Source organism: Acomys russatus, chromosome 12, assembly GCF_903995435.1.
Source record: "Acomys russatus chromosome 12, mAcoRus1.1, whole genome shotgun sequence".
Taxonomy (NCBI): domain Eukaryota; kingdom Metazoa; phylum Chordata; class Mammalia; order Rodentia; family Muridae; genus Acomys; species Acomys russatus.
In genome coordinates this window covers 34,111,230-34,180,833 of record NC_067148.1, presented here as the reverse complement: position 1 = coordinate 34,180,833, position 69,604 = coordinate 34,111,230, and the positions used below count along the sequence as shown (strand labels likewise).

The 69,604-nt window shown below is 43.9% G+C and overlaps 1 protein-coding gene across 1 annotated transcript; it reads right to left on the bottom strand.

Annotated features, from left to right (window-relative positions):
- Positions 1-15,887: 15,887 nt before the first annotated feature.
- Positions 15,888-50,588, bottom strand: Lancl1 (LanC like glutathione S-transferase 1). The gene is made up of 9 exons (XM_051154157.1): positions 50,270-50,588; positions 46,109-46,226; positions 32,988-33,195; positions 24,281-24,416; positions 23,514-23,660; positions 20,350-20,532; positions 18,166-18,342; positions 17,715-17,787; positions 15,888-16,918 (listed from the first exon to the last, which is right to left on the bottom strand). The coding sequence occupies exons 1-9, from the start codon at positions 50,348-50,350 to the stop codon at positions 16,842-16,844; spliced, it is 1,200 nt and encodes a 399-aa protein (XP_051010114.1). The 5' UTR covers positions 50,351-50,588; the 3' UTR covers positions 15,888-16,841.
- Positions 50,589-69,604: the final 19,016 nt, after the last annotated feature.

Here is a 69,604-nt window from a genome sequence, read left to right as displayed (position 1 = left end):
GAGCGAGTGTCCTTGAAGAACTTTCTGCTAATCATTAGTTGGTTGACAACTTAAGGGTAGTTAAGAAGATAAGAAAAAGAGAACAGGAAAGCTAAGAGCAATCAGCTCTGCCTCCATTTCTTTTTCTCCTTATCTACTTGCTTTTATATTTGTTGTATGGTTTTTTTTTTTTTAGAAGAAATTTATGAACATGCAAAGAGAAAGTGCCATCTGTTGGCTCTGGTTCAGCTAGTGAAGGATTCCTGGTAAGCTTAGAAGCACATCTTCGGTGGCTACTGAGGTCCTGGTATGTCTTCTGCCAGGAGGATAATATCTATAGGGAAGTCAAAAAGAGAGAGGTGAACCAGCAACCTGGAGATAATAAATATATGTTTCAATCATGTAAGATTGCAACATTTGTGGGTCAAACCTAGTATAGAGTCAAAAAAATAATATGATGTAAACAGATAGTAAGGACTGAATGGTCAGGTAACAACATTTGTATAGTCCTTATCTTCAGAGCTGAAATTGCATATTTAAGCCTTTGGCTGTTTGTATAAGCAAACCCATAGTCTATTTACATATGCTTTATAGTCCCATTTTATAAAGGACCTTTTGTACCTACTACAGCACAGTACATATTTGAACCTCTGGGAGAGTCCTTTTCTTTCCTCTTTCTGCTTTTCTTTCTTTCTCTTCCTTTCTTCCTTCCTTTCTTTTTCTTCCTTAAAGAGGCTTAACTGTTCTACTTTGGCTTCTTGGCTGGGCTTGAACTTGATATTCAGACCAGACTGGGCTACAACTCACAGAGATGCTCTAGCCACTGCCTCCCGAGTGCGGGAATTAAAAGCACATGCTAGCAAGCACAGTGACAGTCCATTTCTTTGTGAAGGCGATGATTTAAAGCATGCCCAGTGAGACAAAGAGGTGGCCTTTGTGATAGCAAAGTGTAGCTGTGCAACCGGCCTGCTGGAAACGTTGTCCATCTCAGGATGGACAAGACAGGTGGTGTGTCTACTTGAGGACACTTCTTCAGTGATAAAGCTTGTGTGGCCTCCACAGTGAGAAAATGCCAGCCTTGAAATGGGAGCAAAGGGACTTGGGGACTAAAATAAAACTAAACCAAATGGTGGAAACATGCTCAACTCCTTAATTTATCCGATTAGAGCCAACAGGCGCCACCATGTAGAACATTTGCTCCCGTCCCAGATGCCATTAAGGCAGCAGCAGAGCTATTTCTAGGCCTGGCTCCAGATTGATGGGGGGGGGGGGGGATGAACTAACAGTGGATTCCGTTTCAGCCCGGAGCCACCGTGTAGTGGTACAGACTGCAGTCACTGCAAAGTCTCCAGGCATCAAGTGTTCTTGGGAGAGCATGCCTGCTTTGAAGAGATGTCCTAGCCCTGTGGAGAGGGACATTACTGCAACCCCAATTCCAGCACAGTCCTGAATCCTGCCTGTGTCACCCTGCTTTACTCTGAAATACAGATGCATGCTTGCTTAGACTTTAAAACTCTTAGAAACTGCTTAATGTGTACAGGCCGGAGTAGTATGTAATCACCACCCTTTAAAAATGACACTTTTCTGTACTGGGTGCAAAGAGAGACAAAGGGTTCTGTTGCTATTTTAGGCTCTGGAACAGTAGCTGCCAATAAGAAAAAAAAAAAAAAAAAAAAAAAGAAAAAAAGAAAGTTTTCTAGGGTAGTGTATTTATTAGTGTTTATTTTAGGGTAGTATATTATATTGGTATAGAATAATAATATAAGTGTATATAACACCTGGTAACCCCTTCTCTGACCCATTTCAAGATCTATACACTGCCCGAGTCCCCGAGCCTTAATTATTTTGCCTCTTATAAACAAGTTCTTGTATTTTAGATGCTCCCCAGCTCATAAGAGGAGGTGGCACCCTGGTAAAGAAACACAGTTTAAGTGGAAAAGATCCTAAATAAAAAATTCACTTGCTGCATCTGATAGAGCTAATGTCATTATTTGACAGCTCAGGATACTGTAGCGTAGATGTTGCATGGCTCTCCTGACGGAGCAGCTGGCTGCAGCTCACAGCTCTTTTCCAGCACCAGGAGAGAGTGTGGTATAGTGAGTGAGTCCCTAGCATGGGGGAAGGTCCAGACTCAAAATGGGAAGCCCAGCTTCTACTGAATGGGATGCCCATGTTAGACAGAGTGAAAAGAAAAAAAAAAAGAGTCATGAGTAAAGATGTCAAAATTCAAGGGCAATGGATACTTAATTGTTTGGGAACTGACTTTTTATGATTACAAAGGGAGTATGTGGAAGGTCTCTCAGAACCCGGTTGAGAGTTAACATTCTTTCTGTATAGATGGAGAGAAGCCTTCAAGACTAACGGGGCCATAGGAAGAACTGTTACCCCCAGAGAAGCCTTCCTAAATTAGCGTGGCCAAACTGGCTTGTGACTGGTGAATATCAAGTGTGTTTTAGAGTCTGGAATTTTTTTGTGTGCGTGACTTCATTGTTGAACACTATACTGCTCATTACTGAGAGTTGGTCCGGTTAGATGGACACGGATCTGTGCAATAACTCTAGGAGCCCTTTACAAAATAATTATAAACATAAAACAATAGGAAATAACAAGTGATTGGAAGCCTCAAGATTTAAATCCTTTCCAAGTTTTCCATAGGCAGTGTATCAGAATGGTTGGAGCCCATACGTTTCCCTTCAGAGCCTGGTTTCTCCTCACACAGGCACAGGACCCTGTAGTTCCCAGCAGCTCTCACCATTCAGTGGGGCCCAGAAAATGGGACACCCCTAAAGCTTATGCTTCATAAAGCTTGAGTATAAATATATCTGTGTCTAAATTCTTTAGAGTATTAAGAAACATGCAGAATGGTTCCAAGACCCAAGTGAATTAATGATGCTCACTAAGTCATCTACCAGGGCCAGTTGCATGGTAAACATATATATATATGTTTACTCAAAGTGTCTCTATTTCACACAGCTTGCCATAATGTCAACCCCTGGCAATGTATAAACCCTGAAGCTTAGAGATGAGCATTCTCTAGAAATTACACTATTAATTATATTATTGCAGTCTTTATTTCAAATTTACCAGGTTTGGGGAACATTTTCATCTCCAGTTATCCATTTGCGTTTTAGGATCCAACTCAGAATTGCAATTGCATTACGTTGTGATGCCCCGCAGCGCCTTTCTGTTTGTGCCAGCCTCCGCATCTGCTTTTACCTTTAATGAGCTGGGCACCTTGGGGGGAGCATGCAGGGGCCATTTGCAGAGCAGTGAAGGCACACGTTTGTGGCAGGTATCCTTCTGAGGTTCTGGGCCACATGGTTATCCATTTCTTTGCAACAAGCTTACAAGTCTAGTCACATGGCTGCAAGAAAGGCAGAAATTTAGCAGCTTTTTGGGGGTGGGGTAAGGTGGGTGGGCTGCTGACTGGTACCTCAGCCCTCCTGGTTCTGTGGCCATTAACCGACCAACTAAGCAAAGAATGGCCCAGCCAATTTTGTTATTGACAGCTACAGTATGCATCCACAAATTTCTTATGTCTAGCATTAGCTGTAGAACCAGCATACTAAATCAACAGTGGGTGGTAGCGATGAAATAGAAGTGTATGGGGAATAACCACATAAAAATTTTCACAAAATTATGGCAAATATGAAATATTTCTCTCAATTATTACAGGCAATAGGTTGTGGTTTTAGTAGCTGGGAGACTTCATCAGTGGTAGAAATCATCTATACTTATATGCCATACTTCAGTGATAATTTCTATTCAAAGAGCTGAAGCGACAGCTCAGAGGTTAGAGCACTTGCTACTTTGCGGAGGACCCAGGTTCGGTTCTCAGTATGCATGCAGCTTCAGTTCCAGGGCTTCCACTGCCCTCTTCTGGCCTCCATGGGTACTCCACACACATGGTGCATATACATTTACCCAGACACATACACACAAAATAGAAACAAACCTTTGAAGCATTATGTTAAAATGATGATAGTGTGTCAAATACACTATTATATTTTGACATTAGATATACAAAATAAGAAACACACATCTGAAATGTCAACAAAGGTAAATTTCTTCACATTTCTACACTTTCAAAATGTTTGTCTAAAACTAAAGTCATATACATTTTACTTTTTGTGTTTAAAATATTGTTCTGGGAAGGGCCCATAACAATTCAATGGGATCCTAAAGGGCTCTGTGACACTAGAAAGGTTAAAAAATCTCCACTTAGAACATAAAGTTGGGGCAGAATTTGGCTCAATTTACTTTTACATTTACTCTGTAATATAAGTGAAAATAAAATCGCAAGCTGGATATGATTGAAAGAACTCATGAAATAACAGTCTGGTTAATAAATTGTATCAGAACATTTGCTTGTCTCACTGTGTACAAACTGCAAATGAAACATTCTTTTGTTCTTTGGGCTACATGCTCCCAGCCCTGTAATAGTTAAATTAATTTCTAATATGTCTCGTCTCATTATAGATCTGTGCAATAGTCTCTTTCAATTTTAAATTGAGCTTCAGGGAAGATTAAATACTTAGGTATCCCAGTTTGTATAAAATTTCTAGATCCATACAAATTAAACTTCCTCTGTCTAAATGACCCTAATCATTCTAATTTAACTAGATGGAGCTTATTTCCTTTTGACAGCGCTTGTCATGTTGAATTTCAGCCGTGGAGATGAACGGCATGCCAAATGGGTAATCAGTATTCCAGATGTTGCCTTGCCACTTTCCAGCAATGTTATTAATAAAAGTCAGTTCCTTCCGGTCTTTTTTCCCCCTGTAACATTACTGAGGATTTAAACTTCCTTTCTGTCCTTTACGGTATGGTAATGGCAATTTAATGGTACAGCAAGTGGACAGCTCCAGAGGAAGATGATCTTTGGGAAAGTACTGTCCACTAGGAATGGACCACCAGGGACTCCAGGGTGAGGAAGATTGGATCAGACCACTGAGCTTTGTGGTATGTGTGTATGAGTGTGTATAAGTGTGTGCGAGTCAATGAGTGTGGGTGTATCTGTGAGCGTGTGTGTGAGTGAGAGAGTGTGTGTTAGAATATATGTGCTTGTGTGAATGAATGTATGTGTTTGGGTTTGTGTGTGTGTGTGTGTGTGTGTGTATGTTGGGGAGGTCTGAGTATCAAAAGGGTCATTTCAGTTATGTCTGCCTGAGAATAAAAATTAAAGTTGGGAAATCTACCATAACAGTCACTCAGTTGACCCCTGGCACTCCTTCCTTGGCCCTGCCTTCCTGACCAATTCCCCAACTGTGCTGGAGTTTGCAGAGAACAACACAGAAGATATCCGCAAGGACCTTGATGAGAGTTGTGTCTCTGGTACGCGGGAATGGAAGAGATGATGCTCTGGGAATGAGGAGAATACTTAGGCCAGATAGGGCTAGGGCTTGAAGACAAAATCACCGATCAAAAGATAGAAAGTCGGATTCTATGACATCTAACAGATACAGGCATGTTCTTTAAGGCTTGCTGGATACATACACAGACACAGACACACACACACACATACACACACTCACACACTCCCCATATGTATGTATATGTATGCACACATATATATACTGCTTTTAATTATATGCATAAAATTATGTGAGTATGTAAGTGTAAGTATGACAACCTGAGTTCAGATTCCCAGAACTCCCATAAAAAGCTGGGCATGTTGGTACACTCCTGTGATACTAGCTCCAGGAGCTTGGAGACAAACAGAAGGACCAATCATCCTTGGTCTAGCTAAAACATTAGTGTTAGGTTCAGCGAGAGACTCTGTCTCAAAGGATAATAAGGTGGAGGATGATAGATGAAGACCCAGTATCAACTGTTGACCTTTGCTGGTGTAAATGATGACTTGCTCGCTTCCCTCTCTAATGAATAGAGCAGGCATTATAAGCCACACCGGAGCCCACATTCTCTCGCTTTCTGCAGCCGTCATAACTTGGACTCTGACCTATAACTTGACATCCAGTTAAAACCGCTTTGAGCTTTTAAGTGGAAGACATTAGCACTAAAGCCGTCTTTGTTATAATCGATCTTGCAGTGTTTCCAGCACGCCTAATTATGTGGGTTTTTATGCCATGCCACTTCCTCAAATGCCAACCCCCCCAAAAAATGCTATTCTTGGTGCAACTAATTTTCCTCCCATTATCTCCTATTGGTTTTTCAAGTTCATTAACAATAGAAATTATTGAACTGAGTTCTACTGACATCTGCTGGACAAAACCTGTGTGTGTGTGTGTGTGTGTGTGTGTGTGTGTGTGTGTGTGTGTGACTTGATGGTTAGTAGCTCAGAAACAAAGCTCCATCAGGTGAAATAGAAAATAGAGCTGAGCCAAGCATGCGACTCTGAATTAGTACATAAAGTCCTAGAGCAGTATTCAAGCCCGTTTCTCTAGTTGGCAAAGCTGAGCCTCAGCTTGGTGCTCCAAGCCATATTTCTGTGCCTCCCCTGAGCCTTAGTGGCAGTGCACACACAGATCAGCTCCAGTCATAGCCAAGTCTCTTCTACAAGGGGGCTGGTTCAGCTGGTGAGGAGAGCAATCATTTGGCGAGTGTTCTGTCCACACTGGTCCTCTCAACAGTAGAGTGTGGTGCTGTCTGCATTATTACAAGGACATCTTTGTGGAAGAAATTGCAAAGATGCACTGTCTTGCATTTAGGATATTTTTTCCTGGAATTATAGGTCTAAATGGAGATTCTAAAATACAATAACAACAAATGTAAGAACACTAGCTTTTATACTAACTCTTTATTGTTGTTTGGGCTTTTAAAAAAATATGGAATCATGGCATAGCTTTTTGGTTTTTTCTCCATCACAGTCTTGGTTCCGATGAAACACTTGATGCCAACTTCTGACCGGCTGGGCCATCTTTGTGGAAACTCATTTAAAAAATAAGTATGGCCTGGAGAGATGTATCAATGGGTAGGGGTGCTTTCTAGGCATTGAATTCAAATCCCTAGCTAAAAAAACCAAGTGTGGCTGTGCATGTCTGTGACCGAGGATTGGAGGATGGAGACAGGCTGATCTTGAAAGCTTGTAAGCCAGCCATCTTAGCCAAACAGGGTAAGTTTCAGATTTAGTGCCATGTCCTGTCTCGGGCAAAGACTAAGCTGGAAAGCAACAGAAGCAAATACACTATGTCTCCCTCTGGCGTCTGCAGATGTGTGCCCTTACACATACGAGTGCACCCACCTCAGAGCCTGCCGAAACGAGTAGCTGTATATTTTAAGTAAGATCCCTCTACTTCTTAGAAATCTCTGGATCGAGAAAGAAAATCACAATTTGCTAAATTATTACTTGTAAACACTGCAAGAATTGACATGGCAGACTTCGACAGATATGAAATATTCTTTAAAATATAGTATATGATTTAAAATAAAATTAAAGTTAACTCTGCACACAGCTGACTGTATTTGAGATGTGATATGGCTTGGTTGCTTAATGCTCCCACTGTAGATCAAAGACAGAACCAAGCCAAGAAAAAGAGTTAGGTGTACATGCAATCAAAGGATGCTGGAGGAAGGGAAGAGGGAAAGTGATTGTTCTTGTAATTTCTCCTCTGACCTACATATTCAAAAGTGGCTTAACTTCTATGTATTTTGAATTTTCTAGCTTCCCTCCTGGCATTAGTTTTTGCTCTCATTTTAATTGTGGCTGTGAAGAGCTCAAATTCTCAGGGTGTTTTGTTTCCTAGCATGTAGTCTATCTATTCTGGAGACTGCCATACGTATCAACTCTGGGATTAGACAGGACTTTTTCTACTCCACTGAGCTAAGTACAGTACTGTGAGTCCTCTCTTCTCATCATTATGAAATTCCTCTGAGTACTACTTCTACTGCATCTAATGGGTTTGATTCTGTTGTCTTAATTTGATTTTTTTTTATGCTCTCTTCCTCTAAAGTGGGGCATTGAAATCTATCATTACATTGCATGTTTCTCACCCTGTTGTGTCAGTGTTTACTTCATGTATTTATGCTGGTCCTTTTTCTCACTAAATTACATCTTTCTGTTGGCCCATTTTGACAAAGTTAATGTTGAGTGAAACAGTAAACATGGAAATTCCTTAAAATTACCACTCATTCTTCTCTTTTGGGTGGAGGATGTCTACATGTGCCCTTAAATATGAAATGAATCTCTCGTAGGTAACACATCAAGTACTGTTAAATCCATGCACACTTTGCTTTTTTGTTAACTGCTGTCTCCTGCTGACTGATGTGATGATCTTTCTTTCTCATTTTCCTGTGTGTGTCTTCTGAGGGTATATTTGCTTTTCAGCACTTATCATGCATAGCTAAAGCACCTTATTGCTGTAATAATGGCTTAAGCCAATAACAACTTAATGTCAACACATAATAATATTCTGGACTTCTACTTTGCCTGCGCTTTTATTATCTGACACCATTTACCTTATGCATTGTATATCAATACTTTGCATTTTATTCTTTATGACAGATTTAGAACAGTTCCTAAGCCACTTTTACCAAATTGTTCTGTTCCTCTCTCCATATTTATTTTTCTGTTAGTTTTACGTGCTTTAATGCATCTACATCCTGTTTAGTGTCCTTTTGTTTCAACTTGAACAATTTCCCTGTGGTAGTGGGATCTAGAAAAGTCCAGTTCTGCTGGGCCTGGTGGCACACGCCTTTAATCCCAGCACTTGGGAGCAGAGGCAGGAGGATCACTGTGAGTTCAAGGCCAGCCTGGTCTACAAAGTGAGTCCAGGACAGCCAAGGCTACGCAGAGATAGTCTGTCTCGAAAAAACAAAACAACAACAACAAACAACAGCAACAACAATAAACAAGAAAAGAAAAGAAAAATCTAGATCTGCTTTGAAGGCTAGTTTTGTTACATCTAACAGTCTTGGTTGGGAGGCTTTTTGTTTCCCATGATTTTGTCTTGCTTAGCACCTTGGCTTTAGCACACAGCGCCTGCAAGGTTGCTGTTGAATCTTCAGAGTCACAGCGAAGGTCCCTTGTGCATGAAAACCCACCGGTCACTTGCTGCTTTCAGAAGTTTCACCTATGACTTTGACAATTTGTTCATAACATGTCTGAGTCCAGCCTGGATGCTAGCTTACTTTCTCAGATTTGGGGCATGTTACGCCATTTTTCTTTAACCATGTTTTCTGCTCCCCTGCACTGTTCCGAAGCTCCCAGAGCATGTAGTGACCCTCCTGAAGGCACCACATACCCTTTGAGCCTTCTTCGCTCCTTTACTTATTAAGGTTATTTTCTCTTAGATGGATGGTTTCAAAGGATTTATATTTCATCTCAACGATTCTTCCACTTTTATTGAACTCTTTTGATGCGTTTCTGTCATTTTAGTTATTGTGCTTTTCATTGCTCAAATTGTCTGGTTCTCCTTGATACTGTCTGCCTCTTTGTCCTCATTTTTTCTTTGTATTATATTGTTTTCTTAATCTCAAAAAATAGGTGATTCCCACTTATTTCAGGTTGCTCTGCAGACACACTTTATTTCTCAGCACGAGGACATATATATCTCATTATATATATATATCTATATATAATACTATATATTATATAATATACTTTTTTTTTTTTTTTTTTCCTGTTTCTCATGCAACTCATAGCTCTGAGTTAGGCTTGAAGCATCTGAAGGAGTGGTCGCCAGAAACTGGGAGAAACACAGAGGAGGAAGGGTGGGAGGAAGTGGAGGAAGAGCAAACCAGTGGAGGAATCACTTCTGGTTTGCCCAGAACAGCTACCCACAGTTGATTTTAAAATGACTGGAGTATGGCGAGACAGCAATGCCCATTACTCTGTGATTGTTACACGTGGCCCACATGTGTTGAATTATAAAAAGGCAGAGACATTGCTCATATTATATAGCAAGCAGAAAGGAAGAATCTACTCTTGTCCCAGTGTTTTCATGTGGGCTTTCTATAAAGGAATATATTCAGTGTTAAATCCAGCTATATGGGCTGGGGAACTCTTTGTGGCTTTCTCAATTAGAAGCTTGCAAGGTTCCTTTTTCAGGAGTTTATAATAGCTTTCTCCCTCTGGTGTCTGTCTTCTGTACTTTTTACTGTTTTGCAACTTGGTCCCACATAATGCTGAGTCGGCCTTGGATTTGCCACATACCTGGGGATGACCTGGCCTCCGGGGACTCCACCTTCTGAGTGCTGGGGTCACAGCTGTGCACCATCATACCCAGATGTGTGGCATGCTCTTGGGTTCTTCAATAGCAATGTGTCCAACTCACCCTTCTTCCTCAGTGGCTGGCAGACACCTAAAGTATCCCAGCTTTCTGCCTGTGCTGTGTCAGGACAAATGGCTGAACAGTGGCTTCCCAGTGGATCCTCCCAGAGCGGGAGAGACGCCCATACAGCCCATGTTTCTGCTCTGTCCTGAGAGGAGCATTTTTGTTTACCTGGCACGCGCCACCTTCTTAGATTCTGGAACTCACCAGGAACCCTTCTGGCCCGTGTACTAGGAAATCACTTCCTGCAAGTGGACAAGGGGTGGACCTGCCATTTTGCCGTCTTAAGATGGTGCCTACAAGCAAACCCAGTCTTACCTGGGCAGACGAGGGCTTATAAAAATGAACACGCTGAGCAATCACTAGTATAAGCAGTAGAAACTACACTGACAGCGAGCCATCCGAACTCAGACCAGTGCTTACTGTCGAATGCCCGGGAACACGCTCGTGTTGTCAGGAATAAGGGATATTAATGATCATACTCATTTTTATCAGGCTTGTGATTTAGGAGAAAATAAAGCAATCTCACCCCGGTGTTTCTAATTAGGTTTCCTGGTCTCCTACATCAGCTTTGTTTTTAGGTTCTTACACAGCCCTGGCAGAATGGCTTCTGAAACCCCCCAAACTCACACTGCCTTACGAAATTCTGACACTGTATACTACATTATGATTGACCTATGTCTAATAGTATCTTGAAGGATGCTGACTTTTGGCTCCTTAGAAACCATGAGTGGGGTGCAGAGGAACCTAACTTTCGCCCCCATGAGCTCCTGACTCCAGATGACTCATGCTAACCCTTTGCTCTGTATTTTCTTATGATACTTTAACTAAAAAAAAAATTTAAAATTTGGGGCCTGGAGAGATGGCTCAGTGGATAAGAGCACTGTCTGCTCTTCTAAAGGTTGTGAGTTCAATTCCCAGCAGCTATACGGTGGCTCATAACCATCTGTACTGGGATCTTATGCCCTCTTCTGGCATGCAGATAGAACACTCATACATAAAATAAATAAATCTTTAAAAAAATTAAAATTCTTCATTTTCCCAAAGTGAACATTTCCACCAAGTCCTTTGCTTTCACCACCTGCAATCACTACTACAAAGTATGCTGGACACAATCCCATACCCTTCACCTTCCACCCTACAGAATCATGGCAGTGAGAAATCAGACCCCAGTCCTTCCTGCTGGCTCACGCTCTTCATGGGTGCTCAGCTCTTGAAGCCCCCCAGCCCGCTTCGGACCCATCTCGCTCCACTTGAGATTATCTAGGTGCACTTGACAAAGACCCCTAAGCAGTTTGCACGCATGTAGGGCTGATCAGAGCCGGGACGTTAGTGTTCACAACCAGTGTCCTTGACTCTCACATGCCGCACCTCATCTCCCTTCCCACTATAGGCTAGTCACAGTCCTGTTTCACACCGGCATCACTTGTTAATAGTTCCGTCCACTTCAGAAGTCTTGTGAAGAGCTGTCATCCCAGGCCTCATGGGATGCTTCAACGAGCACACACTAGCTGTGGTCTTTACATTTTCAAGTTTACTAACCGACCTGTGCAACGAACCAGTTACTAAAAGGCTAAGGAATGGGGGAGGGGGGGGGTCTGTGAACTACTTCTAAAATATGTGTGGCTTAGCAGTGTTCCTCAGGGAAAGGAATTTAACCTTTTTAAAAATATTTTTGAGAATTCCATGTGCACCATGTATTTTGATCATATTCACCACCACTTCTCTAACTCCTGGCTGATCCATCCCCTATCTCTCCTCCGTCTATATATTGTATTTTTAAAAAGTAGCCTACCGAGTCCAATCTGCGCTGCACATACACTCATGGGCGTGGCATCCACAGGAGCCTGACTTACCAGAGGCCACGCTCTAAAAGAAAACTGACTCCTCTCACAGCGGCCATCTCTGACTTGCTTGACCTTGTGCAAACCTAACATTAATAATGCTAATACTAAGGATCTGCCAGAGGTTGACTAAATGAGAGAATTTGGAGGAGTAAGTAGCTTTATGTCTTCAGCCCTCCATCCACCCTGGCTAACACCAGGGCTGTCCAAATGTACTAACGGTAAATGCTTCTAGGCTGGCTGGTTGCCTTCGCCCTGCAAAGGCATCTAACATCAGCATTTCCATAAATATAAAGAAATCACAAAGCACAAGAGAGCCAGACTTATATTAGACTTTGTAAAACAAGGGATAGAAAAGTTGGCGCCAGTGCAAGTATCAGAATGCGTTTTGTAACTGGCTTGGCTTATTACCTGTGTTCTGCAGATTGAGGTGCCAGAGTGGGAGCTGTTTTGTGCAGGTAGCACCTACACACAGACAGGCCTAGAGCGCGCAAGCAATAAAGATTAGGCACTGTCTGCAGCACATAATCCAACAGTACCTGTACCAGTAGTGCAGAAAGTGTCTATGAGAGAGTGCACGTACCAGTATTAGTCAATCAGCACTCTCAGGTTACAAATGCTTTCCTTCATAGCTGGTCCTCAGGCAATTTTGACAGGACTTTACAAACTGATTAACCAGAAGTCTTCCCTTGCCCTCCATAACCACTAAAGGCCACACAAAGGCCTTCCCCAACACTTATTTGTAGAGGGGCAGGACATTAGCTGCAGACTTAATGTCACCATGTTGATGGAAAGTTAACATAATGTAGAGATGTGAAATTAAGCTGGCTGACTATGACAAGTGGCTCTGCTAAGATCCATTTCTCTATCCTCATCAGGCCACGTTTTGGCTTACTGTGTTTGTGCTTTCTCTTATTATGGACGGAATTGTAAAATATATCCCCCCAAGGATGCATTAGAGTGTTCTAGAAAACTGTTTATCAGTTCCCATGACAGAACTGTGAAGCCAGTGTGTTCTCCACTGTTTGGGGATAGATTTATAGGGTAAGTTTACAAGATGCTTATAAGGGTAAAGACCATATGAGGCATCTGATGTACAGAATACACAGTGGGGGTTAAAAAATGACATAAATTATCATTTTCTAATGATCAGAGACTATGAGAGGAACAAAGAATTTTGTTAAAAAACATATGAGCAAACAAGTTATGGGTAAGCAGAGAGAGCCAAATTACTTAAACATTTATTAGTACTTTTTAATACAATGACAACTGTGTATTTCCACTGTGCTAGGCATGAGTAAACAGAGAACTGGGTCACTTGGAGTCTGGTGACTACCAGAAGGCTCTGTCCCTCATGCCTCACTACTCCCATCTACAGACTTGATGCCAACACGCATACCTTCATTTCATTTGAAGGAGAGAAAAAAATAATCTCACCTATCCTATGAGTCATTCAGTCAACAGAAAGGAGAGAGGAAGGACACTTTAGCATACACTGGTAAACTTCTGATGTGCTGGTTTGCTGGATCACAGAAGAGGTGGTTCAAAGTCTCCCAGGTGACTGGGTGGACTTCCTATTCCTATAATTATGCCTCATTCTGTGACCTCAATTCAAAGCTCCTTGAGGATTGTGAGGGAGATAATTCCTAGAAGGAGGCTGTTAGCCACCATTGTAGAGCAATGCGTTCCAGGTTCAAACCATAGCAAACAACAGGACGCGATACTCTGCCCTGAGAACATTTTATTGAAGACCAGCCAGACAAATCCTTTCCAGAGCATTCAGATCTGATCCCAGCAAGTGGGCAATGAGCCTGGGGGTGATTCCTTGATGTCCCCCACACTGAATCCTGTTTACCAGATGTAAACAGTTCTCCTACAGGGCAGCGGTACAGAACACTCGGAAACCTTCTCTGACATGCTTCCGGGCATCGGAAAGGCAATTGGAATTAAGAACAAGAAGTAGGGACTACACCTGAGTCCCAGGAGCATAGGGAGACTATAAACAGATGGTCCTGCTTAGACTATTTCAAAATTAGGCGATAGCAGTAAGGGCAGCATAAAACCACAAACAACCTGACCTACACAGGAGTGTAGTGTTGCAATTCAGCTACTCCGGGAAATGGGAATAAAGAGAAAAATGACCTAGATTCCTCCCTTTTATCTCACTCTATCTACACAGGGGGTTCTGATGTCAAGTGGACGTGCCATGCGTGATGGAAAGGGAACCAGATGAAAGACTGACGGTTGGAATGAAATGAACACCTGAGGGGATCTACGGAAGTGGTCAGGACAACGCTGACATTTTACGTAAGTTAAGGGCGGAAACGTACAAAGGATAAATGCACTGTCTGGCAGGCTCTTAACATTTTACCATCCAGTCTCATACAGAGATTAGCAGTGCTAGCAAGTTTTCTGGAAGCAACCTCCAGAAGGTTTTTAAGTCAAGGAAAAAAACACCTGAGAGAAAAGAACAACAGCAACAGTAGTGCTTCCGAGTACTTAAAAAAAAAAAAAAAATAGTGCTTCCGTACAACGCTGGAGTGGTAACGTTTCTACCCCACAGGGAGGTGTTGGTGTGAGCTTTGCATTCTGCCTGAGTGTGAAAGCCTCAGAAAACTTTCCAAGTTCTTGAGTATAAGTCAACAGTGGCATAAATACTTTGTCAGTGTAATGAGTTTTAAAAGGCTACAGTGAAGACAGAACGCTGAACTGTTGGTGTCGATGGGTCTGCTGATGGATGACAATATGTAGAAGGCAGCTCAGATAGGGATGCGGGTCTTACTCAAAACACTCTTCCTGCTTTGTGTTCCTCCTGAGGCTCCATTAATCAGGATGCTGTGGGAGCATTGTGATAAAGTCTCCTGACTGATCAAAATACTTGTTCTTTTTCTTCTAATAAGTAACTATAGCTGTGCAGGCAGAATATAACAAACCATTAACTAAACCAAATGGGCTTTCCTTTCTAAAGGCAGCCACCTCGACACTCAGATGCTCTTTGCTGTGTTCAGGTCTCAGTTATAAATGCTGGCACCGTCGGTGCACAGCCTTCACCAGGCACACTGTACACACACCTTCCAGCAGCAATTCAGAGGGTGGCAACATACAAGTCCCTGATGTACAGGGGTCAGAGAAGGGGCTGTCCAATCCTTGGGACTGAGTACTGGGCCAATTTTTGGATCGTACTGTGGGAACCCTTAAAAGAGCTAGAAATTTTACCAAAATATTAGCTATTTCAGTGTCAAAGAGAAAATAATGGAATTATTCCTCCTAGCAACCAATACACACTTCATGGGGATTCAATTCCAATAAAAATAGCATGACTAAGAGAGTCAGAAAATAGCATGTTAAATATTCTCAGACCCTGTTGTTTGAAAGCTGGAAAATGTTCCCAGGTCAGTTACAAAGAGTCTGGATAGGGCTCTGAAAATGGAGGGGGGAGGGAGGACCTGAGAAGTCAAAAAGCGTTTGTTCAGGATTTGAAGCACCAGGGAGCCTTCATGTACAAACAAACCTGGCTCCGTGGTCTCAGGATCTGACAGACTGTTGCTCCCGGGACATGCAAAAACTCACCTGGTGCAAGTACGAAGGCTGTAACACCCAGTGCCACCTAAGAATAAGAATTCTGTGTTCTCTTAGAGCTATTGGTTACAGCATCTCCCATTCCACCTGCTTTGTAAGCAGAATTAGATTCTATACTATTTAGTGAAAAGATCAATGGTCAAATCAATTGCCAGAAAGGGATGACATGTGACACTCAAGCACAGTCAGTGAAAAGCAAGTAAAATCTAAGCAAACTTGTGACGGGCAGCCAAAGGTCAGGTGGAATCCTGTCTCAGCAAACAGCTACTTTCCAGATCTTGTATCAATACTGAAGGACAAACACCTTTAAAACAAATATTTCTAAAATGTAACAGAAAACAAGGAACTGTAGTTGGTGGATTAACTTTCAGATCAGAATGGGCATCACCGTGCATCACAACCATTTTAGGTTTTGATAACACTGCTGAAAAACGGTGCCCGTGTACCTCACTTAAAGTGGTATTTCTAGTTCACACAGAAATTAGAAATTGAAAAAATGACATTTAGGTCCCAAGTCTAATCTGTAATTCTTGCAGTTTTCCTTCCTGAAGCATAGGTTACATTCCTATCCTCTTTAATAATCAACCACTTGAGAAAACCCAGTCATAAAACTACTCTGTGTTGGAGGAAAAATACTCACTAGAAGAGACAGAAGGCAACATTCAACAACGGCCATCTACATACACCCCTGTCTATCTGCACTGGGCCTTTTTGGATGCTACTCGGCTATATCCCAGATCTCTCTCTCCTCTTAGTTTTCAAACAAGGTCTCATTAAGTTGCCCACGTTGGTTTTGAACTTGTGGTCCTCCTTCCTCAGTTTCCTCTGTACATGGGATCACACGTTACCAGGCATGGCTTACTACTGAGTTTTAGAAAGCATTTTAAAGAGCACTGACGCATGATTACATTCATAAACTTAAGAGTGCGATTTCCTATAAGTCTATAAATACATGTAAATGGTCACAGAATACTGTACCTGTCATTCCCCCTTCCCTTTGGAAGACAATTAAAATGCCTTTCATGTACATTTTTAAATAAAGGTAAGTAATAAAAGGAAGGTGCCGAACTGTGAAAGAGACATAATGGAAATAAAAACCCAACTATGTCAAGTACAGTTTCATTCTGCTTCCTTCAAAAGCAATGGAAACACGCAGCCCAGAGGAATACACAGAGAGTCACGCTGTAAGCTCAGGAGACATGCGTTCCTTTCAGAGTTCAAATGCAGGGAACTTGGCCTTTGCGGGGACTAACAGGTCAGCCAGGAAATATATTGTTCCAGCCATCCCTAAGGCAAGAGAAAGAAGCACAAGTTACTACACCAGAGGGCTCCATTTCATAAAGTGCCTCATTTCCTTTTTATCACCAACTTTATCCTAAGACATGGGACACATCCTGTAATTCATACACTGTATTCAACATCAGAGGCCCTTAGAGGGCTTCTTGGCTTTACTGTTTTATCCAGCAGGGAGGCAGGAGACAGAACGAAGGCAAACAAGTCCAAGCCACTCACTACCTGTCACTTGGCTAAGTGTGTGTTCCTTCAGCACAGCACTGTGGCCACTCACCTCCCTGAGGCTCTGTGTCTGTGGCTCATCACAGCTACTAACATTACAGTCTGTGGGGGTATGCTTGCTAATTTTCTCTCTCCTCTCTCTCTCTCTCTCCTTTCCTCTCCTCTCCTCCCCCCTTGCTCTTTTAACACAGGGTTTCATGTAGTCCAGGCTGGCCTTAAACTAGCTAAATGGCTGAGGATGACCTTGACTTGCTGATCCTCCTGCCTCTTCTGTCTCCATCCCTTCAATGCTGGGATTATAGCTGAGACTGTGGGTGTGTGCGACATGCCCAGCTTATACAGTGTGAAGGATGGAACTCAGGACTTCGTGTACACTGAGCAAGCACTCTAACAACTAGGCTACATCCCCAGCCTTGCTAACTGATGTGACACATCAGGAAATAAGGCAAGTGTTTAAAAATGGACTATAGAAACCAGTTTGTAGCTACAAGCAGACTTCAAACGCATCATCACCAGGCAGAGTAGCAGCTGATGGTAACAGAAGACATGCCATGTGTGGAAAAACTACCTTCAAAGAGAGAGAAGGGTGTGTCCGGTGTCCTGCATCCGTGCTCGCCATAGTCTAAACACCACTCAGCAAACTGAAAAAGAGACCAAGTTCAGTTGCTGTAGTTGTTTCTTCGGAAATCCTGGGAACTCATGAAATCTGTTACTTTGAAAAATTCCCAAACGACTGAGTCAGAGATAAGGAGCTAATGTTGAGAACCGGGTGGTCTGAAGGCAGGTACAGGGCTGGGGAGGAGTTTAATAAGCGGAGCAAGCCAAAGATCAAAATGACCCTCCCTCTTTCAGCCTTTATTCCCACAGATGTCCAAGCAGAATCTACCCTTTAAAGGAACATTGACCTAACTGAATAGTCCCTGAAGGTTTCCCTTAGAGAACATGTTTGTTAACTCTAAGCTCATGGGCCCAGCCCGCCTCCCAAGGAGCTGCTTCCCCACACACAGCCCAGCTCCTACCTTACAGGCCCTGTACAGGAACTTGACATCTTGTGTGAGGTTGTAGAGCGCCAGGAAGGCATAGGCATTCCCTGCAGCACCATGGCACAGCCCGTAGCCCTTCTTCAGAAGCCCGTACTGCCAGACCACATCGGCACACCGGTAGGCGTCACGCAGGTACTGCTCCTCTCTGAACACCTAGAGTCAAAGGACATATGTGAGTTCCATCATGAGGGGCGTAAGGGAAAATTCTCCAGACAGCTCCTCCTGCCTGAGAAGGCAGGGTGCGGAAGGAAAGGAGACACAACGCAAATAAGGAATGCAGCAACAGAGTGTGTGGTACTGCCAGGGACACAAGCCTAGGCACACCTGGGAAGGGGACTCTCAGCTGAGCAATGTCTCCATCAGACTAGCCTGTGGCCATGTCTGTGGGGTGTTTCCTTGATTGCTGATTGCTGTGGGTGGGCCCAGTCCACTGTGGGCAGTGCCATCCCCAGGCAGGTAGTCCTGGGCAGTGTAAGAAAGCAGGCTGAGCCGGGCAGGGGACGGGCCCTAGTAAACAGCATTCAGTCCGCTTCAGTCTCTTGCCTTGGCTTCCCTTTGTGTTGGACTAACATATATGCCACACCAACCAGGCTGCTTTACTCAGGGTTTTATCACAGCAACAGGGAAGCAAACTAATGGAACTAACTGGGCTTGGGGCTGGAGAGACGCTCTTCCAGAGGACCTGGGTTCAATTCCCAGCATCTTTGTGGCAGCTCACACCTGCCTATAACTCTAAGATCTGACACCCTCACACAGACATTCATACAAACAAAACACCAATGCACACAAGATAAACAAATTATTAAAAGATTGGGCCTGATCTCGTGTGGATGTATGTGCATGTGACTAAACAGCAGTGCCTAGCTGGCCACCTAGTCCCTCACCAAAGAGCACATACCAGCTGCTCGAGTAACTCTGACACCCTTCCCCAATGAGAGTGTCTGTACATACTGGGGAATGGTCTATGAGCTATTATATTTTTGTGTGTATGTGTTCTTCTGTGTGGATGTGTGTGGGTACCTATGAGGCCAAAGGTCCAAGTCAGGTGTTTCTGCTAGTTGCTCTCCACCTTATTTTTCATGATAGGGTCTGTCACTCACCCTGCAGCTCAAGGACTGGGAAATACTAGCTGGCCAGTGAGCTCTCAGGATCTTCCTACCTCCAACTCTGCAGCACCGGGATTACATTTTTAGGCCTATAATTCAGTGGTATTAATTATAGTCATGAAGCCTGACACCCAACATCATTTCCATTTTTATCATTACACATTAAGTGTTAGGCCGTCATTCCCTGTTCTCTACCCTCTTGACCCCTTCTACTTTCTGTGTCTATAATTTGTGTACCCCAGACATGTACTATTGGACATCACCCCATTTAAGTGTAATTTCCTCTTCTGTACTGCATTTCTGGGTGTCTACTTGTTTTGGTTAGCATGTTTTCAAAATATACATTAGAAAGTATACATTAGTATTATAGTAGACATTAGAATTCCATTCCCTTTTATGACCAGATCCTATTCCACCACAGGCACATACCATATCTTGGACCTTCATCTGTTGGTACAGAACAGATGCTTAGATAGTTCTCATGTTTTGACTTAGAGCAGAGCTGTCATGAGTAGTCATGTGAACACATCTCTTTGAATTGTTTTGTATTCATTTATTCATTCTATCTATCTATCTATCTATCTATCTATCTATCTATCTATCTACCTACCTACCTATCAGCATAAGCCCGCCTATCTATCTATCTATCTATCTATCTATCTATCTATCTATCATCGGCATAAACCTAGAGTAGAATTGCTACATCATATGTGAAATGCTTGTTTTTTTTTTTTTTTAAAGGACCAGCAATCTGTTTGCACGGCAGCTGCACCGTTTCACATTCCTGAAGCAACGTGTAAGGATTCTGCTTTCAGTTATGCTTCTAGGGTATTTCTCTTGGCTCTGCCACTTCTGTTATCAGCCTGGCTACTGCGTCAGTGTTATGGAATAGCATCCACTATGGTGGGATGGATGCTATCCCATTTAGCACAACGAATGACCTCAGACCCAACAGTTGGCTCACAATCCGTTAATGATTATGAGAACAGTGTTACCTAACCTTGTTTGCTATGTTTTTTAAAAACTTTCTGTTAAACATGAAAAGACGAGGTACCTTGTAGGCCTGGATGAGCATGTAGATGACCCCGGGGGCACCGTGGCACCAGTGGACAAGCAGATCTCTGGTGTCATCCAAACATGTAGGGAAATTGCCAGAAGGAAACTTCAGCTGGCAGACAAAGTCTACACTGGGCTTCACCAAACTATGTAACTTTCCTTGGCTCACCTGAAGGCTGGGCTTCAAAGGAGAAACAGAGCTATTAGTTCTGCTGAAGAAAAAGACATTCTTAGAACTCAAAATGAGCTTAAAACTTGAAACAAGAAAATCACGCCTAACAGGAAATGTGAAGGCATTAAAAGGCTTCATATCTCTTCCAATTTTTTCATTAGCTAGATATTCTTGTTTTAACCTGTTATGATTTTTACTTTATTTTTTATTAATTCATTTTTAAAATTTTTATTTCATTAATTTATTCAGATTATATCTCCATTGTTATCCCATCACTTGTATCCTCCTGTTCCTCCCTCCCTCCGGCTTTCACCCTATTCCTCCCCTAGGTCTATGCCTGAGGGGGACCTCCTCCGCCACTGTATGGTCACAGGCTATCAAGTCTCATCTTGGTAGCCTGCTTATTCTTTCTCTGAGTGCCACCAGGTCTCCCCACCAAGGGGAAGTGGTCAAATATGGGGCACCAGAGTTCATGTCAGAGTCAGTCCCCACTCTCTACATAACTGTGAAGAATGTCCTGTCCATTGGGTAGATCAGAGTGGGAGTTCGATGTTCACTGCTTGTATTGTCCTTGGTTAGTGCAATAGTTTGAGCAGACTCCCCCGGGTCCCCGATCCACCCATCATGATGTTCTTCTTGTAGGTTTCCAGGACTCTCTGGATCCTACTATTTCACTATTCTCCTATATTTCTTTTATCTAGAGTCCCAATAGGATGTCCTCACAACTATCCCAATCTCCTGGTAAGTGAAGACTTTCATGGGACATGTCTTTTGGGCTGGTGTCCAATTGTAAGTGAGTATATATCATGTAAGTCTTTCTGCTTCTGGGTTAACTCATTCAGTATGATCATTTCTAGTTCCATGCTTTATTATTTTTAAGTAATAGGAAAAAAACATATAATTGAGCCATTAACTAACTCGTAAGGCCTTCTGTATGTGTTATTTCCACTGTTTGTTGTTATGGACGTATTCAGAAGGACTTTTCCTAAGTCAGTGATTGCAAACACGGGTGAAATAGGTGTTTGTCAGGTGCAGAGACACTGACCACTGAGCTCAGCTCCTGCTTTCAGAGTGAGAGGTGGTGGGTGCTGTCTGCAACTGGGAGACCCAAGAACTGCAGTGTGGGTAAACTCCAAACTGGAAACAACTTGTACCCTGACTATTATGATCCTAGGATATAGGTTTATATGGCATGGTATGACGCAGGGCATGTGAATGTCGTTTGAGGTGTAATTTTGTCATTTTCTTTTTGATTCTGGTTTTAATTCACTGCATTGCTCACTCTTTAAAAGACACAAAGGATGGAGCATGCGAGTGAAGGGTGCACAGTCGGGATGGTACAGGAACGATGTGATGCATTGTGTTCTCGGGATTCTGTGTTCTTCAAGACATGTAAAAATAGAACTTTACACAAAGAATACTTATTCAGTAGAAAGTATTAAAACAGAGAGAAATACTTTCCAGGAATTGCCTAAAAATAATACTGTTCAATTTTATGTTGATATGTAGGCACATTCCAAATGGATTTTCAGTACTAAAAACTCTATCATTTTGAATAGATAACAGGCTGGAAATCGAAAAACCAATACTGTGGTTTTCAGATTTCTTATTAGAGTTAACAAAAAGAGTGTAGGCAGATAGCTCTTGACTATCAGATTTAATGACAGGTCAATAAGGCTGCTCATTCAGTAATGTACGGCTTTAACTCACACTGAAAGTCAGGAGTCACAAACTTTCCTTTCATGAAATATTTGAAAGAATTTATATGTAGATCTGGAACTAAGAGTCATCAAGGAAACATTCCAGAACAAGAAATTTAAATCTTGGTTGTCAAAAGTGCTAATTAAACAACTTTAATCCAAAAGTAGAATGAATGAATGAATGAATGGATGGATGATCACTGTTCCAACAAAACAAACAAGCAAATGCAGGGTGACCTCTGACCACAGTTCCCAAACTGTGGCTCTATTCAAAAGCAGCCATGGGTTGAGGGCAAGAAGAACACTGGTTGTTTGTTTTCTTCCAGCCAGATGGTGACATATACTGGACACATGAGGGCAGCACCTTCCTTTACATGACACTGTGCTTTGTAAGGGAGACATGTACCTCTGCTGCCACAAAGGATCCATTTTCTTTTGACATGAAGTCTTATTTGCAAGTGCCAACTGTTCCCTTAAAATGGCCCCCTGAGCTCTCTCTCTGACCTTTCCCAAGCCCAGTTAATTGCAGTGAGTTGTTTGTCTTCAGTCTTTCTAACTTCAGTTGAAGCCTCCCAGTATTGTCAGAGCTTAAGAACTATGGGGCGCAGCAGAGTGTGGTGGCGCACACCTTTAATCCCAACATTCGGGAGGCAGAGGCAGGAGGACCACCGTGAGTTCAAGGCCAGCCTGGTCTACAAAAGCGAGTCCAGGACAGCCAGGACTGTTACACAGAGAAACCTTGTCTCTAAAAACCTTAAAAAAAAAAAAAAAAAAAAAAAACTATGGGGCACAGCACATTCTGCTATTTTTCAAGCAAGTCACATGACATCCACTGGGCAGTCTTCTTGGTGTTACTCTCTTAGTGAGCCTCAGGCAGTGTGTGCTCACTGGTTTTGTTATTATTATTATTGATTTTGTTTTTACTCCTGAAGTTTTGTTTCAGTAGGTTTTCTTTATAATAGGGTGGTTATTTATAACAGGGAATGATACTTGTAACTCAAGGTGTTTTCTGAGAGCAAAGAGCACTTCAGACAGACTTAGAGGTCAAGATCCTGCTCCAGTGGTGCTCAGTGAGTGCACGTTCACCTGAGATCCAAGCACCACCCCCAGGATGCTGTTTTTATGCTTTCACACTTGAAGGTGCACCCTGGTTACTGCCCTCTGTTGAGGTCAGGTGACTGCAAGGAGTGTGACACAGTGACTTACAGAAGGAGACAGTATCAGGATCTGCTCCCCACCCAAGACCTACACGTGTGGGTCCTCTTGTAGCCTCACCTGAAACATCCTTACCTGCATCAGGTAGTAGTAAATTCCCGCCAGGCCATGAGCAGCCCCCACGTAATATTCCTGGTACCACTCGTACATCAGTGGAGATTTCGCTGTGAAGTTTCTCTTTCTAGATAGGGTTTCACCAGAGTTTAAGATTGTTTCACAAATCTACAGGGAGAAAGCCAAGCAAAACAACAGGATGGTTTGACAAAACATGTTCCTGGTGGATCAAGGGACTTTTTGTTAAGAAGTACTGAATTACTGGTAGGGAATCAGATACCACCTTCCACCAGGAAGGACACAGTTCCCTTCAGAGAAGGGGGAATGTTATTCTCCCTAGAATAACAGAGTTGCAGGGAGGACCCTCAGCTATTTTTATTAACACTTTTAAGAATCTACATGTCTTTCTTTTTATTTATTTATTTTTATTTTAGTAATTAATTAATTAATCAATTTATTTATTTATTTATTTATTTATTACATGTCTTTCAAAGAGAATCAAAAGTTCCTCCAGGCACTGAAGGAGAGACTTGTATCTGAGAGATGGCCTCCATGTTGCCCAGAAAGGACCTCTGAACTATCAAACGGAGCAGGATGGCCTTCTGACTCTCACTGCTCATGACAGAGCTTCGCACGGACCAACTGTGAAGCTGTTGGCTCTCTGATTGTGGCTCACCTATAGAGGCTGAACACATGATCTTTCTACATGGGATGTGCTACGTGGAGAGACAGAGTATGGGAGTAGATGCCTAAACCACTCCCAAACCCCACAACACTGTATTTACTACCTGCTGAATATGGCTCTGAGGGATCTTCTCCTCTCCAAAGTTCTTATTGACAAAAAGCAGAGCGAAGATGTAGCCTATGCGGCCGTAGAGCATTTCATTAGGTGCGTGGGGATCAATCTTATTCAGGTGCATGAGCCTAGGAATAGAAACACGCTTCTATGATCATCTGGCAGGGATCAGACACTGACATATAAAGTCTTTCATTAAGCTTGCCTACCTAAAACCACAGTTTTAAAGACTAGCCCATACTGAGTTCACAACGGGACTGGCCAGACACAAGGAGAATGCACAAGGCTACTGAACTCCCCCTGGCTTCTCACATATGCAGACTGTAAGACCTGGGTTAAGCAGCGGGGATGGGAGGAGCTGGCAACTGCTGCCATTACAGCATCAGCCTGGACTAATCGACACTCAGAGCTATTGGCTTTGATCAAGTGCATGTTGCATCCCTCTCATCTACAATGCACCCTGACCGGCCACGAGGTAACTCATGCAAACAGCATAAAGCCCTCTAGCTTTTATATTTAGAGACATCCTTGGCTACAGAGAGAGAGAGAGAGAGAGAGAGAGAGAGAGAGAGAGAGAGAGAGAGAGAGAGAGAGAGAGAGAGAGAGAAAGAGAGAGAGAGAGAAGAGAAAGTGTATGTGTGTATTTATAGATATATGTACATACAAATAAATTTATGTCTAAATATGAATTTAACCCTGCAATATCCTTCATAGCTCTTCCCTATCAAGTACACACAAGACTAGTCCCATTCTTTGTAAGTTGCAAAACAGTATCCTGTCACACTACACATTATAATCTATCAGGGTCTTGCTGATGAATGCAGTGGCGCCATCTCAAAGTTTTTATGGGTTCTGTTTCCAATTAAGCAGCAGCGAGCAGACTCCACCTTTCCCTCTCCCATTAAACACAGCTCTAACAGCCCAGACAGAATACACCAGCTGGCTATGTGAGGACTTTGAAAAGGAAATAGCAGCAGATAGGTGGGGCAGACTCTGAGAAATAGTAGACTGTAGGGTTTTTTCCCTTCCAATATTCCCCTGGCCTGAGCTCAGTATGGCGCAAAACATGGGAGTGGGTACCAGGGGGATGAAAATGACTCCTGAAGGAGTTCTGTCTCAGGGATGAAGAGGGAAGGGGAGTCCTGAGTAAAGGACTAGAGGGTGAAGCCCTGCTTCCCTCGCTGTGGCTTACTCCTGGGGAACAGGCATCTCAAGCCTCAAGCAGAAGCCACTGTAACGGGAACCCACAGGACCTGAAACTGTGAGGGAGAGAACGCTCCTCAGAGACTAGCGGCACTGTGGTTCCATGGGAGGGGGACACCCTGCTCACCTAACTTCTGTGTCACTCGGCCCAGAAGCAAGCGCGTGATGAAACAAATACCACTGGGCAACCAGGCCCCAGGCAGCGGAAGTAGGGGAAGAAGACCCCAGGAGAGGTATGCTTAAAGAAAACCCACAGAGAGGTAGCCTCAACTCTGAGAATGAGTTCGTGTGAGGTTTTTGTTTTGTTTTCTTCTGTTGAGCAGTGAATCTCCCTGTTGTTTTAGAATTTTTAATCACATCAGGTTTTGAAAACACACCTCAATTTTCTCTAAATTGTTTATGAACTTCAATGTAATCCCATTTAAGTTATCAAACATTTTAATTTTGGTCAGGACTTGACAAAATATTAGTATAAAAGGCCCAGGGACTTTCTGGAAAATCAAATGTTATTTGGTATTTTACAATATGCCAGGCATAACATTTCATCTCTGTTCTTCTATAAGAATGAATCTTGATGTTAAAATTCTCTGATTTGTTGTCAGAACAGAAACTCCCCTTTGGACCGGCAGCAGAGTGTGCAGACATTTCTAATTGATTTCACACTCAGCTGGTTGAACAGCATTTACAGGGTTACAACTCACATGGGGTAAACAGTTGTATTGGAATCAGTAGCCAAAGGGACTCAACACTTGTTATCAAAACCCACACCAAGAACTTGCTAACAGAAGCAGTGAGGAGTGTGAGGAAGGTGGGATGAGCTGAGAGGGCTGCAGGTGTGGGCACAGCCTTCCTCAGTCTTTATCACTTACTCTAGGGGGTGGTATGGCTTTCTCTGGGCTACAAGAGCAGTTTCGGAAACTATCATATGTGTACTTCTTCCTAGTAAGTGTTTGCCCATGTGGTAGACCTAGGCCATGGGCCATGCTTTTATCAGGGTGCAGCTAAAATGTTATGGATACAGCCATATGGATACATACAGATACACAGGATATAGCCACAATCCCTAGAGGCCAGCGATATTTACCGAGATCAAGAACACAAGAATCCCAGTCACATAAAACTGTATCAGCTGCTCCAGCAGGCCAGACGCACATCTACACATACAGTAGAGAGGCTATAGTTAGACAGATGAGCATCTGTGAGAAGGAAAAGACTTCTTTCCCATCCCCTTCCCTGCCGCTTCTGTCACCTACGGGGAGGGAAAGGCACACTTGGTGTCTGAAATGAAAAGGACCTGCTCCTGTAGCCACACTGAGATGATTTTGTGACTAAGACAGCTGACAAATATACAACAAATGCTGAGGAAAAGTATAAAGAACGTCTGTTTTTAAAAATTAAACAAAATTTTAAATTAGATTTATTGATTTTATTTTATATGTATGTTTCTTTTGAATTATGCACGTGCACCCTACTTGTGCCTGGTACCTGCAGTGGTCAGAAGAAGAATGGGATCCCCTGGAACTGGAGTTAGGGAGATTGTGAGCCACCACGTGGATGCTGGGAATTGAACCCTGGTCCTGTGCAAGAACAACCTGTGCTCTGCTTTTAGTACGGCACCTTCTCTCCATTTCTGGAATAAAGGATATCTTATGCATGTTTGCTCCTTGGTACAAAAAAAAGGGGGGGGGGCGCTTAAAAAAGAACAGCATGGTGCAAGTAATTAAAGCACTTCGAATTAGCAAAATATATAAATGCTAGCTCGTATTTTCTCTTTATTCCCTTTCACAATTATAGGAAATAAACTCACAGTGAAGTGGTATCCCAGGGCTAGGGTCACCACAGCCAGATGTTTCTGTTTTCTTATAATACTGTTTAAGCTTTGCTCAATGCCAACAGGGCTGTGTGAGTCACAGATCAGGGGTTATGTCACTTTTCACTTCTCATCCCACTCTGCCATCTCACTGTTGCAGGGCTAGGGAAGAGCCCAGTGTTGTGGGCAATATGGTCAAGTGCTCACCCTCCCAGGTACATCCTCCCCCTCCACTTTTTCTTGTGTTTCTTAAGGAAAACATATAAATATATAATTATAGTCAAGGTCAGTCCCGGTGGCAACAAACTAAAAAAAAATGACATAGCACTTTTTGGGTTCTGAATCAGGTTAATACTATAAATACTGGCACTGATGTAGCCGTATGGCGCGCCACACAGTTTTACTGTAAGCTATTTCCAGGGATCTGTTTTACATGCCTGGTGATTCGACAATTTTGGTTCAGTAAGTTTTCAGTATATACCTATGCAGGTCTTTGAGTAGCACAAATAACTGGCACATTAACTCTAAATCAGTTTTTGATTCTATAAAGGATGCTATGCAGACTTTTCTGCCTTGTTTTTCTCCTATGACCCATGCGAGTGACTAGGCAACTCAAGGCTCTTCAGGGAATAAGAGGCTTCATAGGAGCTGAGCAAGCAGGCACACTCTATCCCTTAGCCCCGAGAGGAGCGGCAGGATCAGTGCCTGCTCATCCCAGGCTATACAAGTCTCCTTCTTTAAAATAAGTTCACAGTAACAGTAGACTTTACACAGGGGAGTCCTCAGAGCTCGGAGGTACTTCTGAGAGGGCAGATCTGGGAGGGCAATCTACATGCCCCAGGCAGAGGAGCTTGGTCAGATCCTCATTTTCAGAAGAACATAAAAACATTTGCTAAGAAAACCATATTTCTTCCCCTCATGACAGAACTTGTATCTGAGTAACACTGGGGTCAAGAAAACAGACCTGTAGGCTACACACAGACTGAGCTGCCACAGGGGCCAGAGCACGCACCTCAAGGTCAGATCAGAACACCGGACCAGGTTTAAATACAAATGTATCAATTCTACAGACTTTGGAAAGGAAAACGAACTTGATTTACTTCTGCAAAGTGACCAAAGGAACTATTCAAAAAGGAAGACTTCACTGTCACTTCTGCCCTAGGAAGAATATTTTGAACGATTACTGCATTCAGTCCAGTGAAGATCCTACCAAAACAGAATTGAACCACTGATTACAAAAATGCCAGTGTTCTCACCTGCACTGCCACTAGGTGGCGATATACTATTAACATTATAAAACCAAATTCATTTCTGCCCTAGGGTTGGTCATAACAGCATATAGGAACACAGTTTAAATTCTTACAGACACAAAAGATTTCAGTCTTATAATGAAAGTGGTATATTTCTTTTCTGGATCAGAATTCAGATTATCAGTGCTTACTAGTTGGTTCTGATACTAAGGGTAGGGCTTGAAGCCATGCGCGGCTCATGCTACATTCTTGAGATAAAGTAATGAGGATATTTTATGTCTTTTTGGAAACTCCCAAACCCACCAGTGTAGTTCTGTGGCTCCGTTTTTCTGTGTGGATAGACTGACATTAATAGCAACAAGGTTTTAGAAGAGACCACCAAGTCAGTGACTGCTGCCACTGGAGGAAGAATAAAGACCCTGAAAGACAAGACCGCTCTGCGAGGCACCTGCTGGCACTTCCCAGGGTGTTAATGGAGCTTTCTGTCTTGGATTATGTCAAAAGACTTAAAATGGTTTTTTAAAATTCCTTTTCTGATTTATCACACTTCCACACACATCTCATTCTCTGTTCAAAAAGCCATAGCTCCTCGAGCTACAGGTATTATTTACAGACAGCAGAGAAAGCCAGTGAGAGATCCTGTCACTCAACCAGGCCCTTTGCAATAGTACAACATGGCCATTGTAGTCACTGACTCTCCCACCCCCTCCCACGCCCTCCACCCCTGCGGGAAGTTAGAGGCCTCCAATCTCCATTAGTGCAAGGCCCTGACACCCTCAGAGGGGCCATCTGCTCTGGAAGCTAAAGACCCCCAGAGGCAAGGTTAGGAACTAAAATCTAAAGGAAACTCATCTCTATAGGTTCTAATTTCTTCATATAAACATTATATATATATATTATAACGTAACATATATATTATTATTAAAGGCATGTTTATTCTTTCATACTCAAAATTCTGATTCTGAGTGAGTGCCTACTACCCAAGAACATGCTAGAAAGGTAAACGGGATGGTGTGGCCAGTGGGCACAACAAAGCCACTGCTGAAGAAAATGAGTGTGTGATGCTCCCAGGCCCCCAGAAGATGTGACACCAGGAAGATGGTTCATTAAAAAGCAAACTAAGCAAGCACGCTGATTCAACACCTGGTGATATAAAACAATTCTGCATTTCTAGAAACTGAACTAAAGGAATTTCTGTCACCACAAGGGAGGAGATGTAGGTGAAGCGAGCACTGCAATTCCCAGCAGTGCTCAAGAAATAAAGAAGCTAGGCAGTCAAAGCCGTGGCCACAAACAGCACATTTCCCTTTCACAGCCACATGCGCATACATATGGGAGTATAGAAGTAACCATACAGACAGAGAAACACACACACACACACACACACACTCAGAGACAGACACACATACACAGACACACCCACAGACAGAAACACACAGACACACAGACACACACACAGAAACATATACACACACAGATACACACACAGACACACACAGACACAGACACACACACACACACACCCCTTTTGTTTTGAGACAATCTTACTCTGTAGACCAGGCTGGCCTTGAACTTGTAGAAATCTGGAAACCACAATGCCTGATCTCACATTCTGTGTTTTAATTGTACATGACAAGCGTTATGGCCATAAATAAAATGTTCTTGAAGTGTCATAATTTTTTAAAAATACATGAATCACAAAAGATATTTATAAGCAATGCATCAAATAAACAAAAAACAGGTCTTAGCTTACTCATCTGAGTATTTTAGTTTTTTAACAATGCACATGTTATCATTCCCCTGAAAGTGTTTCAGGTCCTTAGGATGTGAGAAAAGGCTGACTGCACGTGACAAGCAAACCAACCCCTGTGACCTAGCTCCACACATGAGCTCCTGGAGACTATGTGCAGACTGGGAGTGGTGTGCATTTAATTCTGCATAGCCAGTATTGAGCACACACCCCATCAATCTCAACACCGTGTTTCCACCGAATACCATTACAATTCTTAACAAAGAAGATTACCACTTGGCCACTGTGTTTCAGGGAAGGTGACTGTGTGTGTGACATACGGAAACCACTATAATGTACCTGACGGTAATCCAGAGTGACACTGAAGAAAACCATCTGAGGGCTCTCAAGTACTCACTGGTATTACACTGGTGGTGCAACACCTAACACATGAGGAAGGCAGTGTCCGTGCTTCAGACTTCAGTTGTCCTACATCAGTCAACCGCTGTGGGAGGAGCTCAGTCTACTCAGACCCGTAGAGAACTTATTGCTTTGTGTCATCTACCACTCTGGTCACGCTTGGTGACAGTTTTTAGAATTTGTATTTTAATCTTATTTTTTGTGAAACCCATGAGTTTAATGAAAATTACCTTTCTTCTGGCTAGGCAGGAGCATGGGCCTGATTGTCCCAAATGCATGGGCATCTTATCAGTTGCTGTCCCCTGCCCTCAGCAGCCGCTGACTGCTGAGGAGATGCTCAGGGCTGGCATGGCCTGTGAGTCTCTCCCCTCTCCACTAAGGGATGCTGCTGGTAAGGCCAATGTTGTATGGGTCTCCTGAGAGGTCAAGAGAGCAATGGCCTTTCCTCACGCTTTCACATTCTCTCCAGCTATCTTAGCCGCCCTGAGAATGGAGGGGCGATGTGATGTCCTAAGGTTAAGTCCTCAACAAGAGCTTATTTCATTGCTTACATCAGTTATGAGTCTCCACAGTGACCGCCATCCAGTGCAAAAGAAGCTTCTCTGACAAAAACTGACAATAGCACCCAACTGTGGGCATCAGCATAAATATTTACAAGGTAATCTGACAGGCGCATCCTGTCCTGTTGGCAAAAACAACAGCAGTAGCTTCCCCCACACAGCACTCAACCTCCTCAGCCGCGGGCTTTTGACCAGGCTTACAGCATCAGACGTGAACTACCTCCTGGTGAGTGGGCCCCAAATCAGCCAGAAAACAGTTGGTTTCCCCTGTTGCACTACTGGTCCTGCACATCTTGCTCTGTGGGTCAGTAGTACCACCTGCAGGGTTCACAGCTGTGTATGACTGTAATGGCGTCCCCCAGAAGTCTGCACAGCCTCTCCCAGCAGTATGAGGGCTGGAAAGCATGGAGAAAGCTTGTGTGGTTTTATGGTAAACAATTCTTTGCCATAGGGTTTTTGCTCCCCCCCCCCCTATACACATTAGATAATGTAGCTTTTCATTTGAAGTTAGACTATAAATTTGTGGCTTCTGACAGATGTAAAGTTATTTTTAAAAATATCAGTGCAGAAAATGACATTATATTGGTCCATATAATGTTACAGGTAGAGCAAAAGATGCTTTTGCTTCCCTTCTGCAGTTATAATTTCCAGTAGGAAAAAAATACTTGTTATAATGAGAAAGTACCTTATATGGGACAAAATTTGGGGAGAATGGAGAACTTCCGTGTGTGTCCATACCTATACAAGTTATAGATACATTAAGCAATGCAGGTATGAATAATTCTATCTTTGTAGAATAATCATAAATCAATAGTTCAAAGAGCCTGTTGATGAACTACACACACAGACCAGAGTTACTGTTAGGCATCCATGAGATTGGTTCTGGCACCCTCCAAAGATACTAAAATATAGTGGCATTTGCATCTGTCATATGAAATGGGGATTGGTATGCAACCCGTGAACACCTTCACTTACGCTTTGAAGCATCTCTGTTATGCCTGAAGAACTCTGTAAACAGTCCCATTGTTTAGGGAATAACAGCATAAACTTCTCGTCCAACACATTCGGCTGAGTCTATGGATGTAAACTCATGGATTTGGAAGGACAACGTGCATCATGAAGGAATTCCTCAACAAAGCAACTTGATACTTATGCATTTCTAGCAGCAATTATAGGAAAGAAGAGCGAGAATATAAAAGGCACAGATGACTCTGGGATGACCACAGTGCTGGAAGTGCAACTCTCCCTGCTGCCATAGGTTCCCCCTGAGCAAATGAAAAAGTCCTCCAGGGAGTTGCATGCCAGCCCAACTTCTTATGAGTTCAAGAGTGCGCAATAACGTCTTCAAAGCACGACTACAGGTGTGTCCCCAGCCCAGCTAGAAAGGTATTAGTCTGGAATTAGTTTTTGGTCTCTGGCTTACGAGAAGAGACCCACTTCCTTTTCAAATGCTGACTCGGGACAGTAGCATGAATTAGTCATCCCATGATCAAGGCTTTGATCTGAGGGAACTGATGTTAACCTGCACCATGCCAGTGCCCTTCTACCTTATATTAAGAATTACAAGGCTACTCCTTAGCCATAAGAGGAGTGTGAGAATGGACTAAACACAGGAGGAAGATTTGCCTGCTGAGAGCAAAGCAAACTCAGTAGAATGTTCTTTTGTGAACATGTGCAGAACCCTAACGATGTGGAGGTTAACAGTCCTCACAAACAAACATGATTACCGTGTGATGCAATCCTCCGCCTGCTTCTCACTGTTCATCTTGTGGTAGAGCACAGCGGCCACAGCCAGGGGGCCCGCGTCGCCGCACAGGAAGGTGATGGACCGTCGGCTCAAGCAGTTGAGGCTTTGCTTTACGTAGCTGTGTGCCATCTGCAGGTAGGCAGGGTCGCCAAACACATCGTGGAGGTGCAAGTAGAGCAGAGCGATGCCTGCAATGCAAGCACACACACAGAGATGAGGGCAGGCAGCTTGTGGTGTTCTGCTGTGTCAGCCACTCGTCTGGGTTGGGTTTTAGACGCTATGTGAAGTCATCTGCGATTTCAGGTGACTGTCCCTCTAGCCTCAGCTCTAGTCACTGCGAGGCAGCTCTAAGGATAAGGCAGAAGGAGTCACTTATTTGTCTTAGCAGTCCTCACTGTTCAACTTCTGTTACGTAATAAAGACTTTTCCAAGCCAGAGACACATGGATGAACTGAGCATTACTAATGGTTTTTGGTAGGTGGCTATTTTGTTAATAATGAACACAAAATGCGATCCTTGTGATATAAAGCAATTCAAAGTAAGGGTGAAAAAAACCTAGCTTTTTTTAAAAAGGCAATTTTCTGTGTGTGAGAAGCTAGTTCATGTCACCAACCCTACACTCTGGTTCCCTTGTAGGCAGGGATTGGACATTTGAGAAAATACACTCAAGTCTTCTAATATTTTTTCTTGTCAGGGACCCTCCCCCCACACCCTTCGCTACTTTGGAGATTAACATAAGAGCTTGGAGGGTCTTTGCCATGGTCCCTGCTTGCTTTGTACCTGACCTCCCTTAAAGCCTATGGAGTAACTGAGGCTGTGGCTGCAAATCCTTATTACAAGTGCCTGTGGCAGGAGACAGAGCTCCCCCTCTGAAGGCAGCTCAGTGAGAAGCAGCTGGAGACACGGAGAAAGGAGTCTGTCTGCCTCAAGCATTTCCAGAAACAGTTTTTCCTGTAGAGTACATTTTCCATCTCATTTACCATTTTTAGAAGACACAGCCTATGTTTAAATCTAAATTAATAGAGCCAATCTGGTCATGGATTTCAATGCAGCAAAAATGCAGTCTGCAGAATTACTTTCCACTGTACTGAGGACAACTTTAAATTCATATACTTTTCTCATTTTGCATGGGTAATCTCCAAAGCTTTGTGTTACAGACAATTCAATTTCACGTGTGTATTAAGGCCAAATTTTCATTTCCCACCAAAGTTAATAACCTTGTCCGCTCTTTCAAAGTGGCACGGTGTTAGTGATTCCAAACGTTGATGAGCAGATGGAACGATGCTCAAGGTTTGCAGACAAGTGTACAGAACCACGTATGTGGGGAGGGGAAAAAAAATCTCCTTTTCACAAATGATCAACATCAAGGGCTCCTTCCAGAATTACCTCCTTAACGGCTTCACCGCCGCCCACGTCACGTGCCTGCTGGCAATCCACTTAAACTGCTGCCCTTCCACTCTCCCTCCCGTTCCCACTGCTGCTGCAATCCCCCTAATTAAGTGATGTTAGCGCCAAAGCCAGATAATGACATAGCCTGTATCTGAGGAAATGAAAAGTGATTAAATACAAGGCCAGTGTTGTTTTCCTTTTTGGATGCTTCTCTCATGATCGAGAATTCCTTTTGTCTTAAAGAGCTAACAAACAAAACCTATTATGCCTCACAATGATAAGACCCGGTGCATTCCTCATGGAAACCAGGGACTCTCTCCTTTGGCTCTTCTCTGATCAGCACAGTTACCTTCTAGAGTTTCCTGAATTTCATGGGCCCAGGTTCCGGTTCCCCTCCTCCCTGTATCCTGGGCCCTGGTGTCATATTTCCATTAGGCAGTCTGTTCCCTGAGTGAGTGGGCTCCTCCTGAACAAAGCATTGTGGACGGAAAGAGCTATAAGTGCTGGATTCTACTGCCAACCTGGACCTACTTACAATCCAGAATGGGTCAGGAGAATAGACAGAAGGCTTAAGTAAGAGATATTTCATTTTTCATCAACATGTTTAAATTCAACAATAGAAAAAGTGGGGAAGTGTAGAAAACCTGCAGCTGAATGTCTTGGGCCAAAGGCTCATATCCCCCAACCTTGATATTACACACACACACACACACACACACAGAGAGAGAGAGAGAGAGAGAGAGAGAGAGAGAGAGAGAGAGAGAGAGGAGGAGAGGAGAGAGGAGGAGATGAGAGAGAGAGAGAGAGAGAGAGAGAGAGAGAGAGAGCGAGCGCGAGAGCGAGCGCAGGCAAGGTGGGAAATGAAGCTGCAGCGTGTGGTCCTGATGGTGAAGGCACAGGTCTGGCCGCAGCTGCTCACTGGAAGTCACAGAGCACTGCAAGGCTGAGCATACATCCTCGGCTCCCTTCCGAGGCCCACTCCTGCCTTCCAGAGGCAGACACCGTCATGAGTTCACCTATTTGTTTGACTGTCTGCCTCTAAATTTGTAAGAAAAAGCCTAGATGTTATTTGTTAGTTCTTTCCATATTCCCATCTGGAATATGAATATTTACCTCTTGTAACAGAGACATAGAAGTGGTTCTGTAAATGTACACTCATTTTCCCCCACCGACCAGACCCTAGATTTCAAGGTGGAATCAACCTGCAGCAGGAGGAAGCCCTGGCTAAGCTCTCATCATGAGTACGTATCCTTCCTCCTACCTTCTTCCTGTCTGGGATGCAGAAGTGATGGCATGTCAGGCAGTGACTGTAGCCCACACACTGGGAACTCTATTAGGATGCTGGTGCCGCTAGGAGATCGTGGTCTAGTGCCCTGAGACCTCAGATCCCACTGCACTAGACCCCTGCTGTCTACTAATACAAGAGAGAGAATGTCAGTCTTATTTAAGTGCAGTGCCACAATGCTGGGAAGACAAGTCCTAGGGTACAGAGCTCTTCCCAAAGCTAGAGAGGTAGCAAAGCTGGGTCTCAGGCTCAGCCAGTTGATGGTGGTTTCATTTGAAATACATCCTTTTAAGCAGGAGAACAGCATAATTTTAAAAAAGTCATTATAGCTGCCCTGTATGGGTTGGAACAGCAGATGCTCAAGGGTAGGTAGCAGATGCTCAAGAATACGAGTGAGGCAGGTACAGGGCAAGAGGTAGACTAGAGACGCGGTGAGAACGAGCCTGCCTGGGAGGTAAATCAACAGGGCTTGGTGACTGCTAAGTGGCAGGCAGATAAAATGATGGCTCCTGGATGTCCCAGTTCCACAGCTTCATGCGCACCACCAACATGGCAGCACAGGCAAACGCCAGGTTCTCAAGGGAAGACTGCCACTGTGCCCATGGAGAAACACATCTTTAAATACATCACTAGTCCTCTGTGCATTCCCGGCCAGCCTACCTACAAATCAGTCCAGGACAGCCAGGCTACACAGAGAAACCCTGTCTCAAAACAAAACAACAACAAGAACCCCAAAACATTGCTGGTCTTTAAAGGGCACTTAATTTCAGGAGGAAAATACTTGTGTGATTACACCACAATTGGGCAGAGGCTCAGTGATTGACAGAGCTGCATCTGTTAATATTTAAATCCATCACAGAGTAAGACAGCAGCCATTTTAATTAAGTGTGTTCTTTGGTTTGCACCAGAACATGAAGTTCCTTTGTACCCTATTTGCTAAGCAAAAACTATAAAACAGAGATATACTTTCTTCTTCTATCTCTTAACATTTTTGGACCATCCCAGAAAATATTTAAATGTGACTTAAGTTTTGATTACACTTAATTGTAAAATTAAGCTCCACCTATTTTTTTCTATGTTAGAAGTATTTTATTTAAAAATACAAAAGCTGTCTTTTCATGAATCCAGATAAATTTTGACATTTTCATGAACACAACACTTTTAAAAGTCTTGAAACCTATACTATATTTGTCTCAGTGTGTGTATGTCGCAGGGCACACACGTGGAGGTCAGATGGTAACTAATGGACATCTGATCTCTCCTGCAAAGTGTAATTAGACAACATTTATTTATGAATCCTATAGCCAGAAAATGTGATCAGTAAGCATTTGGGAAGCATCTTAACTCTGTGTTACCTGTATTCCCCAATGGCTCCCAACGTGAGTCAGGCGCAGCAAACTGACTTGCCAGTCTTTGTGGTCTGGGAGGCCAGAGAAACTGAGGCACGTGACATTAGCACTCTGGAGACCTCCTCGCTCACCCTGGTCCTATGGCATCTGATGCTAGCCTCTGCTTTACAGCCACAGACACTTCAGTTCATTAAACAGGAAGCAAACTTGCCGTTCCATCCCTACATTCAAATGTTCAATGTTTCGCCAGTGGCTGCCGCAGTGACAGCAAACTACCATTTCCACTGAGGCAAATGTCCTTACGTGACTGCTCCGAGGAGCTTGGAAGCGTTCCTCTGCATTAAGCAGCTGAGGATGTCTGGGGCTGCCTTAAACTCACCCTGTAAATGCGGCTTCGAAACGTTTGTAACTCATTTACTTTAATAAAACAAAACAAAACAAAACCCTGTGAAGCCAAAGACTTGTGTAAGAGCCATCAACCCTGGCTTGCTCGGCTGTTTCTTTCCAGAGCTGCCACTCTGGGGAGGGAGGGCCAACTGTTCAGGGACACTTCTAAATCTGCAATTTCCTTACTCAGCTGCTGATCCTCAGCAGCGCTGTAAATACAGCCAGCTGTTGGGAAGTAATTAATACTAAGCCTTTACATTTCTGGGAGATCATTAGTTCTATTCTTCTTGACCAATCAAGACCTCACTGTGTCTCAAATCCAAATATGTCTCTGTGATGCTAGAGGCTACTTCATTTACTCAACAACCAGTTGGCAGTGGAAACTTTGCCAGAGGATGTCAGCCCCTTGCAGGCCAGGGTCTCTCACAGACACAGGAGCTACGGCAGGAATAAGGTAAGAGTGTAGACTGTTAGGGAGCTGCCAGAGGTGGTCCACTAGCACTCAGTAGTTTGGAGAGTCAAGATAATTACTAACGGGAAGAGGAGGAAGAATTCCAATCTAAGGTCAAACTCTTCCTTTATTGAAGCTTTAAAAGCTCACCATCAATTACTATTTTTTTCTTCCTTCCATATTGGGGGAAGAAAAATGAAAACTCCTAATGAACTTCCATTAACCTGACCACCTGCCTTTCTGTATCAAGTTGGTGCTTTCTACTTAATTTCAGAATTGTTCCTCAATCTTAGGTGTCAATGACTGGGCATGTGCACATGTCTCATCAACAGAATTAGCTGCCATTAGGGCAGTAGCTTCTTGCTGGGGATGACTTTACTGTACACAGCTCTACCCATCCACCCTGGCTGTCAGTGCAACCCCCATGGTGGTGTCTATTCAGCTGTGAGTTGTAGCTGCCCACTGTGGGTTGCTGGCTGCACAAGCCCCTCTGAGCGCGTCACACAGGGAATGGGGGAGGAAAGCGGACCATGATCCTGCATCTTCTGCTTAATACTAGCCCAAGCAGACAGTAGCAAAAGAGGCCCAATGGGCCCTTCCAACATGGCTTTTTTTTCCCTTTTAGCTATTTGCACAACTGCCATGCAACTGTGGAACCAGGCTTGAAGAACAAAGGAAACATTACGTGGTCTTCTTTTTCCTCAGTGTCCGGCACCCCTCCGTTTCATAAGTAAAGATCAAATACAGAAGTCCTGTTAGTCTTTTACTGGCATAACGGGTGATAGATAAGCTAAAGTGGGCTCTTCACGCTGGGGTCGACGACTGCCTCTGCCCTTCCTAGCTGTGCGAACCCTTGCTAAGCCTCGCTAAGCTAAGCCTGAGCACTCTTGCTTCTCTATAGGACCACCGAGTAACGTAGCTTACAGGAACAGTTCCTGGCTATTGACACTGACTTAAGTGTCCAATCCCATTAGGCAGTGGACATCACTGGATGTTAACTCGCTTTATTCCAGCTCAGATCTCTCACTTGAGGGGTGAGGGCAGAGGGGACCAGCCTCTCCCTGTCCCCACAGTTCAGCACCTCCCCTCCCTCTGATCTGTGAGGACTGAGGAGTGTTCTTAGATAGAAGCTGCCTGGCTTCCAGGAGCCCCCTGGAGTCCCCTGTCCTCCTCTGTTCCTGCCTTCCTGTTTAGCAGGCAGCATGCTCGCTCACCCAGGCCTATCAGGTGTTCTTGGAGTCTGGGGGTATAGGCCAAGGGGTGAGAGAATGTGAGGCCCCAACTCTCGGCTCTTTACCAGCTTCGAAGCAGATATGGCAAAACTTGTCAGCTAATCCCTGAATCCCTATCTCAGCTGGACCAGAGTGGAAGGTGATGAACTGAATCACATCCTAACAGACACGAGCTGAACTGAATTTTCATCCTTTTTCCCTCGCACCTAATTTTAAGCAATTCTTTTGGGTTAAACAGGTAGTGGCAAAGAACATCAATGCAGATGTGCTCCCTTTAAACATTCCTTTTTCAAATATTTTTATTAAACACCGACTACGCACATGACATTATGCTGAGTAGAAGTTATTTAAAATGGGAATGACAGGCCCTGTTGCAGCCTTTTTGGTCTCTTGTAAAGGCCACTGCCTATGTCACTCTGCTCTCCTTTCTACTATTTCTTCTTTGTATGTGTGTATGCATGTTTATATATGTGTGCATGCATATATATGTGTATATGTGTGTGTGTGTGTGTGTGCACGCGCACACACACGCATGTAGATCCAAGGCTGCTGTCAGGAAGGAGTCTTTCTCAACTACTCTCAACCTTACTCATTTAGCCAGGGCCTCTTTTTAAAAAATATTTATTTATTTTTCTTCCCCGAGACAGGGTTTCTCTGTGTAGCCTTGGCTGTCCTGGATTAGCTTTGTAGACCAGGCTGGCCTTGAACTCACGGAGATTCCCCTGCCTCTACCTCCCTGAATGCTGGGTATGCCACTGCACCCGGCTGTTCTGGGGAATCTTGTGTCCACATTCAGAATGCTGGAATACTCCAGGTAGCCGCCACACCAGCTCAGAATTTACATGGGTGCTAGGGACCTCTCCACTGCTTCTCATCCTTCAATGGCGAACACTTGACTCAGGCGAGCCATCTCCTCAGTTCCCCTTCTACCATTTATTCTTGTGTGGTTACAAACACTAACGTCTGCTCTCTGTGCTTCACCTGAGCACACTCTGCACATCTCAAGCCTGCACTTGTTTCAAACTTGTGCCTTACTGAGATAACCCAGAGTACAACGGCATCAACATTATATGCTTTGATGTACGACAGCTCAGAAACGGATCAGGCAACACTCCTGGCGTAGTTACCTGCCCAGTGGTTGCTAAGAAGGACTCCAGTGAACCCAGTGTCCATCCCCGTCCAATGGCAGTGGCTTGGAGGGACGGGTGCTTCTCATGAAGGTGAAGGGGACACCTGCTCAGGGCTCAAATTAGACAGTAAAATGCTGTTGCTGGTACAGAAGCTTCTTATAAGAAGAGCTCAAATAGCAAAGAGAAGACAACTGGCCAGAATGGTTTCTTTCAAGTAAATCTAGTGTCCACGGTAGCTGAGCTCCACACACTAACGTGGCAGCTAACAGCTATACATGTGGCAGATCAGAGGACGGCATCTTGAAACACTAACGACCTGCAGTTGGAGCCCTAAGTTAATATTACTCTAGGGACCACGCTGCAGCTCGTCTTATTTAAAACGTTATCTAATACTCGAGAAGAGGACGGGCATGCCAATCTTAGCCTCATTAACTTCCTGAGCTGCCTAACAGGAGCTTTGTTCATGCCTTTCCGAGCTGGGCCCCTTGAGCCCTCGGAGCGCATCGTTTTTCTCATTTAAAGTGTAAGCTGATCAGCTTTTCTCCGAGGAGCCAGCGGAGTGAAGAGCAGGGAAAAGTGACATTACATGGAGGCTAGCACTTCTCCTCATGCTTCCTAAAGACACCGAGAGATCAGCCCCCCTTGGGTTTATTTAACCCTCTGCTGCTATCTGTCAGAGAAGCAGTGTTTTACAGTAAACACTTACTCTTAACACAGTGACACTCCCCTGGCCACCAGCCCTTTATAGCAAGGGCTCTGTACTAGTCTTGTGTGTCTTCAACTCTAGACACCATTGTAAGATCTACGGTCTACCCTAGAACAAAAGGCAGCCCAGCCCAGTGCCAGGTAGCTCTACGGCCTGTGGAGAGTCCTAGACTCACTGTTCCCACCATAGAGGCAGCAGCTGGCCGCAGATTTGGTTGTAGGGCTCCACTCCTGATGTTTTCTGTGTCTAAGACACCTATATGCTTCCCTTGCTCCTAAACCGTGAGCACAAATGCCTGTTCGCCTGCTGGGAGGGGGCAGAGACTAAGGCTGGCACAGGCTTTGCCCTCAGTGTCATACATTATAAGGGAGGGTTCTGGTGAAATGTCTGAGGCTGTTCATTTGTATCACTTATTAACAGCTGCCAATAATGTCAGATGGCGGATGAGAACTCACTGCAGAAGACCCCCAACACTTTTCAAATACTAGCCGTTATGAGACGCTTCCTTGACCAACTCATGTTTTATTGTGAATCTACACTGAGTGTAACTGTAGGACAGGAAGCAGGAAAACACTTTCTACAAAAGAATGCCAGGCATATCAGTTTTCTGGCTACAGATGCTGAGAAAAACTTCCAGGGTCTACTTTTGTCCGATCCTAAATAACCTACCCCAGGCTTCCCTCTGCTGCCTTGGTAATAAGGCTTGTTTCTCTACTTTGCAAATTCTTGCCATAATTCTTTAAAGAAATCTACTGAACTCCGAGGGGTCATAAGCAATTCTAAAACGTTGCACAGTAAGGTACTGGGGTGCCATGGCTCAAACTATTCCACATCAGAGACCCCAAGAAAATTTTCACTTACGGAAAGTACACAGGGACACAAGTGTAGCAGCTGGTAGGGAACACGCACACAGACTCACTCAGGACTCAAAGGACATGACTCCCGAGCCAGGCCTGCTGGACAGCAGCCCGTCATTGTCACCTGCTGGTGTGCCACCTAAGAATGTGGCCTTGCTCTGCTTTTTAGTGTGACATGGGAAACCTGGGGAGACTCCGCACCACGGAGCTATTCCGAGGTTCAGAACAGTGGGTTAAGGGGACGCACTCAGCATGGTGTGTGTGCTCACCACTGGTCACTCATGTCCATGTATACACATTCTCACCCCTGTCATGCAAATGTCACAGTGACAGTCCATAGGAACAATGCTTCCATCTCTGTGCTTTTCTTTCCGGGGTCACAGAATTTTACCTCTCTGTCACAAGTGTAAAAGGGTAAATGGCAGGTGTACGAGGTTTAAAGATGGATCTCACAGGTGCAAGGTTTAAATTCTACTGAAACCACACAGTTAACACTCCCAGTCCTATAAAATATTCTCAAGCTCCATTTAAAGGTAAAGTCCTGCTGCAGAACAGTTTGAAAAGTGAGGTCTGCCCCGCCTCCTCCCCCGCTGTCGTCAGTGTGTCTTTATGTAGCATGCATGTGTTTGCATGCATACAGGCAGAGTGTGTGGAGGTCAGAGGTTGACCTTGGGTCTTTTCCTTGGTCAGTTTATACCTTATTTGCTGAGCCAGCATCTCTCACTAGACCTGAAGCTGGCAGATCTGGTTACTCTAGCTAGTCTGTTCCCAACGATACCCTCCCCACCTCCTGAGTGCTGGGGTTACAAGAGGCTGCTGGGTTTGGGATTAGAGGTGGGCGGCTATGCTCTCCCAATTCTTATCTGGGTGCCAGGGAACTCCAGCGCCCTGCCTGGGCATCAAGCTCTTTACCCTGAGCCATCTTGCCAGCCCTTTCTTTACTCCTAGTTTTGTTAGCTATGTACATATTAATTCTTGCTATTGTACACATTGATTATACCAAAGTTTACGCTTATCTGAGCCAAAATTAACTCTCAGCCCACACCTAATGTTAGGGTGAATGAAACATAACAAATCAGATGGTGAGCTTCTAATTGTAATGGTTATCTTGCCAAGCACGTGTCATGCAGAGGTGCCCTGGCAGGAAGTCAAAGTACCTCGTCCCCGTTCGTCTCTGGTTTCACTGAAAGCCGGAATAGAAAATGCCGTGGGGGTCCGTGTGTTTGGACGTAAGTACATGTAGCACTGAACTCACGGTACCTCATCTCTCTGGTGAACCCTTTCATCTTCAAGGTCAGCAGAACAAGTTCACAGCACGGAGAGGCAGGCATCACGGAGCTGGGCAGCTTTGTTCTGGGGCTTTAAATCTTGGGGTCTAGTGACTGGTGTGTGTACAGTACAAGCAAAGAAAGGCAGTTAGAGCCCACAAAAGCAAAAAAGGGTCCAAAGGAGAAGAAAGGGAGGTGGAGAATGAGTTCATCAGTCAGAGAACACAGGCACATGTGCAGCCCCACCTCAGTCTCTGCTGGAGGGAGGCGCGCTGGGCATCAGACAGTCTTAGGATTTTGCATTTTGAGATATATCTCCGTGACAGGCTTTATGGAAAACCCACTATGTGTGAGATGAAGACTTTGGTTCCAAAACCAAGAAAATTGTTTTGAGTTCCTTTGGGAATAAAGAGGGAGCAAAACACCACTTATTTGATTTAAGAACATTTTAAGACCTTAGCAAGTTCATTCTTAGAAAAACTCTGACCCAAGTGGACAGATGTTAGAGACTTTGCAGATGGGGGAAAAAAAGATGAGGACCAACTGCCTGCACAGCCCAGCACATACTTAAGATAGTTTTGCTTACAGACAGGAGCTCTGAGACACTACCAGGTCTTATCTGAAGGTCTGTTTCTTTGAAACTGTAGCTAAAGGAGTGAGACACCTTTCTTTCGTAACAGCAGTGACCATGAGACTCTGCGTCGGCCAGTGCACACCAAGTGGAACGTGAACACCCAGTGGAGCGTCCACACAGTCTTCCTAAGGGAAGGGAATGCAGTTTTTCTTTTGCTCCCTTTCCCTCCAGCAGCCAGAGCTGGCCCTTAGCAGCCGTCTTTACCAAGAGCAGAACTAGTGGGTAAGGAATGACAAAACAGTAAGGGAGGAGCCTGGGCCCGCTGTTAACACCCAAGGTCACCAGGCCAGCCTACAGCTGTCCCTCCATGACTTCTCAGTGCAAGAAGCACCAACGAAGACGCTTAAACTGATGAATCTCACTACATTCCAAAGCCTAATTCTAGCTGAGTCAGCACTGGCTATCAGGCTCATGTCTACTAGAGAATAAGACATCAATTTAACCATAGCCCTGGCTCATACAAGCTGCACTGTAACCTAGCAAACAACTTGTAACAGCTTTCACTGTCTACTGACAACAAATATGCACTGAATGTCAGTGTTTAAGTTAGCAAAAAGAGCAACATTACGGCAGTCTTTATACAACAAGTAAGGTCCCAAATTCCAAATCATACTAAGAAAAGCCAAAATCAAGTCTCTTGGTTTAAAAAGCATCATTTTTAGAAGCTATCTGGGCACACATAGATGACACATGTGTATATGAGCAGGTAGTCACTGCTTTGACACACAGCACCAAGCATTCCCATTGTGCTGTTCATGGATGCAATGCTCAGCAGTGACACTGCAGCTGTCACTATACAGTTGTCTGTAAGCTATGAGGTCACTAAAGGCTCACAGATTATTATTTCTGTAGCTGAATCAGCGTTTTATTTTAGTCACCTCAGAGCTTTTCACTTTTCAGACTGAATACTGGCACAGGACAACCTTTACATGCTGGAGGAGACAGATTATTTGATGTAGAAATAAAGGCATTTTAATAGTGTTCGATGAGGGGACATAAGGCACCTTGCCTCAAAAGCTATTAGCAAGCTTATTTATAAGATTTTATGCTTCCTTTGAAATGCACCAGTGACTGAAGACATCCTCAACTGCTCAGAGTGCCAGGGTGCCACAGACACTTGCCATGGCAACTGCTTTCTGGAGCCAGCACTAAGAGCGAGCTTCTTGAGGAAAGATACTGGCAGCCAAAGGAGCCAGAGATGAATTGCAGCCAAAAAGCTTAAACCACGACCTTGTTGCTGGGCGGTGGTGGCGCACACCTTTAATCCAAGCACTCAGGAGGCAGAGGCAGGCGGATTGCTGTGAATTCGAGGCTAGCCTGGTCTACAAAGCGAGTCCAGGCTAGTCAAGGCTACACAGAGAACCCTGTCTCGAAAAGCCAAAAAAGAAAATACGGAAGAAAAAAAAAAGGAACTACATGACCTTCAGCTTCTCAATGAACCCCAGCAATTCAGGGTGCTTGACGGATGGTGCCTGAACTGAACTATAAGAACTATGAGCCAATGTAATCTTGCTTTAGACCAGGCATGGTGGCACGTGTCTTTAGTCCCGTAACGTGGAAGGTGGATCACTATGAATCTGAGGACCACATAATCCACACAGTGAGTTCTAGGAAAGCCAGGGTTACATCGTGAGACCAAGTCAAAAAAAAAAAAAAAAAAGTTGGCTTCATGCTCCTTGCAATTATGTTAAAGATTTTATCTGTCTTCCCTGACCTTGTAAGGAAATGTGACTTCTCACACTAAGGAGGGCTGTGAAGAGCCTGTTGCTAGCCAATCTCTGGCACACAGCAGCTCTCCTCCCGTTGGCAGCGCCAGATCAGTGTCCACATTTGCTTGTAAAATGCATGGTGTGTAGGAAGCCCTGTGCCCCTAGACTGCTTCCTTTAATGTTCTAACAGACAGCACCCTCTTGTCTTTGCACCAGGGAGGCTAACTGCGGTCCTGCAGCTCTCCTCGTTCTCTCTCACTTCCTCCAAAGCAGTGGCTACTTCTTCCCTGCCCTGCAGGCTATCAGCAGCAAGTCTGGTAGACAGAAAGCACATGAACATTAGCCAACAAGGACAGCAGAAGATGCTCATCCCCAGAACTGGCACTAACGGTAAGCCTTACAGATCAACGCTATGGGATGGCTGCTAAAGGTGACACTCACAGACTTGTTTTACCCTGAAGACGGAGCCTCTGCCCCTGTCTCAGGCACTCTTCTAATGAACTACATCATGCTGAAAATAATGTTCTCTTCACAGTAAACACCCTAGCATCAGGAATGAACATCTGTAGTATACCTGCCCTAAACAATGTTCACACTGGAAGTGATTGTGCAGCCCTGCAGGCTGTGCCCACACCTCGCAGCCCTGGGAAGGTCCTGTTCTGGGTCTCACCAGTGTGCATGCTAGCTCAGTCTGCACTCTATACCTGTCCAGCCGGTGTAGCCACTGCCATCCCGAGAGTCTGCTGACTTTAGGCCTCTCTCCATTTGCTGAAGGAGTTCTCGAATCTTACTGGTCAAGCGCTGTGAGAACTCAGGAGTCAGCTGTAGAAATCAATAGAAAATATTTTGAAAATGAGTAAAAGTCGATCACATTAACAGAATTAACAGGACCTTCATGATGACATTTTTCTACTTATGGAAATAAAATATTATCATGCAAAACTTAAAGCAGCCTTAAAGGTTTAGGTTTTCCAGAAACCACATAGGGAGCTCATATTGTTATTTAAGCCAGCATGTTTATTTTAAAAAATTATCATGAGCCAGGTTATAGTGGCACATGCCTGCATTTGGGAGGCTGGTGCAGGTCAGCTACTTTGAGGCTAGCCTAGGCTACACAATCAGACCTAGTCCCTCCCCCCAAAAGTAATTTTATTTTTCTTTTTGTGATTCAAGACAGGGTTTCTCTGTGTAGCCCTGGCTGTCCTGGAACTCACTCTGTAGACCTGGCTGGCCTCGAACTCACAGAGATCTGCCTGCCTCAGCCTCCCAAGTGCTGGGATTAAAGGCATGAGCCACCACCACGCAGTTTAACACCTAACTTGTTTATATTGCATTCACTTCCTGGCATCGGAGAGTAACACCTACCCCGTGGTTTCTTAAAGGCTGTCCACCCTGTGTCTCAGGAGTTTCCCACTCAGGGAGGTAAATAGTGACTATTTTACTGTTCATCAGCCAAAGCTGTATGACAAGAATCTGGGTACTCGAAGGATGCGACCCTGGGGTTAGTGACACCCATGTGAGGGCCTATAGAACTGATGTGCAAACCTGAGGTTCACAGGTCATAGGCATACATATTCCTTTAACTTTTTTTCAGATTTATTTTTATTATATATGTATGGGTGTTTTGGTGACTTGTGTGTTGGTGCACTATGTGTGTGCTTGCTGTCTTGGGAGGTGAGAAGGGGGTGTCTGATTTCCTGAAACTGGAGTTACAGACAGTTGTGAGCTGCCACATGGGTACTGGCAACAGAACTTAGGTTCTATAAAGAGCAACAAGTGCCCTTAATTGCAGCTATCTCTTCTGCCTCCTTACAAAGGCATCCTCTTCTTAAAGGCTCCTGGGAAGTAGTTTTAAAGTCCTGTGCACTTTAAATGACTGAGTGTATTGAGAAGTCGCTTTAGTGTATACATTATTCAGAGCCTGGCTATGACTCCCAGGCTGGGATGGCACAAAACCGTAACACTTCAAAATGAGGCGAAGAACATTACAAGTGCAGAAGCGTGCTTCATCATCAAGACTGCACTATGCAACCTACGCTGGCCATCAGCAGAGTCTCTACTATTCTTAGTCTGGCTGCATGCACCCGCTTATGCACTCAAGGCAAGCACGTGGGTAGAGGTTAGAGGGCAACTGTCCAGAGTCAGGTCTCTCCTTCCACTTGGGTCCTCAGCTTGCTTGGTGAGTGCTTTCACCTGCCTAACCATCTTGATGGCCCTATAATCTCATTTTTAAGAAGGACACCTTAGGCTAGGGAGATTGATCTGATAGTAAAGTGTCTCCTTTACAAGCATGAAAACTTAGGTTTGACCTTGAGAGCCAGTGCACAAAACCACAGGGGATGCTGGCATGTGCTTAGAGGGGGCATGCTAGCATGTGCTCATAGGAGGCACACTGGAATGTGCTTACAATGGGGCACGCTGGAACGTGCTTACAGTGGGGCACGCTGGAATGTGCTTACAGGGGGCATGTTGGTGTGTGCTTACAGTGGGGCATGCTGGTGTGTGCTTATAGGGGGCACACTGGCATGTGCTCATAAGGGGGGCACGCTGACATGTGTTTACAGTGGGGCATGCGGTCATGTACTTACAGTGGGGCATGCTAGCGTGTCTTACAGCAGGGCATGGTGGTGTGTGCTTATAGGAGAGCACGCTGGCATGTACTTACAGTGGGGCATGCTGGCATGTCTTATAGCAGGGTATGCTGGCGTATGCTCACAGCAAGGCATGGTAGCATGTGCTTATGGTCTCAGAGTTAGAGAAGAGAAAACAGGCCGATTCCTGGGACTCGTTGCACAGCCAGTCTTGCCCTACTTGTTAAGCTCCATGCCAGAAAGGCCCTGTCTCCACAGGGAACAATGGACATTACCCTCTACCTACACACATGCAAGCTCTGGCACAGATGTGCAAAGAGGCACTTAAGACCGGAAGAAGACAGTGTCATAAGTATGCTCAAACAATAATGCTAATAACTGTCAGAGATTCGCCTCTGAGGGGCATCCCTGGTAAGGGCTGCGCATGATGCAGCATAGGGCGCCACTGAGACTCCGCAGCGTGACATGATACTAGTAGTACCCCAGAGGCTGAGGCAGAAGGATTACTTTGAGTTAAAGGCCAGCCAGCCTGGGCTAAAAACTGAGCTCTGGCTTAGCATTTCAAAATTCCAAAGAAAACGAGTCAATTGAACAAAACATGTTAGTGCACAAAAGTTGTGAACTTGACTCCCCAGAATTTGATCTCAGAACACATAAAAAGAAGCATGTAGCAAGGTATTTTTCAAAGTACATTGATTCCAGGACTCCTGCAACAAAAATGGCAGGCAGAGACAAGAGTCAACCAGGCGCTGTGGGCCAGCTAGCCTGGAGTGCATTGCATAGCAGGAGAAATAACAGACCGTGCCCTGACAGGGCAGAAGGCGAGAACAGACTCTGCATGGTTGTACCGTGTACGGGCATGCACATCACACACATGCAATGAGTGGATACATTTTTTTTAGGCAACAAAAAGTAAAAACAGTAACAGTGATAATTAAGTGTGTGAAAGCATTGACTTATGAGCAGCCTGAAGCCTAAGACTAAAGTTTTGTTCATGAGGGCACTTCGTCAAAAGTGCTCCCTCAGCCAAGTTAGCATGAAGCGGCAAGCCCTCCTCCAACCAGACAGACTGACTCACACCTTAGCTTCAGATCTGCTGAGGGAGGCAGAACACAGGCCTATATGGCGACCAGGTGGCTGTGGGGACTCCAGGCGATTACCCAAAGCTTTGTCCCAGCAGGACACATACTTTGGTGCCCTTCCAACACTGCACTTCCATCATTTGCCCCCTCCTATTTATTGCATGGCCAAAGTGTTCTCCGGGGTGAGCCTACAGAGCCACATAAACCCAGGAGATGCGAACTCTCACAGCTATCGTATCATATCATAAAACATTTTCTGCTGCCCCCTCCCAAGGTTGACACATTTCAAAGAAATAAGCTGATAAAAAAAAAATTTTTTTTTAAATGTACGTCTACAAAAGCGAGTCTAGGATAGCCAAGGCTACACAGAGAAACCCTATCTCGAAAAACCAAAAAACAACAACAAAAAATGTACGTCCACTGGTACAGCGGCATACGCGTTTAGTCCCGGGGCGGCTGAGGCAGGAGGATAGTGATTTAAAGGCTAGCCTGGGCTACCTTGAGTTCAGCCTAGGCTACCTAGCGAGTGCACACTCTTTCTCTCTCTCTCTCTGGGATTTGTCCAAACCAGCTGTGCCTTCCATAGTCGCCAAAGAGGCATGAGGAAAACAGGTCCCTGGTGCCACACCCCCAGGCTCTCCTCCAAGTGCCTCCTGATATGCAAAGTAATGTTTAAAGTACTCTTGGTTTCTCTAATCTTTGGCTGTCCGCATTCAGCTTTAACGATGGTTTCGAAAAAAGGTAAAATTACAAATTATTTCAGGCCTGTTGGTCCCATTTCTCTCAGCACCGTGCCTTTAAAGACATCCTCCCCAAAGGCAGGTTTGCTCTCATTACTGTGCCCAGACTTGCGCACACTCACTAAGGAATAACATGGCACCGATGAACACAGCCAGGCTCTTCAGCCCCCTTAATGCCACTTAGGGAGTGAACTTCGAAGACAATTTTTATAAACGCCATTCTTAATATTTGAGGTTATTCCTTCCAACTTAGTGATGCTGACAATGGCTTTTTTATTCCCTATGCAGGGCTCACTCAGTACATCCTGACTTAGATATTATGTAAGTCTGATCCAATCACACATCTTTAGCAGGGGACGGATGGGCGGCCCCATCTTCCCAGGCAGAAGTGAAGTCCTTCCAGGATGGTGGAAGCAGAGGATAGGTGGCGACGCAGGCAAGCCTCAACTCACCCTCCCAGTAGAATCAAAGTAGCTTTCGGCCAGGGACTTGTTATAATCGGCATAAGGATTCGGAAAGGCCCTTTGAGCCATGACGCCGCCGCAAGCGAACCTGCAGAACAGGAGGTGGAGAGATTTCAAGGGGCGCCTAGGCTCGGGGCTGGGACGCGGTCGCGACCATAGGCGCTCCGGCAGCCTCCGGCCCGCAGCGGCTCGGCAAGCTGGCGGAACGGCGGCCGCTGCTCGGAGCACAGCGGGAGGAAGGGGACCCGTTTTCCACCCACGTCCCACGCCCACGAGTGGGACACAGGTAGATGATGTACCCCAGCAAGCCTCTTTACTGGTCTCCTAAGCCGCGCAGCGCCGACGATAACAGACGCGGCACGTTCACCGCCCACTTCCTGTAGGCCTGGCCAATCCACGGGCAAACAGAGGCAGAGGCCCGCCTCTCGACTCCAGGTTCTTAAAGTCACACCTCACTTTCTGACACGGTGGGGGGCAGGGGAGCGGGAGTCCTAGAAGAAAACAAATTCAGCTCTAGATCCCAGGAGTTCGAAGCCCCTTTTATCTGCGTGCGAAAAAGTTCGCTTTCACATCTAAACACCGTAGCCTTAACTACAGATGACAAAATGAAATCGGGCAGGGTCTTTGCAGATACCTTCAGACTTTTAAATTATATCAGCCAGGTGTGGTGGTGGACAACTTTAATCCCAGTACTGAGGAGGCAGAGGCAGGCAGATCTCTGTGAGTTCAAGTCTAGCTTGTTTACAGCATGCGTTCCAGGACAGCCAAGGCTACACAGAGAAACCGTGTCTAGAAAACAAACAAACTCCCCCAAACCACACACCAGCACCATCATCGCAAAAAAACAGATGTGCTAAACACTCTGGGGACATTTTTTTTTTCTTCAAGGTTCTGTGAAGGCTGTGTACAAGGTACCAGGTGACTATTGACAAAAAAAAAAAAAATCAGGGAATTTACCGAAAACTCAAATAAAAAAACTCTTGGGACATTTATTCTGCTCCTTACCTTCAAAAAAATAAAAAAAATAAAATAACGAAGGACAAAGAGTGAGAGTCACCGCAGTGTTTAACAGTCTCTTTGAAGATTTTCTGTTGATGTTAAATCCTACCTGGGACATATTAGGCCCTCTGTGTTCAAAGAGCGTGGGGGTTCAGCTCATGTCTGTCAGGGTGGGGAGAAGTGCCTGGGCTCAGAGCTCTTGCCACTCTTGGCAATGAGCAGAGTTTGATTCCCGCATCCATATATCCGTGTTGGGCGAACTCCAGCACCACCTACACGCACGCACGCACACACGCAAGCACGCACGCTCGTGCGCGCGTAAAGGAGAGATAAACCTGTTTTTTAGGGTTTCAAGTGTGGGGTCAGAACGGTCTCCTGAGAGAACAGGTGAGGTTAATTCACTAGAAGACCAACCACCTCAGCCAGGAGCTTAATTGTTGCCAGCTGAAAAGATCCCTTAAACAGACTCTGGGAGGAGATATATAAATGAGCCCAGCACTGGAGGCAGGGCTTTTTTTGGAGACTTGGGATAGATTTGGCTGTTTATTTCTGCACTTCAAGACCGCTCGAGGGAAGGCTTCGGGGCTCCTGCTCCTGCTGAAGTTCTGGGTTCTGGTTACCCCAGGTTCCAGCAGAAGAAATCCTGCAGCTCACGCCCGGAGAATTGTTCCTCAGAACTGATATCCTTAAGGTTTTGTTATTGTGTCCGTTAATCCTCATTTCCTACTGTTTTGGTTAGTCGGGTTATAAGTGACGTAGGCTTGGTCACTAAGTTGTTAATAAAATATATTGGTTAAGAAAATTGAGCCTACACAGACACACACACACACACACATACACACACACACACACACACACACACACATACATACATACACACACACACACAAGAGAGAAAGAGAGCAAGAGAGAGAGAGAGAGAGAGAGAGAGAGAGAGAGAGAGAGAGAGAGAGAGAGAGTGAGTTTAAGTAATTATAAAATGCCATTTCATTTCCCTCACTCTTGATTAAGGACCACAAGCCTCAGACCTCCCACTGTTCTGGAACCTTCTCTTCCTCCTGTTGGCCCCAGTTCTCACCTGTGAAGTTGCCACCCAAACTCTGCCTTAGACTAACTTAAAAGTTCCAGTTTAAAAAAAATAAATAACTGTTGATATTTCAGAAAATCCATTAGTTCAGTTCTCTCAGCATGTTCATGGAGAGTTAGTGAAGGTCCTTCGCAACTATTAAGCTGGAAATATGGAGGCGTGGAGGAGCATCTCATAAGAGAGACAAGGAAAAGGAGAGACAGGCATTTTATCAGCTCTTCTAGTGCAAGCCCAGCACCATGAGATCCCATCGTAGTCTTTGCATGAGCGACGGAAACTTCAGTGATATTTAATTACAGAGGGCATGGCTGGGCATAGCACACAATGCCCGAATAGATGACAGTGGACAGGAAGATGGCAACAGCGCAAGGACAGAGGAAATCTGAGAGTTTGAAAGGTGGTGGAAAGACCTGAGAGCCATGTGCCAATGTGGGCGGTGTGAGATGCTCAGCTCTCCAGCCTCTCAGCATTGTTGATGCTGGGGACACAGGCACATGTGTAGGGAAGCCAGAGGCGGCTGTGGTGTCCTCTATCACTCTGTCTTGTTCCACTGAGACCGAGTGTCTCACTGAGCCTGGAGGTTGGTGTTTTTCTCCTTGGCTGGAGTCAGCCAAGCACCAGGGATTCTACTGTCTCCATCCTCCACCCCAAACCTGGGATTCCGGGTTGGCACATCTAGCTTTGATGTGGGTGCTGGGGGTCTGAATTCACACCCTTACCCATGAAGATATCTCTCCTGGCCAAGGCTGCATTCTCTCTCTCTCTCTCTCTCTCTCTCTCTCTCTCTCTCTCTCTCTCTCTCTCTCTCCCTCCCTCCCTCCCTCTCTCTCTCTCTCTCTCTCTCTCTCTCTCTCTCTCTCTCTATATATATATATATATATATATATATATATATATATATATGATAGATATGTGTATACATCTTTCTGTTTTAGGCATAACCATTCTATGTATACCAGAAGCCAGCTGCTGGATCATAAGACATCTCAGAATTAATTTCCTTAATATTAACCCCCCAATACTATTATACTGCTTTCTAGAACCACTGGACTAGTTTATTTTGTCTCTGTTGGGACCTATCAGTTTCTGCCCAGCAGGTATTGTCTAGTATTCTAAATTTACCATGTTAATGAGTGGCATAGAATCCTATTGATGTTGAAATACTCACATTTTTTTTGGTAGCAGTGTTGGGCTTTTATTCATACAAGTGCCATACAACTAGACTTCACCTGTGAATATTCATTTTTGTAATTGCTTTTCCATGATTTTCTTGTCAGTTGACAGGTTGTCTTGGTCTCCTGGCAGATAAATTCCAGTTACTAAGTTCTGGCTTCAGATACTGCGAATATATTCTCCTGTCTGTTAACTTTCCTACACCATTGAGTAAATAAAACCCATGCAACTTTGCTATTGTGACTTGAAGACTTTGCTTCAAACTCTATGTGTGTCTATCCAGTCACAGCCTTGGGTATGCCCAGGCTGCTGCTGAGTTCTCCAAGAAGCTCAAACAACACAACTGCCTGAGATGCTAGCAGCATTAACCCTTTTTTCTGCTGCCCCCTTTCTTGGTTTGCAGAAGCAATCTCCAAATGCCACAGCATGTGCGAGGGTGACAGCTAAGTCACAGCTATGGAGAGGCCTCAAGGATGTTGTGGAAATAGAAAGAAATGCACCTCTCCTTAGTTTGGGTCAGCTTTGTTCCATTCAGGATGGTACATCATCTCTCAGCGTGCCGCGCTTGTCACAGTGTCCGCGTGGGTCAGAGGTGCGTCTGTGTTCCAGCCTGAGGCGGGTCAGGCAAACTCAGGCATGCACAGGCTCGTGGTGCAATCCGTCGCTTCCCTCATGTCTCCACTGGTGAGAATTAAGCCACATGGCTGTGACTGGCTGCCCAGGAAGCTACAGAATGAGGTCATCTTCCAATGCACTGTGTCTAGCTTCGCTGTATAAAGGAGAGGACTGGTTTGGTGCGTAATGGTCTCCTATGCACAGTGGAACTGTGTAGTTCTTCATAAGACGGGTACCCATCTGCTAGTGTAAGAGCGACATGGTTACGAGTCTGTGGTTGCCCTTAGCCTCTGACCTTGTTGAGTGCACTATTGTTGTCTATGGTACATCCCTTTGAACTTTGTTAATTCTGTCATTGAACTACAGGAGGAGATAGACCATGAGACTCCATATTATTTCCTGGTTGTCAGAAACATCTCCTCTAACACACACAGACAAACACACACACACACACACACACACACACACACACACACACACTCAGCCAACGGCTTTTATTTATTCTTCCTCTTCTACCTAGGGTAGTCTATTTTTTTTTTTTTTTCAGCTCATAAAGTTGTAAAGCAGCAACCGTCTAAGACTGATTTACTGTCACTGTCCTGTTGGCTTAACATCCAGTAGGGGTTATGTACAACTGAAGCAATTTCCTGCTTTACCCACGGTGCTGACTCCACTGACTGGCAGTGCCATTGGCAGCAGAGGAAGCAGACAAGTAAAGAGACATTTACCAAGCACACCGTGGTACTGTTTTAGTCTCCCCGAGACAGTATTTTCTATGGCACAGACAACACTGTCTCCTTGCCTTGTCAGGACTGTTATTAATGAGCTGACAGATTTTTTTTTGTCCCTGTAACTGCCAGGCAAAAGCTCCTATTATATGAAACATAGATACGCTAAAGTTCTGTGGGAGATTAAAAAGATTGTGACTGTTTCCCTGCTTTCCTCTTAGCCCTCAGGGAAGATCTTGATCAACAGCCCAGCTGATGTCTCTAGGAGCAAGGAGAAGCTTTCCCCCTGTTGTTAAGAATGTGTGCCTGTGTTCCATGTGGAGGTTACACAGACCCTCATTCTCTATGTGCATGTTAAAACTAGGAAATAAGTAATAGGAAACCATCATGTGTCTGTCCCTGGGATTCTTCTCACAGTTAAAAAGCATTACACTTTAAAATGTCAACTTTACTATATTTGTGTGTGTGTGTGTGTGCACGTGCGCTGTGTGTGGAGGTTGGAGGAAAATTAGAAGGAGTTTGTTTTTTTTTTTCTCCTTTAACTGTGTGGGTGCTGGGAATTGAACTCTGGTCGTCAGGCTTGGCAGCAAGTGCCTTTACTCACTGAGTCACATCTTCAGCCCTCAGAAACCACTAATGAGGTGGATTGCATTTGCTTCCATCCTGACACAGCTACACAACACTAGTGCATATAGTCAGGTGATACATCTTCATGCTTGGTCCATCCCCATTTGAGATGCCCACCAGCCTGTCCACTGGCTGACGAGGGGACATCAGGGTTTACAATGCTTCATGTCACGTTACAGACTTGCCTTACAGCAGACAGTTTTCAGTCATTTAAAAGAAAACATTAAAATTTTCCAGCCTTCTCGATAGCCTTGCTATTTATACTTCAATTTTCTTTTCTGTTTGCTATAAGAGGCAAGAGGTCCAATGTCAAGGTGAGTAACTGTGCACCATGAAGGTTTGTAGTGGGAATCTGAAGACATTGCCTCAGTATGGCCATATGTGTCTGGAAATAGAGTTCATAGACCAGGGCTGGAGAGATGACTCAGACGTTAAGAGTACTGGTTGTTCATCCAGAGGTCTTGAGTTCAATTCCCAGCAACCACATGGTGGCTCACAACCATCTATAGTGAGATCTGGTGCCCTTTTCTGTTGTGCATGTGTACATGCAGACAGAACACTATACATAATAAGTAAATCTTAAAAAAAAAGAATCTACCGGTCACCTTGTCACCACCATGTCACATCAGTTTTGAGTCATTTGTGTTGCAGGTCTGACTGTGACAGCCATCAGGCCAGGCTGCAGCAAGGGCCTTCCTCCTTCATCAACACAATGCTTGGGCTGAGCCACAAAGTCTGGCTTCAAGGCCGTGCTCTGGACCAGCTGAGTAAGGGAGAGGACTCGGACTCCAAAGAGTCACGCCTACCTTGCTCTTCTTGAGGGCTGATTCCCCTACATCATCTCCACCAAAGCTTAATGACGCCACCAGCTGCTCTCTGACTTCCTGCCAGACACTCCGTCTAAGGGGGATTGGATTGACTCCGCATTATGAAAGTCTCCTGTAGGCAAGAATTGCACACTTGGCTGCATTGTCATGTGAGTCTCTTGCTGTCTAGAGTTTGGCCTGTTTTGGTTCTAGAAAAAGAAAAGACAAAGAATATAGTTTGAATGTTTAAAAACCATGGCTATATACAACAGGCTGGAGTTCTGCGGTTTACTGATTTCCAGTCTCCATCTGGCACATTATAGTCCCCGACATAGTTTATACCAGTGGTTTCCAACCTGGGGTCAAATGACCCCTTCACAACAGTTGTCTACGATCATTGGAAACCACAGATATTAATGTGATGATTCATAAGAGCAGCAAAATTACAGTTATGAAGTAGCAACGAAATAATTTTATGGTTGGGGGGGTCATCAAAACCTGAGGAACTGTGTTAAAGGTTCAGAGTATTAGGAAGGCTGAGAACCACTGCTCTAGACTAAAGCTAAGAAAGAGAACTGAAGAGATGGAGGAGGGGGAGGGAAAGAAGAAAACAAGAAGAGAAGGGAGGAAGGGAGGGAGGTACGGAGGGAGGGAGGGAGGGAGGGAGGAGGGTCCTGTGCCCTTACTTTAAGATAAGCCAGCCTGTGCTTCTAGTCAATATTTTGGAAATTTTACTGAGACACTATTTTTTATACAATGTCTATTCCTTACTTTTTTTTTTTCCTTTTGGGCGCTCAAGTAAGTTCTAACTCCACCTGTATTTTCCCAGAATTTCTTCGATATGTCTCTCAGTTGAATGTTCAGTCAGGTTTATAGCAGGGTAGAGAAGAACTACCCAGGACAAGTCTTCCAGGAGTCCTGTGGCTTTCTCTGGACCTCAGGGAGGAAAAAGACCCCTCCACATATCTCCATGCGGGACTGCAGCCCCATAGTATGTCTGTCTGCTGCCAAGCCTGAGGCTGTGAGGTAGGGAAACAGGAGGCTTGCTGTCCCTCTTTAATCAAACACTCATAAACCTCCCAGAACGTTCACTGTGGTTGGCAGGTACATGAAGAGGTCAAGAAGGGGAGACTGGCCTGTGGCCCCTTCCTAATAAGAGCAGCTTGTGTTCACAGGACCTTGTCTGTGTGCCAAGCACTCTGTGTAAACTACTTCTGTCCATCGTTAAAACAGTCCCATGTGTAGCCTTTTGAGAATCATTAAATCAAGTGGCCACTGATGTGGTCCTGCTCAATCTTGCCTGAACATAGGAATTATCCGGAAGTCCTAAAACTTCCAGTTCTCAGAGCCTGGAAGTAGAGTAATTACACCGGAATACCTGTGAGTGGAAACTCACAAAATGCCCGACGGAATCTTCTCCCCATCTGGCCTCTTTTTATTATCCTCTTTCTCTGAACCTCAGTTCTGAAAATTGGACCTACTTTTGTTGCAAGTAATACCTGCTTTCCATTGAACTCTGCTAATCTTCGGTCCTAAACTCCTTGAAAGCAAGAGGCCATTTCACTTATCATGTGAGCACAGCATATAGCCCTAATACCCTTTCCTGAAGATTTGTTAAGAGCATAAAAATGCAAGAATAAAGCAAAGAAGAAACCACAGGCCATCTCTTCCTTTAGATTTCCAGTTCTTTTTCATCTTCCTCTCTGATCTTCACCTTTATATATTTATAAACATATATGGTATACACACATTTATACCTACATGTTAGTATTGGTATATATTTATATATCATACACTTATAAATATAAGGAAAAACAGTGATTTTTATGTATTTTTTGAAATTTTCACGCATGTATTCAACATGTCTTGATCATATCTACCCTCTATTAGCCCTGGGTCTTTCCAAAAATATTTCCCTCATAATTGTATGGCTTTTGTTTTGTTATTTTTAAATAGCTGCCTGTGCTTAATTAGTAAAGCCCATTTTTACACAGAGCTGTGGCCATTCACTGGGCATAGACAATTTACCAGTTGCCACAGTGCCAAAGAAAAAAATAACTCCCTTTCCACAACCAGCCATCAACTGCCAATAGCTCCTCCAACGGGGGCAGGGGCTCAAGTTTCCTCCTCGTCTGTAGGGGTGTGATGCTGATATGGATGCCCTATCCGTGTCTGAGCACTCATAGTCATGTTTTCACTTTTCCACTATTGTCCACTGCAAAAAGAAGTTTCCCTGATGTAAGTTGGTAGCAGCTCCAGTCTGTGAGTCTGAATATAAAATTATAAGGGAGTTTGACCATATGGCCCGTGACTTTCCTAGCCAAGGAATTAGGCCTCAAATCCAATCAGAGAGCAGTCGGTTACCCACACAACAGTCATAACAGTCATGCCATTACAGCGTCAGTGTGCACTTCTTGCAGGCCAGTGGTGTAACTTGGTTCAGCACTGGGCAAGACCATTTATGTATTTTCTCCACAGTGGTCTGCATAGCACCTTCCAGCACTATGAAATCTAGCCAGCAGTGGGAGTTTTATCATCCATGCTAATACTTTCTCTGTTCTACAACCAAAATGTGTGGTGTGTTCAAAAGTATGGTTTTTACAAGCTACTTGTGGCAGGCAACCAGGAGGAATGACAGCAGCATGTGCTGATGTGAGGGACCCTGGGACCGCCTTGTCCGACTCACAAGGGGGATAACCTGTTACTGCCATTGAGATTTTGATTTCATGAATCGTCACTTTTTCTCAGCCTACTCCTGTCACAGCAGAATTTGCCCCTGACCCTGTTCGCAGTCCACTCTGCCCTCCATTCTCTCGTTGGTGTCTTTGCTTATGTGTGTGTTTTCTATTTTTTCATACCTGCAGAAAGATTTCCGAGCTACACCTCTCTGCATTTCAGACTTATTTTTTTCATCCTCTTTTGGTAAAGAATCATGGTTGAGAGCTTAGATCTGGTGCTCCAGAAATAAAGATGGCTTTAGACCTCAGCATAACCACTGTCCTCTCAAGTTACATAATTTTTATAACAGAACCAACTGTTTATATTATGAATCAGGACTCATAGACAGGAATAGTAAGAGACTAGGATCCCTTGACCCTCTCTGGGCACATTTTTTTTTTAAACGATGCTGCTCTGGGCATCAAGACTTTTAAACACATTGACCTTTAGGGAACAAGTACACAAATCAAAGCATTCTAATCCGTAACCCCAAACAGTTCATGTCAGGGGTCCTTAGACAGATTGTTTGCCTGCCTTAAATGTAGGTGGACACAATGGTCTCTCTGGCTACTGGCTACATCTGCTGCTTTAGAGTGACCCATTTGCTCTGTATGTAATAAGATCGCTATCTTCCACACTATATTCTCTCTGTGTACTCTGAATTTGTTTTTCCTGCAGAGACCATAAGACTAGGGAGCTGAGGGGGATCCAGAGTGAGGCCCCAGCTACTAAATTGTACCCGAGTTGCAGTTCTTCTTGCTTGCTTTGAATCATTCCCTTTTGTGTGACTCATACACTGTACACAGGAAGAGACTCTGAGAAATTCTACATTTGGCCCTAGTTTCCATTTCTGGAAATGAAGGGTGGTTCAATAATGGTTTCCCATCCTCTAGTCTCACCTCTCTTTAACAGGCTACTGTGTAAATTTCGGCAGTCTGTGATACCACACACACCACATTTTTCCTTTTTTAGGACTTAGCCTTGGGGCCCTCACTACCTGCTCCTTACTAGCCTAGAGACACACTCTCCTGTCATGTACTCTCAGCCACTGAGATGCTCAGTAACATACTAGTTTCCTTTGCTGTTACTGTGATAAAACACATGTGATATTCAAAGGGTACCTGCTCTTTCCTTCTCCATGAAAAAGGCAGGATCACTGACCTGGTCCCAAACCGAGTCTTAGGCTCAGTTCAAGCTGGGCTAAGAAGGATTTCTTGTGGTTAGGTAAAAGGCAGCATCTCTCAGAAACTTATAAAAAGTGTTTCTATCCACCAAAAGGAGTCATTTTCTTTGCCTCTGGCAGAAGCGGCATACAGCTTTATATTGACATGTATCTCTCATCATCATATCTCAGTCCACTCTGACCCCCATATTCACACACACTTGATACTTGTACATCTCAGAGCCCAGGTACCATCCTGGCTCTTCTCACTTCCTCCTCCACTCACTTGATTCCAGTCTGCTGCAGTTACCATGCTTCTCTTCTCCTGGAAACCCCTTCATTCTCTGCAGAATGACAAGGTTTTTTTTCCTCCTGCTCCCACCAGTCTCACTATTCTCTGCCATTCTTGCTTCCCTAGCCCTGGCCATGTCTAGTCTGCTTCCCCCCCGCACCCCCCTATCCACTCTGGAAACTTCCAGATGCCTCTGGCTCCTCTCTCTCTGTCTCTGTCTCTGTCTCTGTCTCTCTGTCTCTGTGTCTGTCTCTGTCTCTCTGTCTCTGTCTCTCTCTCTCTGTCTCTCTCTCTGTCACACACACACACACACACACACACACACACACACACACACACTAAAAACCTTCCCCTAAATCATGGAGTAGCCATTTTGGTGATTTCTTTCCTCCACCCTCACATACAACACTTACCAAAGACAACTTGCAAGGGTATATTTTACAAGTGCTATTTTACATTTTCAAATCACAATCCATTATTGATGGAAGTCAGATAAAGAACTTAAGGCAGTAACATGCAACAAGAGACCATGGAGGGAGGCTGCACGAAAGCTCATTTTTTTTTTTTTTTTTTTTTTTGGCTCATTCAGCTAGCTTTCTTACACCATCCAAATTACCTACATAGGCATAATGTCTTAGTTAGGGTTTTATTATTGTGAAGAGACACCATGATGGTGGCAACTCTTATGAAGAAAAACATTTGATTGGGCAGTCTTATAGTTTAGAGGCTGAGTCCATTATTGTCATGGCCAGGAAACATGGCAGCATGCAGGCACACACTCTACTAGAGAGGTAGTTGAGAGTTCTACATCAGGATCTGTAGGCAGCAGGAAGAGACAGTGAGCCAATGGGCTTGGCTTGAACTTATGAGACCTCAAAGCCTGCCCCCAGTGACACACTTCCTCCAACAAGGCCACACCTACTCCAAAAAAGACCACACCTCCTAATAGCACCACTGCCTATGAACCTATAGGCCATGTTCTTTCAAATAACTTCACATGGTATTGCCTACAGTGGACTGGGTCTCCTCACACCAATCATCAACCAAGAGATTCTCTCACAGACATAGCCATAGTCCAATCTGATCTAGGCACTCTCTCAGTGGAGACTCCCACAGATAAATTAATAGCTGAAACTAACTAGGGCAAGTAGAAAGAACTGCTTTGCTGTCTTGTGTCTAGACAGTACAAATGATTGATGGGCCATGATATATGGCAGACACAATCTGAGTCATCTGAATTTCATGGACAGCTTAGTAATTTATAAATAGGAGTGACCCAGGCAGCTGTTTGGGGATGATGAACACAATAGCGTTCTCTGAACCAGTGTTTGCAAGAGATTATAGTAATATAGAAAAGCATCTATGAGGGCGAGTGATGATGAATGATAGTCATAGCCCTGTCTCTGCACATTGTCTGTTGATCAGTTGGTTGTTATTTTTCTTTGATCCTCCTTCAAGGTTGTCTGTTACACCGTGATACCTCCTCTACTTTTAGTTGATAGCTAAATCTGATTTTTCCTCTCTTACAAATTCTTTCCCCCAAAAGTTTGGCATTACTTGTTCAAGCGTTTGGAGAGTAAATTTACCTTTACACGTGTTTGTGCTCCAAGCCATACATATCAATTTGTAGAAAGTGAAATAGAGAACAATTTAGCCTCGGTGAAATGCCAGAAAAATACCCAGAAGGGACCAATGCAATACTTGAGTTTCAAATTTTAAGAATGGAATTAGGCCAGTAAATCAGTTTTTCTGCCTGTGTCGTGGACCATGGGGACATGTCCCAGTTCTTCAGAAAAAGGGCATCTTTGTCTCATTCAGTACCACTCACAGGTCTGTGTTGGGAACCTGTGGGAAACCTTTGGGTATGAAACTAATTGAATCTGCATTGAAATGACCTTTTCCTTTCTTTATTAGATATCTGGTTTGCCCCACAACCTTTTTCTTTGGCTTGCTTGCAGTATTTTTTTTTTTTTTTTTTTTTGGCTATACAGACTGGCCATCTTCCAAGATTAAAAGAGAAGAAAATGAGAGTGATTCATATTTTTCTGATTATAGATTTATTTTACTTTGGCGCTGGAGGTAAGAATGCACCTCTGTTGCAGAGGGGAGAAGTTCCCGTTGTCCATGCAAATTATCATTGCATCACCAGCACTGTTGCCAAAGCTAAAACATCTCATATTTAAAAAATGAGCAAGGGTAAGACACAGAGGATTTGACTGCCACCAGACCCACTGTGTAGATGCTCTGCCTCTGAGTTTTGCCTTGGCATGCTCATGGCCACGGTTCTTCTGCAGGGCAGATTGCAGTTTCTCAACAGTCTCCTTATTAGCATGCTGCCTGTCTTTTCTATCTGCTTTCCATGCACCTCCTGTCACAGTAACTATCCTGGGTATGCAGGAACCGTGCCTTCCAAGACTAGGGACACATAGTGAGTAGAAATAGACCAATGTATTCATCATCGGCTGTACAAATTCTCCCCTTCTTTTGGACAATAATGGGACAATCTTTTGGGAAAACAATGTTTTTCTCTGGGAATGATGGTTTAAAAACAAACAAACAAACAAACAAACAAAAAACCACTAAGGTTGCTACTTTCTTTTCTCATAGACTCTTATGTTTATAATTTTAAACTTCTCATTGGATCTCAAATCCTGAGAAATTAGTAAGAAGAATTGGGGAGAAGTTCTACCACTTGGGATTACTGAAATCTTCCTGTCAAGTTTAGAAGTCTTAGTGAACTACAGATTTACACTTCCCTACATGTCCTTCTAACCTTTATTCTGCTACAAATCTTGCAAACTAGAGATGCAAAAGAGGGCAAGAGCAAGGACGGTGAACTTTGCTTTGTCTTTCTGCCCACTGAGCATTTTGGAGGACACAGCAGGGGTCTTGCTGGAAGAAGTTTGGTTTGATTCATGGTAGTGCATGGTCTTTCCCAGACACAACTCAAAACCGAATACTTTCTCACTGACTCCGTGTCAGCCTAACATACAAATACTATGTAGAGAAAATTAAAAGGTACAGAGAGTTAAGCTCCACACTCCACTGTAGGGAGACAGTGTTACCAACTAGTTACAGGGCTGCAATCACATGCTCTTTTCATTTTGCTCTTTCATTAATGGAAGAGAAAGATGAAGGCAGAAAGGAGGAAAAGAAGAGAGGAAGTAGGGCAAAACCGATAAGGAGAACAAGAAAAAGACATTCTATTTTGCATGTGGCTTCATAACTGTTACCGAACTCTTAATGATGAGCAGTGTTGTCTGCGGTTGCTAAGTGATGCCACTCAGGAAATCTACAGCCAGAGCTTTATTGCTACTAAGAATATTCTCTAAGTTTATGGAGGCATATATAGATGCTAATATAAATCTGATATACTTATATACTTATATAATCTTATAACTCTAAATACTGATAGGCTTATATCATAGATTAGTACTGTCTGTATGGTTTTCTTTCCTTTAGTGCTCAACCATGGTAAGTTTATCTATTTAGATCTGCATGACTCCCATAGAATATCAATTTCAGCATTGGTTGTATAAAGTAATCTTGCATAATACATGCATACAGTTAAATAAATAATCTGAGAGTTATGCCCTAAATGATTTTACAATAGCATTGTGTCTGTGGGGAGGAGACTCTAGAATATTTGTTGAAGGTGAGGAGAGGATAATTTAAGTTACTGTTTTAGTTATCGGTGATAGGACAAACTATAGATGCAGAAGATGCCTTGAGTGGTGAGCCCTGGCTACAACTTTAAAAGGCTAGACTTCTTGGGAAATGGAAAGTAGGACTACTTGATTTTTTTTTTTAAAGTGCTAAATTTGCATCTAAACTTTGTGGCACTCCAATATATATATATATCTTAAAGTTGTTCGTGTATTAATGCAAATCCTGAGAAACCCAGTTTTTTGTTTGTTTGTTTTATTGTATGTGTCAGAACAATACTGTCCTCACTTGGCAGTGGTCACGGCCAACTCAACAGAATCTAAGATCTCCCAGGAGACAGACCTGTGGTTTTTGCCTGTAGGGATTAACTTGGTTACATTAGTAAAGACAGGAAGACCCACGCAGCCACTGTGGGCAGCACTACTTCCTGGCTTTGATCTTGTTCTGTACACACTGAGCCAACAGCATCACGTACCTGTTACTCTTTGCTTTATTTTTTCTTAAAAAAAAAACAATGTATTTATTTTTATTTTATGTACATTGGTGTTCTGTCTGCATGCATGTCTGTGTGAAAATGTGAGATCTTGGAGTTACAGACAGTTGTGAGCTGCCATGTGGGTGCTAGGAATTGAACCCGGGTCCTCTTTGCTTTCTAATTATGGATGTAATGCTATCTGCTGCTGCTTGTTCTTGCTACTTTCCCTTCCTTATGATTGTGATCCAAGATAAACCCCTTTCCCTTAAGTTACTTTGGTCAGTATTTTCCTCTAGCAACAGCAAACAAATCTGAGACCAGAGTCTAGTTTTATCTTTGCCTCACAAGTCTATGGTGTCAGAGAAGTTCCTTCAAACTCCAGGGTGCCTGGCTTCCTAATATCTAGAGGCAATTAGTAGGCCTGTAAACAAATTCTTTTGAAGTGAAGGTTTGAGTTGTACATTGGCAGGGGTTGTTTGAATAATTGACTGGAATGTGTTTAATTGACTGTAAGGGACTGTTTTGTTTTTGTTTTGTTTCTTCCGAAGGTGTTAATTACTGCTTGTGTTGAATTCCCGCTGCAGGCATGATTTCGGTGTTGGCTACTTGGGTGGATGATAAAAGCATGCTTGGTTACCTGTGGATTCAGTTGGTCCTCCATGGTGTTCTAAGTGTCCTATTACAATGGGAAGTTGTCATGGGATAACTTTCACCTTGCCTTAGTGGACAGTTTTTTCTTCATAAGGAATTTTAAGTGAATGGAGAAGAAGAAGAAGAAGAAGAAGAAGAAGAAGAAGAAGAAGAAGAAGAAGAAGAAGAAGAAGAAGAAGAAGAAAAAGAAGAAGAAAAAAGAGAAAGAAAAAGAAAGAAAAGAAGAAGAAGAAGAAGAAGAAGAAGAAGAAGAAGAAGAAGAAGAAGAAGAAGAAGAAGAAATAAAAGGAACGGATGTAACTGGTCCTGAGTTTGAGCAGCAAATGAATGAAAAATGAAATAAAAAGGAAGAGAAATATGACTCCTACTAGGTATGGTGGAGGAGAATTTCTTCTTCTTCTTTTTATTATAATTTATCCACATTACATCCTGATTATTATCCCCTCACTCTTATCTTCCTGTACCCACCGTCCCTTTCTCTTCTGCCCTATTCCCTTCCCCTAGACTTCTGATAGGTCCTCCTCCCCCACTCTCTGACCACAGCTTATCAGGTCTCATCTGGACAGTCTGCATCTCTTTCCTCTGTGTTCCCACAGGGCCTCTCTGCCAAGGTACATTGTTCAAATCACAGGCACTAGAGTTCGTGTCAGAGGCAAAGGGAGATAGATAGAGCCAGAGATACGGAGGGACACCTGGGAAAGTCCAGAGTGGACATGACCCTGAGCCTTATGAAGAAAAGGGGATAGGATAGGGGAAGAGAAAGGAATCAGATTGCAGCAGCCAGGGGGCCCAAAGATACAAAGACAGTGGGTATCCAAAATGGTTGGATTATATAGGGAAGGGCAGCCCAGCCCCTTGGATTGGAGAGTTCAGGGTAGGGAACAGGGTATGCCAGCTATACCCATAACGGGTAGGGACTGGGGGATGCTGGGAGAACCTGGCTGGCCATGTCCGCTTTGATATGTTAAATCGGCACCTTGGCCATTTGTCCCAGGTTTGAAGCCTAACAGTAGGATCCTTGAGATGGCTGTTAACACTGAGGAGTTTCAGTTATCACTTTCTGAGATGTCCTCTGTTGGGACTTAGGGTTTCCTGTACTGGCTGGACAGCCAAGGCTTCCCTTAAGAATGTTAACTTGAGAAGCAATAAGGGGTTTCTCTTTCCTAACTTAAGAGGGGCTTCATTGATAAGAGTGGCAGTGGTGAAGCCCAGTAAAGTGTCAGTGACACATTGGCAGCAAGCAATATGAGTTGGAGCAACGGACGGTCTCACAATGTGGTGCTGGAGCAGATGGCACCAAGGTTGACAGCTATGCATTTAGTTTGAGGCTAGCCCAGGTTTCACCGTCTCAAAGGTGTTTTATTTTATTTTTTTCCATGATGCCATTTTATGATTGTATAACGTTCTTTCTTCACTTGGAACCCTCAAAGTGCATGATAAATAATAGCTGGAGAACTCTTGGGCATAGTTATGCAGCTTAATGACTAACAGTTTTGTGCTCTGTACAGATAGGAAAGAAATGGTTCCTAAAGGCTGGGCTTATTCCTATAGTCCTCGAGCAAGGCACTGGAGGAGGTAGAAATGGGATAGCTACCTGCAGTGTACACTGGGAAGTTTCTTTTCTTTCTCTGAGACATACAATTGACACTTTCTCATGTCCTTGGTGTTTGACCGTCTGCAGAAAGAAACTTAATGTGGTACTTGGAGTAAAGTGTAGGTGACATCTGCTTTAACTAACAAACAAACAAACTTCCCTGCGAAAATTCAGATATTTAGGATATGTGTCGAAGTCACGTAAAAATCTAATTATCAGTACCTGGTAAAGAAAAGGTAACTTTAAAATGTCTTAACTTTTCACATCATGATTTGGCAATGTAGTGAAACCTACCTGCATCTCCCCTGAGAACAATGCTTTGAAATGTACACTATGAAATTCAAAGGAAAATCCCACCACACTGAAATATTTTTATATAATAGCTTAAAATGCTGCAGCGCAATAGTATGTGTACTTCTTATAACTGAACCTACAGTTGTAGAATTCAATCAAATAATCATTCTGAAGCCAAATAAATAGCGCATATATGTTTGTTTGCTGAACATGTATGCCACTGCAATGAGAAATTTAAGTTTATGTAAATTCTCCAATGAACCTGTACACACAGACAACACTACTAAGATTGAGTTCTTGTGCTTATGTTTGGATGAATATTAAATTTTGGCTAAGTGTTACTAAAAATAGACGGCAGGATACCTCCCACTCCTGTGTGCTCTGGTGTGCACGTGCACCCCAGTTCAGATTCATGGGTCTTTTAGAGTCTATTTCTCAACTTGCTCTCTTCAAGCTCAAGGTTAAGACCTGTTTTGTTGGGTTTTCAAATCACCCTTTACTGCTTGCTTTGCCAAGCTGTTGTTCAAATAGGACTTTCAAAATTGGGGTGAACCAGTGGGTTCTTTCAGCAGAAGATGGGGATAGATATGAACACAGGCTAGGTAAGTTCTGATCAAATTGTAAAGCGATAGACTTTTCATCTGTACTTTCTAAGCATTCTTTCTCCAAATCCAGTGTTTGGGCTATTCTAAGTGGTAGGAGCAAGCCCCTTAGTTGTAATTATTAGTGACGCTGTCATGGCCTTTGAATGGCCATATTAAGTCTAGGTATTTAAATGCATTAGCCAGGGAGCTGTGCTATTTAAAACAAAAGACTCTAGTGCCCGTGGTAGAATATGGTGTTTGCTTTTGTTTTTGTACCTGGGTCATGTATGAAGAGATGTTGTTGGTATTTTTCAATTATACACTTTTCACTCATCTCAATCACAGAGATGGGCTGTTCCCGTTACTATTGTCAGTCAACTGTAGGTCTTATTTGACAAAGCCCGAAAGTAGTCCTTTTCAGTTTGCTCTTGGCTCTACTTACACTGTCAGCAACATCTCCCCAGGGTGCGCAAATACCCTTTCCAGTTGAACATCTCATTTGCCGCGCTGTCATTTAAGGTGATAGCCATTTGTAGTTTAGCGAGGGATGATTTCATTCGTATGAGCGAACAGATGGGTTAATAAAGCTGTCTGAAGTTGTAAGCTGGTTCGCAGGTGTTCTCGCAGACGTCTATCATGGTGTCATGATGCCAGATACTGAACCACCAATAGTCGGCTAGATTATAAGGGCCTTGGAAACTGAAGTTAAACTTAATCTAAGCCAGGCTCATGCCAATATGAAGTAGAGAGCAATGGCTTATTTCTAGGCCATAAGAAGCAACAATGGCTCCGGGTCTCCTCTTAGCATGTGATGATTAGAATACACATAGAAAATACTCAAGCTATGATAAGAGGCTAATTTCACTAAAAGATACTAAAATAGATTTTGTGACCTTTTATTTTGAAAATGTGTTTGTTCCCTAACTTTTGTGTTGACAAATGGGTATTGACATCTTGAATAAAAGGATCACATAGAGATGCAAATGTACTTTGCACTTATGTGGGCCCCTGGGTGAAGGATCCTTAAATTTAACATGTAAAATATATCCCCATGCTATCTAGTGTTGGCCATGAGCTTGGTCTTGTTGTACCTTCCTTCTGTCAGAAGTACTCTGAGGGTGCATAAGATGAGAAGACTGGCAAACAGTTGGGGATTGTAGGCCCAGCTCAATTATTGGAATGTCCATGGCATGTGAGCTGACACCAGTAGAATAATTTGGGGTTTTAAAATTGCACCAGTTGACTTAAAACCTCCTGTGGGAAGGCGGAACTTTGTCTCTGGCTTGTGTTAAAAGCACTCCCTGTGATGCTGCTGAGCATTTCAGGCCTGGGACCCACTGGCTGATAACTGTGTACACACACACACACACACACACACACACACACACACACACACTCACACACACACACACCCTACCCTCCCACATATACACACATACACACACTATTAAAGTCGAATTCTTGTGTTTATGTTTGGATGAATATTAAATTTTGACTAAGTGTTACTAAAAATAGATGGCAGGACACCTCCCACTCCTGTGTGCTCTGGTGTGGATGTGCACCCCAGTTCAGATTCATGGGTCTTCAAGCTCAAGGTTAAGCTCTGTTTTGTTGGGTTTACATACACACACACACACACACACACACACACACACACACACACACACACACACTGATATCAGTGAGGATCAGAACAGGAGTCTTTGTTTTTAACCTTGACTTTACTATTAATACCTATTCTTTGGAGGTCAAAGTTATTACGCTGAGAACTTTTGGGCATCAGAGAAGCTTCTTATTTTAGGTTATCCTTCCAGACAGATGCCAGAATCCCATTAGCAGGACACTTTGTCTC

Bases quoted from the DNA above. Each gene is read 5' to 3' on its own strand.
- Lancl1 (XM_051154157.1), bottom strand. From the start codon at position 50,350: ATGGCTCAAAGGGCCTTTCCGAATCCTTATGCCGATTATAACAAGTCC. The intron at 33,196-46,108 runs GTATAGAGTGCA...CTTGCATTGCAG, and splicing joins TGGCTACACCGGCTGGACAG to GCATCGCTCTGCTCTACTTG. The intron at 23,661-24,280 runs GTAGTAAATACA...TTCTCCCTGTAG, and splicing joins CTCAGAGCCATATTCAGCAG to ATTTGTGAAACAATCTTAAA.